This window comes from Microplitis mediator, chromosome 9 (assembly GCF_029852145.1).
Source record: "Microplitis mediator isolate UGA2020A chromosome 9, iyMicMedi2.1, whole genome shotgun sequence".
Classification (NCBI taxonomy): Eukaryota; Metazoa; Arthropoda; class Insecta; order Hymenoptera; family Braconidae; genus Microplitis; species Microplitis mediator.
The window spans coordinates 19,796,390-19,854,998 of NC_079977.1; the positions used below are offsets into that span (position 1 = coordinate 19,796,390).

The following is a 58,609-nucleotide window of genomic DNA, read 5'->3' on the forward strand; positions in this document are numbered from 1 at the left end:
AAGAGCTATTATATGGTCCAGGAATAGATGACTCAGTGTAAGTTATTAAATAATTCTTATAATTCGACATAAATCCATAGCAAAACTTTAAATGCGTTTTTCTCAAAACTATGTTTTCTGAACTGGTGATCACTGTAACTTAAAAACTGCTCGGTAGATTTCAATAAAATTTATTGTACTTTTGAAATACATTAAAAACTCGTGCCTGATCGAAGGATTTTTTTTTTTTTCAAAAATTTCGATTTTTTTTTAACAATAAACTGTCGGTTTTTTTCTCGAAAATTTGAAAAAAATTTCCTGAGGCCGCCATTTTGTTAATTTCGAAAAAAAAAAAAAAAGCTTCGATCAGGCACAAGATTATCTATTAATAAAACTAATTTTTCTTGTCCGATTGATTTTAGATGAATCTCCAAGGACTTATGATGATCACCGCAAAGGACTTCGGGAGGAACGGGCTCTACAAAAACAGCGATAACTTTTTGAATTATTAATTTTTTTTTTTGAAATTTTCGTGAAGTCAAATCGAAACGTGTTCTAATAAAGCTATGTTTTTATTTTTGTCAAATAAAGTAATTAACTACAAAAAAAAAATTATTGAAAATCATCATTTTTTCATACCCCTGAGTACCCCTAACCCCTTAACCAATCAAATCGGTCCATTGGTTAAAAAGTTACAAAGAGTTTACATACATACACACACCCACATACAGACACTCGGACATCAATCTAAAAATAGTCAGAATAGCTTCCCAGAACCTCAATACGTCGACATCTGATGAAAACTCGGATTTCGAAAATCGGGGTGAAAATCATAACTTCCCGAATTTTTCGAAAATCATCGATTTTCTTAGTGAGAAGTTAAAAAACTAAATTTTCAGTTTAAAAATTCGAATTTTATCAATAGTTTATAAGTGCGCACTTTATGCATTTTCCAAATGTTTATATTTATTCTTATCAAAAGTCTATTTTTTAAGTTACAAAGTAACCTTGATTCTTACAGAATGATTTAGATTATTTATTAATTTTTTTAAGATTCTTCCGATTCTCGGAACTCGCAGCCTTCCAAATTATTCCCTAGAAGAATTTTGACTCTTTTCTAAATATTATTGAAAACACTTGATCTTTCTATCAATTTGGAATAAATAATAATCATAAGATGTGAAAATAGGGGCTAAAAAAATTGAGTAAATTTTATCACATCATCATCATACCATAAGTACGATAAGAAACAAAAAATATTCATAAGCTTAAAGAAATGCATCATAGAAGACATAAAAGAGAAATTTCAATTCATGATTATTATTATCATTGATTATTACAATGGTCCCCTTATAAAATTGCAGAACTGATATCCCACAGAGGAAACTCCACCTATATTCATATTTTATATTAGTTAAGTAGTATGCATCGATTGTTAGCGATAGCAAAAAAATTATGTTCGCATTGACACCGGAAATAAGTGCAAACAGAGTTCTCAACCACGCATTGATCATTTCTCCAACAAGGTCCATCTAAAATCGGCAGACATGTTGATACACTGACTTTTACATTATTTAAAGCACATACACATTTTCCGTTTTTCGAACAGGATGAATGCCATGAATCACTACATTCTGTAACATTATTACAAGAACTCAACGAGTGGGCTGTAACAAACGATTAATAAATAAATGAATTTGATTATTCAATTCCGTGATGAATTTCACAATTCCTAATCTTAATATTGATAAAGATGTACTTGCTTTCAACACATCGGTATACGGATACTGCTGTGTAATTACTCTTACATTGACATTGATTATCCAAACAACGGGATGAATTAATATAACAGTCTTGATCTGTTGAACAAATTCCATCGATAGTTGGTACACAATGTAGCTTATCCAACACAAAATGGTTTCTCTCGCAAATACATGCATTATCCGCTGAGCATCTTGATTTTCTGATGTGTCTACAATCCGTGTCTGTTGCACATGGTTTGCCCAGTATAACTGAATAAGGTATTAATTAAGATTTCGGAAGTTAAATACTTCAAACAACTTATTACTACATTGCACAAAATCAAGAGTCAATTTTAACGCCGGACCCATCTAACTTCAAGATATGGTGTATGAAAAAAGTTGAATCTACGTCTAAAGTAAAACCCGACTAGAATTTCTTCCTGATTTGCCTGAAGTACCATAAGGACCTTATCAGGTTAATATAAGGCTTGCCTTAGTAGGGCAAACCTGGCAAGTTCCTAGTCAGGACCTCATCAGGATATCCTCATTCAAAAAAAAATTTATTTGTCATCGGGTCAACCTGACAAGTTCCTGATCAGGAACTCGTCAGGATATCTCTATTAAAAAAAAACTATCCCATCCCTTTAAATATTTCATTTACAGGCTAAAAATTGAAAAAAGTACAAAAGAATATTATACAAAAATCACGTCAATCATTGCAGCATAGATTTTTCACTTTTTCATCAGTTATTCTTTGACATTATAATGAACATCATATTTACACTTTCAAGATCACTTAGTATGTCAGCTCAGTGGATAGCATCAAGGACTTTGAATCAAAAGGACGCAGGTTCGAGCCCAGTAGTTATCGGGATTTTTTCATCAATAAAAAATATGTTTACTTCCTCTAATTAATGCTCTCAATACAATAGATAACATTCTCGATCGAATTAAAATTCTCTTATTTTTTTTTTGCAATTTAATATTTTTTTAAGAATAATTACTAATAAGGTAATCCTGATAAGGATTTGATGAGGATATCCTGGTAAGGACCTGATAAGGCAATCCTGATAAGGACGTGATGAGGATATCCTGGTAAGGTCCTGATAAGGCAATCCTGATAACGACGTGATGAGGATATCCTGGTAAGGTCCTGATAAGGCAATCCTGATAACGACGTGATGAGGATATCCTGGTAAGGTCCTGATAAGGCAATCCTGATAACGACGTGATGAGGATATCCTGGTAAGGTCCTGATAAGGCAATACTGATAAGGACGTGATGAGGATATCCTAGTAAGGTAATCCTAGTAAGGATATCCTGATAAGGCAATCCCGATAAGGACCTCATGGGTCTTAAGCGTTACATCCATATCAAGATCCTCTTCAGGATACCCTGATCGGGACCTTAATTGAAATAAGGTTAACCCGATAAGGACCTCGTCAGGCCCTTATGAAAAATTCTAGTCGGGAAATAGGACTGCAATTAGCGGAACGATTCCAAGCTGTATAAGTACCCTTGTAACACATGCTTGAGCAAGATTCTGGTGCCATCGCCTTGAGCAGAACCCTTAGTCACTAGTGTCTTTTTCTACATATGGGTCTTCTGCAAAATCATGTTACAATAAATCGTCATCAAGAATTGTGCATGACTTGCTCTAGGCATTGTACACAAGAATATTGAAGATATCTTAGATACGGTGCGGTTGAAAAGTTTATGACCCATTTCTTGCAACAGAAACCTACGGCAGAAACTTATGATCGTCTTTCTCAAGATCTGCTCAAGGCTCACGGTCGATTTTGAACTTTTAGCAGATTTTGAGCAAGCCATGAGCATCTATTTTTAACTATAGTCTTCCTCCAGAATTGAGTTGAATAATCTGGCACGAATTTCTTATGTAAGGCTTACACGAAACTTGCTCTTGAAACTTTGTCACAGGTATCTGCAGCAAGACACATAAGTAGGAAAAGATATTAACATCTATTGAACTTGAGACCAGGCTTACTCAAGCCTTAAATAACATTTTTATTTGGGTATGGTAAGAATAAGTATATTATGAAATCTTCGTCTACTCTGAATTTCATTGTGCATATTTATGTATAATATTAATCAATAAATATGATTATAAATAAGGTAGTTGTTTACTATCACGGCTCCACACATTTTCCAAAGTTTTATGCGCTTGCACCTTAAAGTTCTACAATCGAAATTTTTCCACGTGTTCTGCTACACGGCGGAAAGAATTTTTTGTATGTGTTTATGTCTCTAACACTAGATATCTATCCGAACCTTGTAACTAAACTGTGCAAAAGTGACAAAAATCACATAAAATCATGCAAATTTTCCTAAATAAACTTTTCTAATAAATATAAGTGATTTTTTATAATACCGTAAGGAGGACGATGGCGATAGAAAGGTCTAACTAAGAGCTCCAAAGATTTTTTGAACTCTTGTAATAGTGAAAATTGGCATATTTCTGTTATTTCAATACTTCAATGGTGTATAACAGCTTGCCTAACATTTTCTTGCAAGTAGCTTGGACGTTATCCGCCTTCCCTTGCTAGTATAGTGTCTGGCTGAAGCTCACAACACTGTTTTACGCCGGCGCGTACTAGTAAGAGATGTAGTCTGAGGGAAGAGTACGTTAACATAGCCTTACTGACGAGTCCGTTAACGTACGGACGAATCTACAAAAATCGTGCAAGTAGGCATATACCTTGGGTTATGGTGGTTGAATTGTGAGTCAATACACTGAATGACAAGTAATGTATGTAAAATAGTACAGTGTAGCACGGAACAAGTGCATAGTATAAGGATAACCAGTGGAAAACAAGCATTACCCAAAAAACGGGCAATTACCCGGAGATTGCCAGCACTGTGGCATGACGACATTCTCTATAGCAACCGTTGCCATGTCAACAGTTTCTGTAGCAACTGTTCCTATGGCAACAGTCTCCTTAGCGACCGTTTCCATGACAGCAGTCTCCTTAGCAACCGTTGACTGACGAGTGCGTTAACGTACTTGGGACAAAACTAAAAATATTATGGCAAATAGGCATATACGTTAAGTTTTGGTAGTTGACTTAAGAGTCAATACATAGAATGAAAAGAAAAATATGTAAAATAGTATACACTTATAACTTATTAAGGCTCAATTTACACCTTAATAAGCAATTATATTTTCAATCCGCTGACAAATGCGAGAGAATGAAACACGTCTCTTGGCAATGTGCTTATTTTTTTATTTTTGCTTGACAAAAACAGTTGGAGCCGTGAAAGTACACAATTACCATAAAGAATAATAAATTATTATGCTTACGTGGTTCACATTCATAATAAGATTTCGGTGAGTATCTAGACTTACAAACACAACCATTGAGAACACAAATTGAATTTTTGACATAGCAATCTTCATTCTTCGAACAATAACCATTCAAAAGCGGTGCACACGCTAAGTCATTTAATGTGACATAATTGTTTTTACAAATACATGTCCGGTTATAACACTGTTGTCCTAAATTCATGCAGTTCGAATCGTCATTACATTGATATCCTAATTGCACAGTTAAAAAAATAAAGAGTCCATAATAATGATACTAACAACTTATTGCTACTTAAATATACAGAAGCGTAAGCACAGACGTTCATTTCCAATAGATAATTGAAAGAAGTTCATTATAGGTTTTCTGGTTTGGAACACGTCATTACGTTTCTCAATTCATCTATTAGCTATTTATTGAAAGGCTTCATGTCTTATGCTGATCCAACTACCTTTCTAAGATTTAAACTAGGGGTGTGCGAATATCGTTCGAATCGAACCGGATCGAATATTAATATTCGATTTCAAATTCAAATCGAATAATTCGAAAGTTCCCGAATAATTCGAAAAAATTCGAATAATTCAAAAAATTTTGAATAATTTATGAATAGTTCGAACAATTCACGAATTATCGAAAAATCGCTGGATTTTCTATTGTTTCCAATTCGAATTCCATTACATCGTGTATCAAAATATTCTATTTACGAATAATATACTTTTCGATTAAAAATCAATTACCCGAAGAAAAAAATTGCTCAATTTCAATGAATGTTCATCTCTGTCAGTAACATAAGAAATCTAGATACTAATAATGGCAAGAGATCTTTTTAATTCATTTCAGTTTTTATAATTATTAATTTCCGTTTGAAAAAAATTTATAAGAAAAAAGTCACACATGCAATATTTTAAAATTAATTTGTAATGAAATTTTATACGACAGTTTTCCTCGCGTGTTAATTAAATTTTTCAAGTATTGCTACAAGTCACTTGTAACCAGGTGTAAACAGGTCGGGTAAAATTACATTGTTTCCCTCATCTGGTAATTAAAATAATCAAGTGCAAGATTAAATCGCGCTAAATTCTGTACACGTTAATACTTAGCTGCAACCTTAAATGTTGCAGCCACAATAAACAGTATTAATTAAAAATTATCTATGACTGCGAGAGTTAACTGTGAAGAGATAGACACTGGTACTTGCTCGTTTGAAGATACTCAAAACACGTCAACTAGAAGTGCTTCCTCTCTTTCTGGCTACTCTTGTCTCTGTCGACGTAGCGCAAGAAAGTATGATCATGTCTCTCTCTGTTTAAAATATTGAAATATTTTTTTTATAGGCTGCACACGGAAAGAAAATTATGGCAGCGGTTTCCATAATTTTGTGAAAATTTTTCCTATACCATCATAGGAATTACGACCATAAATTATGTGAGCGGTTCCTATAATTATAGGAATGGTTCCTATAATTTATAGGAATACTTTCTATAATATTATGGGAATCATTCCTATAATTTATGGGAATGGTTACTATAATTTATAGGAACCATTCCCATAATATTATGAGAATGGTTCCTATAATAGTATGGGAACTATTCCCATAATATTATGGGAATGATTCCCATAATGCAATTGGAATGGTTCCTATACCATTATGGGAATCATTGCCATAATATTATGGGAATAGTTCCCATACTATTATAGGAACCATTCCTATAATAGTATGGGAATGGTTCCCATATTATCATGAAAAAATTAATTTAAAGAAGTGTAGTAATCACTTCTACAATACACAGAAATATTATTAAACATAAAAACAAAAATTCAAACATTGAAAAAAAAATCGTATTTGGCAAAAAAACATTAAAATTTTTAACAAGAATTTTTTGTCAGCACAAAACATTCAAGAAAATTCAAATTTTGGGAAATTTCTACACTATTGTGCAAAAAAAAAATTTTATGATATTATAGGGATGGTTCCCATATCATTATGGTAACCATTCCCATAATGGTATGGGAACTATTCTCATACTATTATGGGGATGGTTCCCATAATATATGGGAACCATCCCTATAGTAGTATAGGTACTATTCTCATACCAATATGGGAACCATTCCCATAATGCATAGCAAAACTTCCTATAATTTTCTTTCCGTGCAGCAACTTTGAATGAAGTTCCAGTTATTGAGATATTCAGATTTCTCTGAACTTTTTATAAATTTCAACATTCTTTCATTAACAGATAAGGGAAATAACGTAATTTTACCTAACCTGTAGACACCAGGTTATGGGTAACTGGTAACAGTTATGAAGGTAGCAGCTTGTTGTTTATAACTTTATAGTATACTATACTATACTATACTATAATCTGGCACTTGAAAAATTTAATCAACACGCAAGGAAAATCTGTTGTATGAAATTTAATTCGAAATTGATTAATTGAAATCAATGGCAGCAGGATTTTTCTGACAATTAATACATTCTTAGGTTCTTTATATTGGAATTAGCTCTTGCAACATTGTTTAATTCAATTAACAGATTAGGGTAGGTTATTTTATCACCGGATCCTAGACTATAACGTGACTCATAATTATAGCCTATACCTGCTTATTTAAATCCCTATTACGTGAATAGGCAGATTAACCAAGCCTGCGCAGTCAAGAGTTTTTGCATACGTGCATGATTTATTCAAACAATCGGAGACGATTCAACCTAAAAGGCATAGTCTAGCAATTTTTCTCGTTGCTTTATTCAATAAGCTACTGATTCTGTATAGTAACAATTAGTATATCACCTGATAAGTAAGATAATAAGAAGCATTAAGCTCGGATTATAAATATATTAAATAAAGACTTACGATCACTACATTCAGTATGTGAAATAGTTTGATGCTGTGGTTTGCATTGACACTCGTTGTTGATGCACACTGAGTATTTAACTTTACACTCGTTATCTGTATGACAATATAAATTCAATAGTGGTAAGCATGATGCTCGATTTTGAGTGGCCAGTGTGTTCAATGAGCAACTACAGGTTTTGTTTGCTGAACAATAAGAAAATTTTATTGTGCCACAATCAAAATCAGTTTCACAGGGTGACCCTAGTGCTGAAATTTTGACAATGGATATTAGTTAAAAAATACGATACTTTTAGTTTAGGTACTTATTCAATTACTTAGGATGCATTGATTATCTGATCGTTGCAAATAATGTTCATTGCATTGACACTCATTATCAATACAAGAAGAATGATCAGTTGCACATGTTTCGTTGTTCCAACAAAATGATTTCAATGCTGGTTGACAATATGTGTTATTCACTATAAAATTATTTGATCTACAGACACAAATTTCATCTTTCGAACACTTTGCATGCAAAATGTTACTGCAGTTTTCATCTCTCACACAGGAATCTCCTAATATACCTGCATTTTTAATCAAATTATTTCACATCTTAAGAGTTGGATTTTCATTTTGGATTACAGAATAATGACTTCAGAAAAAATAATCATATCTAACTATAGGGGAAGGGGAAGGGGGGCAAAAGGGGGTAGGGTAGGCAAAATGGGGTACCCCCAAAATTTGATATTTTAAATGGTTTTTAAACATTCCAAAATCACTTCTGTAAATACAATTAAGCGTTACTTTAAATTTTTTTTGGTAAAATTTTTCAAAAATCAATTGTCAGTTGAAAAATATTAATGACGTTTGTTTTATGATAAAAACTATTGAAAATTTTTTTTCTTCTTTTGTATCCAATAAACGTGTAAAATATAATTTTTCTTGATAAATTATTTACAAAAAAATTTAACTTAATCAATTTTGTTTAAAATCCAGAAATTTTTTTTTATCCTTTTTTAGGGGGTACCCTACTTTGCCCGCAGAAATGAAAAATTTTTTTTTTCAACGGTAACTGAAAATTTCTTCTATTTACTTTGAATATCATTAAAAAAAATCGGTCTGTCAGATGACCCTGCGGGCCAGCCCCAAAACTTCCCGCTGTTTTCGAGCTCGTTGAGCTCGAAAACATTATTGTGAATACATTTTCGAGCTCTCCGAGCTCGCAAATACTTTTGTATGCCATTGTTCTGTAAAAAACCATTTTTTAGCATTTCTTTCTTCCACGATATCTCGCGAACAAATTAACCGATTTTGATGGTTGAGGCGGCAATCGACGTGTTTTATCAAGTTCTAAAGCTGATCAAATTTTGAAATCGATTTATTGAGTCGTTTTTGAGAAATTTCGAAAAAACCAAAAAAAAATTTTTTTTTGAATTCTTTCGTCAACGGTTTCTTTTGAACGAATGAACCGATTTTGATGGTTGAGGTGGCATTCGACGCGGCTTATAGAGTTTTAGAGCTGATTAGATTTTGGAATAAATCCATCGAGCAAATTAAAAGTTATCCAAATAAAACATTTTCGAAAAAATTTTATTTTTGAAATATCTCTGAACGCACCCTACCGATTAAGTTCAAATTTTTACGGCTTCAAGACATTAACAAGCCGCGTCGAATGACACCTCAACGATCAAAATCGGTTCATCCGTTCAAGAGTTATGAATATTTACATACATACATACATACGTACGTACGTACGTACACACATACATACACTCGGACATCATCGTGAAATTAGTCAGGATAGCTTCCTAGGACCTCGAAACGTCGACATCTGATGGAAATTCGATTTTCGTAAATCGGACCGAAACCAATAACTTCCCGAATTTTTGAAAATTTACAATTTTCTTAGCGGGAAGTTAAAAAAGATTTAGCGTATTTGAGTCCTCGAAAACTTGGTATTTTCTTAAGTACCCGCCTTTGCCCTTCCCTCCCCGATACAATTGAATGTGGCCATATATAGTTATATCTGATTATTTATAATCAATATTCACGTATGTATGACAATCTAACCCACGAAAGAGTTATTATATCTACCATCAATAACTATTATTATTTTTCAATAGTCATTTCATTTCAAACTCGGTTTATTTTCAGATTTTTATTGAATATGGCCGTACATAGTTATGTATGACTATATATGTTCATATATACCCATCATCAATAAAATATATATGGTCATATATGGCATATATAGTTTATACATAGGCATGTTTTGAGAATTTTTTTTCGAAGTCTCGAATTATTTCTTCGTCACAATGAGCGATATACGGGAACTATATTTTTCTCATACATAAAAATATATATTTCTATCATATACGAAAAATATATTCTGATCATATATAAAAATATACATTTATGTTGTGTATGGAAATGAAAACTTTCTTATTTGGATGACCAACTCCAATTAAATCAGATCTAAATTTTAATATACTCTTTCCCGTATGAAAATAACATAGATGGTCAAAATATATGTAAAAATATATGATAAATATCAGAAAATATATGTGGCGAATTTAACTATATTTTCTGATATATTTTTGTTTTTTATTAAAAAATATAATACTCATCATATACGAGTCCGCATATGTTTAGCATGTATAAAATATATATGTCAATCATATACAAAAAATATATTTTTATCATATATGAAAAATATATTTTGATCATATATAAAAACATATTTATATTGTGTATAGGAAAAAAAAAATTTCTTATTCGTATGACTAACTCCAATTAAATTAGATCTAAATTTTAATATACTCTTTAAATTGCAGTTTAAATTTTCAGAATTAGTTAATTTGATGCGAATATATAATATCCACATATACATATACATACACCGAATAAAACATATGCTTAAATATAACAAAGAAAATATATGGTGCCATATATAATATAAATTATATGCTACCATATAGTATATTTCATTTCATATAAAAATTTTATATTTTTTAAATATAAAAAAAAATATATCAATACAATATATTATAATGTAAATGTAAATGTATATATAGGTTAAAATATAAAAAGCATATAAGTTTCATATATGAAGACATATATTTACTACTGTATATAATTTTATATTAAATCAGCGAAAATCTCTATATGACTTTTTATAATATACAATATAATATATTATGTATTGTTTTGTTGCAAACATGTATGATTTTATATATTTTAACCATATATTGTTTTTTCATACGGGTTAAATTGCAGTTAAAATTTTCAATATTAGTTAATTTGATGCGAATACATATATGTCTATATACATATACATACACCGAATAAAATATATATTTATAAATATAACAAAGAAAATTTATGGTGCCATATATAGTATAAATTATATGCTACCATACATTACATTTCATATAAAAATTTTATATTTTTTGAATATAAAAGGAAATATATCAATACATTATTTTATAAAGTAAATGTAAATGTATATATAGCTTAATATAAAAAACATATAAGTAACATATATGAATGCATATATTTACTACTGTATATAATTTTATATTAAATCGGCAAAAATCTCTATAAGACTTTTTATAATATACAATATAATACATCGTATATTTTTCGTTGCAAACATATATGATTATATATATTTTAACCATATATTGTTTTTTCATACGGGTCAAATTATTCGCATACTGCTAATGTGTAGTTACGTATTATTATATTTATTAATGCACTATCTGAAAAATCTCTCTTATCGCGCAGCTAAAAATGTGCTGCGAACTACCGTTAATTCACTCAAAGAAGACATTTTATACTCGAAATTTAGCTTTGTCGAGCCAATTAACCACAACTTCGAGGAGAGAACTGAATTTAGTTTGCAGCACATTTATTTTTCAGTGTGTAATCTTAATTAATAAATGTCAATTACTTCTGCGTTCACGTGATAACTTAGTATCATTATGTAGCATTTGTTGACTTGTGTGTTTTATAAGTATACACAATAAAATTAATTTCAATAAATTTAATTCAAAAATTTTTTTAAACATTTTTTTTTATATTAATCAATTATTAAACTATTTAGTATTCTTCCAATAATATTTCACGACGTTTAATAAACACTGATTCAGATTATGAATATAAAGAAATTTTTTTTTAGTATATCTATGTAATAATTGTGAGAGTGATCATATTTAGTACCATTTGCAACTGATATGGGAGATAGGCGTGTCTAAAAGAAAACAGTTGACTATTGTGTTAAAAATAGTACTTTATGAACATGCATATGATAAGAGTATTGGTAACTAATACTAGTGCAAGCCCAATAGAAAGTGCACACTAAAAACAGCTTGATTTTCTACCACCAGATGTCCTGTCTGGAGTTTTTAGCTTCCAATACTTGACGCACTAAAGAAAAAATGTAGTAAAAAACGTTATTATCGTGATTAAATCGTATTTATATCCCAAATATTTACTTGCACAAACAGAAACAATCTTCAAAAACTAAGTTTCGTTCGTAATATGAGAATATTTTTTTACAGTCTAAGCTCTCATTGTTCCCAATCAACAAAGGTAGATAGCCAGAATTGATTCTTTATTACAAAGTGATTGATGAATGCCCCGAAGGCGTTCAAATAATTAGATCATATTTATTTCATTATAACTTTATTTTCGATGATGACCGTTAACTTTTAATAACTTTATAGAAAAAAACGTGACAAAAAAAAATTTGACGAATTTAATTATCAATTTGATTAATCACCTACTAATTTTTTGCCTTCAGTTATTTTGCACACCTCTGATTAACAAAAACGATTCACTCAATGATGAATATATCTATATTAGGGTGCGTCATTTCGGAGCAACATTTTTTTTTGAGTTTACTCCTTAAAGAGGTTCAAGACCGATTTTCAAAATACTACCAAAACTCTGAAATTTTTTCACTGAAAAAGTTATAAAAAAAAAGATCACTGTTAAAATTTCAAATCGATTCACTACACCGTTTTCGAGAAATAAATTTTCAAAAGTCGTCCTTATACACGGGCGTAAATGGGAATCATATTCAAAGTGCTCTAGTTTTTGGTACAATAATACCATCACTATAAATTATTCAGTATCAAATAATTAAACATTTCTGAACTCGTTAATATTTTTTTCAAGCTTACCCGAGAAAAAATATTTATATACAATCATATGTATATTTATATATAATTATAAAGAAGACTATATATTACTATATATAATCATATTTAAGGGAAATAATTTTTTAGTAGTATCATATATAATTATATATAAGGCTATATATATGTGGTGGTTCGGCTTCACTCCGCGAGATGGTATCTACAACTCACGCCTCTCGCAATATCTCGTCCCTAAACTTATTTCAATATATAACATTTCCAACATGTTACTTCCAACTCGGCGTCTTAGGTGGGGTATACGATAGACACACCTAACTGAGGAGTCTCAGCTATCGTATACTTAGACGAAACGCCTCTCTCCCCACAAATACCTTTTTCTATCTCTCCTCTTCTCATCCTCTCTCACAACGTTTCACTCTGTTATGTCCACCGCTTAATTTTTAATTATTTATCCGGGATTTCTCCCTAATTGGTAGTTTCTCGGTTTTTGTTCATTTTTTCGATTTGAAAATGTTTTTTTTTACCGATAACCTTCATTTCCTTAATCAAAAAGATTGATTGTCGAAAAAAATAGAAAAAAAAATTTTTTTTTTCACCAACAACCACCTCGGGGCTGACCTCATTTGGACCCAAACACTCCTCCCATCTCAGGAAATAGAGAGACTCTGGTCAGAGTGGGGCTTGGAATGGATCCCCCATGGTACCAGACTTCAGCTCTGGTCAGCTGCTTGCATAGATTAGTGGTGGGACACAAGTTCTCCCCATACCCTATGTAAAGGGCTACTCCACTTGTACCTTTTGGGTTACCAACAAGTAATTATCCGCTTGTTCGTCCCCTGCTAGATTTTCTACTTTCTCCAAGCCTAGTAGTACCCTAATAATTCGAGCCAAATCAAAGTATAGAGCAGCTTGGGGGGTATCTAATTATTGGTGAGGTCTAATTATTCTTCTCGGAAACGTAAAAACGAACACTTCTACGGTAGCGGATCTAAATTACGGTAATTACCGTTATTTACCGGAAAATACTGTAATTTACGATATTCAATTGAATTACCATAAATTGCCGTTACATGTCGGTACTTACGGTAAAATGCGGCAATTCTCGGTAAATTTTCGTATTTTGCCGTAGTTTACGGTAATTCCACTGAATACCGTAAATTAGGATATTTTACGGTAATTACCGAAATTTACCGTGATTCGGATCTGCTAGGGTGATGAGCGTTTTATCCAAGAATAAGAAAATTTTTGTCCAACAATGCTGTATAAAAATTGGATAGTGGAAGAGATCGTCAGATCCGATATCATAACTACGGCATTGGTTTATTTGAGAATAATGGACCAGTGGAAGTTATATCATTGATTCAGACGCTAATGGGTTATGTTTGTTTAATAAATAAGATATCTCACTTTTGGACTCACCTCTAGGATATACCGATTTCTGATCAATTGATTATACATATATAGACAAGCCGACGGAAATATTTAAGTGGCAAGGAAGGAATCGGTGCTAATTTTCCCATATGATCACCTAAGTTAGTTTTTAAAATTTTAAATGAGAGTCGGCTATGGATATGGACACATATTTTTATTTTAAATTTAAAAATCGATTTCGTTGTTATGGCTTCAAAAACATATACATATTTTTTCAATGCATCCTTGACGTGAACCTTGAAAGATGGAATCAGTTGTAGAGTGACTTAATTGGTTACAAACAAATAGGTTCACACTTTGCAAGTGCTTGATTGCCTAAGTGGACAGTACAAATAGTGAAAAGACATAAAGATGCCTTTAGATAGCAGCAAATATAGATAATTCGTCACGGTAGATTGTCATAAAAAATGTATTTTTGCTGTAACAACTGTTGTCATAGATACGCTTTGTGTTTCTATATTTTTGTCATCATTTGAAAAGCTAGTAGTTATTCTGCTAACGCAGCATACGGAGGTACTAAAAAAATTCTCCATTAATATAAGTCTATAGAAAATTTATTGTTTGAAAAAAAAAAATATAAGATTAATAATTTAAATTATATTAAATTTTTTTTTTCTCCAATGGAGATTGGAGTGATTAAATATTGTTGCGTTATACTGTCAGAATAATGAAGTGTAATAAAACAATATTATTTTATTATTGTTTACTTATCGTCAATGTTTCGAGCAGTAATATAAAAATTTATGCACCTTCGTCAAGAGAAGATTCATCAAAGCGTCTCATTAGCGATGCGGTAATTTTTATTATTAATTCAATTTTTGAAAATTAGTGTCTAAATGGTGATTAGTTAATAAATTATTTATTGTTATCAATAGAGAGAAATAGTGGAGAAATGTTTTACAAATAATTCAAATCCAATTATAATAAGTGCTGATTTGATTAATAACGATGACAAAGTTAAAAATCCACCTGATATTAATAATTTAAAATCGTCGTTTATTATCATTAACGAAGATTTCAAGCCAACGAAGATCGAAGGGTATATTCCTACTTATCCGACGTATGTCCTTTTGTTTGAATCGTTTCTAAAACTGACAGCGCTTATTGGAGAGTTGAGAAAATCAAAAATTTGGAGTATCAAGTCTCCGTTTTTCGTTCTCGACACGACGAAAGATTCTCGTTGTATGAATGCTCAACCCGTGCTAGGAATGCTATGGAAATATGATTTATTATCTGCGTATTACTTGTGTAATAACAGTGAAAGAGATTCGACAATTGTTTACACTTTAAATCCGTTCACAAATTACGCTCCGTCACCGTGGGTCCAACTCTATGCCAGCAACGTATTCATAGATAAAGCTGACGAGAAGTGGACATTCTATAATCTAAAATATTCAAAAGGTATTTATTTGTTTTCAGAACACTTGCGTTTCATATATTTCAGAATTTTTTCAAACTTACATACAGTAGATTTCACTTATAACGACGATGAAGGGACCAGTGTAATTTCGTCACTATATCCGGAAGTCACTATATTCACGGGTAGGAGTGGGGAGTACCGAAAACTTGACATTAAGACAGCTCGAAAATAAAATTTATTGTTAAATAATACAATAACAGTCATACAATCCGCCTAATCGCTTAATGCCTACTTACAAATACTATTTGAAATAAGCAGTAATATTGCTTTGTGTTAGATTCAATTCTTGTGCTAATATGCAATTTAAAGAGTGTTCCATTTTCATAATTCTTTCGATATCTAGATTGCCTTTTTTTTCACCGAATAAGCAATATCTTTTCAGTATTGTTATAGCACAAACTGCATCCTCAGTTGTCGGAATCTTATCAACGTGAAAATCTTCTTCCTCGTCTTCTTCGTCTTCGTCTTCTTTCCTTTTTTCACCTACGGGTGTCAATTGTGAAACAACGCTGCTAATAATTTCATCATCAGTTAGACTACTGGTGGTAATAACTTGATCATCAATATTAACGAAAGTTTCCCAGTTCGTAATTGTAGCCAACTGTGCCAGCTGTGTATTGTCCAATTCATCACCAAGATCTTCATCATTTGCTATAAGATTCGAAAATTTACTGAACCTCGCATGCACATAAAATTTTTTAATTGTTTCTGCAGTTACTCGTGACCATGCTGTCGTTACCATTTCAATGGCATCGAGAAGATTAACAGAGAATGGAATTTTTTCTTCAATAGCATTTATCATTTTCTGTACTAATATTTTTCGATAATTACTTTTAAGCGTCTTTATAACCCCTTGATCAATCGGCTGAATAACTGATGTAGTGTTTGGTGGTAAAAATGCCAGTTTTATGTTGGTTTAACTTTGAATTTGCGGATGAGCTGGACAATTATCCACAAATAAAATGATCTTCTTTTTGTCTCGTCTAAGCTCTGAGTCCCATTTTCGTAAAACTTTCTCAAAAATCTCCGACGTCATCCAATTTTTTTTGTTCGCTTCATAATCAACCGGTAACGTTTTAATATTTTTGAAGCATCTGGGTTTTTTCACCTTACCTATAACTAATAATTTTCGTTTTTCTCCAGACATACTTGAAGCATCGAGCACGGTATAATTCTTTCCTTTGACAGCTTTCCACCTGTGCATTTTTCTCCATTAAATTTTAATATTTTTTCGGGAGTTAACTCGAAAAATAACCATCTCATCAGCATTCCATATTTGACTAACCGTGTATCCTTCAGTTAATTTCGGTAAAACTGTATTCACTCGATTGTCACAGTCACTTTTCGACACACTGGCTGCTTCTTCACAAATTCTACGAACTACAATATCGTGGCGTTGGCGAAATCGATATATCCAGCTTTCAGAACAAACAAAGTCCGTTTTTCCGAAGAGCCTCGCAAAGTGATTAGCTTGTTCTTGTAACAATCGACCACTTATGGGAACGTTTTGGCTTCTTCGATTTTCAGACCACATTAGAAGAGCAATTTCTATATCTTCATGAGTTGGTCTACGATTTTTTTTTCAAACTCAAAGACTTTTTTTCAAAGGATTTCATTATTTCAGAGCGGTTTTTCCACATCGTTGACACTGTAGAATGCGAAATATTTAATTCTTTGCACAAGTTAATATTGCTTCCATCATTCTCAAGTCTCGAAATAAAATTCACTTTTTCTTTGACAGTAAACGTTCTTCTATCGGGTGCCATGAAGAACTAACAATCTAATATGAGAAAAATTACTGAATAACTAGTTTTAAGCGAATTATCACAACTGCCGACCATCTGAGATTATAAACAAGAGATAAGGAAACCTCATAAATGAGCCTTTGTGTATTCGTTTGTTGACTCCTTCATTGAGTATAGACTCGGTCGTATTACCTGTAAAAGGTTTCAGGAAATTTTTTATAAATGATTCATCAAAACTGGACGCTATACCCAAAATTGCTGTAATATCCAAAGTCGTTGTAACCGAACCATTAGGGGAAGGTGGCCTAAAGCGGGTATGTTAACGTTAAGAGCCGAAAAAATTTAGTATTTAGATGATAACAATAATGATTTATTTATTTTTTGATAGAGGATATATTGAACTTTAAAATCAATAAGCAATATTGTATAGATTTGGATTAATTTATGATTTATTATTAAAATTAAAAAACACTTCCAAAAACCGCTTTGCCCTAGGAGGGGGGGCCTAAAGCGGGTAATCCGTTCGGGCAAAGCGGGTTGGCACTACAATTAAGGGAAATATGCTTATTTTAGATTTTTAAATAATAATTTTAGTTTCATTTAATCAGTCTTCAACAACTTAAACGGCTAACTTATTAAATACGGCAATACTTTAATATAAATAACTATTTAATCAGTAACTTGTAATTAAATTTTTTTGTTAATTATATAAATGATAATATTCGACTAATTATTCAGTCTTTCGCAGATTTTGGTGTATTACTGTACGGTACGCACCAGGTACCGGTAAAAAATAATTTTAGACTATTTTAATTAGTCTCTAGCAGTTTTGCCCTACCCGCTTTGCCCTAACCGCTTTGCCCGAGAACACGTTTTTTATCCAAGTGATGCTAAACTCAAATAATTCAAAGCAAAACGCTAATATTATATTCTCAATTTTAACTCAAATAGGCTCAAATTAATAGAAAATTATCAACGATATAATAAGTGCATTCGTTTTTAAATAATCAGAAAATATATACCTTTAATTTTTTTGAGAAGGTATTAATTTTTTTTCAATTGCGTGTAATTACGCCATACCGCTTCATTAATTCTCGTTTGGGACTGAGCGAAACTTGGAAGTACTCAGGTAACCTCGACATACGCATACCTTGTCCCTTGCGTTTCATGCGTCGGCGCACAAGCGCCTACCCGCTTTAGGCGGGGTACCCACTTTGGGCCACCTTCCCCTATCTACCAAAAGTATAGGTTAGGAGTCGTTATTAATGAAATCCACTGTATTTGCATATGTATTTATGAGGGGCGTGCGAATAGTTGAAACTTGTAAATCATTCGTATCGAATTGAACTGAACTGTTTGATTCAAACTACGAATTGCATAATTCGGATTATTCGCAAGTAAACTATCTAATTTATTTGAAAATTTCCGAATAACTCACAAATTTCCGTTTAAACGACTAGAAATTGTACTATCTTATCCTATAGTTCAAGTCTTAGTAAAAAAAAAAGGATCATTTGATTCAATTCGATTCGAACACGATTCACATACCTCTTTGTATAATAGTATTTATATATTCGATTACAGATAAAAAAATATGTCAGAATATGATTTTTGATAAAACAAAACACTTAAAACAAAATAAAATAAAATTATTAGCTGTTGAGCGATTTCCAAATGTGACTTTAGATAAGAAAGTAGAAATGATAAGAAATTACTTGAAAACAATAACGAATAAAAAAATTCCATCAATATATACATTACTTCCGTACATTAATGCAACATATTTAGTCCACTTCACGGAACAAGGTTTTACCAAAGAAATGATGAATAATGGTTACATTGACGAGATAGTAAGAAAAGTGTGTGATGCCAATGATAAATTAACGCAATTATCAGATACTAACTATCAGTTTATGGACGTTATGACACAGTATACTTTAATCGAATATTCAATACTGACTAAAAAGTCGAATTACTTGAAGGTGATCAGTGAAATAACTTACAATATACAATTTATTGTTCTATCGATAGTTTGTCTATTATTGATATTGGTGGTCATATTGATTAATAATACCTTCAGAGTTAGTGAAAGTATTATGGACGTGGTGAGAATGTTGGCCAATATGGGAGTTATGTCTCCAATGGACCGTTTGTCTATGAGAATCATTTACTTTTCCGGATTTCTATTTATATTTATAATAATGCCCGAGTTTCAGGGCCAGATATCTGCAATGTTGTCAAAACCAATCCGACGTAACGTCGAGTCGCTGAAAGATCTCCGAGACAATAAATACCACGTCTATTATCACGAACTTTTAGAGAATGATATGATCGATCAAAAGTTGTGGGTTACTGATGAGGACAGAAAATATTTACACCCATCGAGTTTGCTACATCTTGAAAAATGCCCATATGAAGCACAGGAAAATTCAACTATTGCATGCATCAACATGAGGTCGTCTCAATTAAATTCCGCTTTAAATTTGAAAAATTTACATATTTCTAAAGACGTCGTATTTAGTAAATATTTCGTATACTGGACCAGGAAGGATTGGCCGCTGAAAGATAGAGTCGATAAAATGGGTGCACTATCGGTGGAAACAGGTTTAATTTATTATCGGGACAACAAACCGAGCAAAGAATATTCGAAAAAGTTAAAGAAGATTAATAAAATTAAAGAAAAAGAAAAGTATGAGCAGATTGACTTTGATAATTTGGTGTTCAGTTACATGATCACTGGAGTGATTTTACTGTGGAGTGTGTTCATTTTTGCAATCGAACTGCTCTTTCATAAATATTCAAAACTTCGCAAACAGGTTCTGATAAGGCGAAGGTTCGGGAATATAAAGTCATTGAGATCGCAACCGAGAATTGTTTTTTTTCCTGGGCGAATGGTTCTTCTTAATAGCCGCGAGTGATTTTTATCTCGAAACCAAGTATTAAATTAGTAGTAAATCCGTAATTAGTATTCACTGATTGCTTGATGTGGATTTGATAATTGCACTCGATGATATTCAAAAAAGGTGTCATCTGCAGGTTTTGGTCACTAAGTAAATAATAATTTAAACTCTCAAATATCTGAATATGTATCAATGATACCCAAAATACAACTCTCATTTTTCCGTAAAACATAAAATATTGTCCAAAAGAAGTTGATTCAACTTTTTTCTTAAGATTGAGTTTTGAATCTCTAGAAACTCAAAGTACTCTCTTAAATATGATATAGTGAAATTAGTGACTATACACTATTTGCTAGTGAAATGTATATCACTAATTTAAATAGTGGTATACTTTGCACTAGCAATAAGTGACTATTCACTGCTAAATAGTGATTTTCCCTAATTCGTTTTCAGAGAGTAAGATAACGGATTTAAACTTAATAAAAATTAAACCGCTGCTTAAAAGTTGAAAGTGGAATAAATGGTGTGTTTTTTGTCATTAACAATTATTAATCTGCGATTTCCATGTATTGAGTGTATTAATTAATAAATAAAAACTTAATTATAAAGATATCATTCGAAAAAACTTAAAATAAACAACTTTTCCTAATATGTTCGTTCGTTGGCATTCTCTAACATCGCATATAATATTGCAGGTAATTGAATGCTATACAAAAAAATGTTATCGAAATTTTATTTTAATTCAAAAATCTAAACTCTCGAAGCATTTTAAGATTTTTATCAAATAATTATTTCAAAAATTTGAAACAGCTGCTTGAAACTCGAAATAACTCCATAAATATTACAAATATCCATTAATACGAAGATGATTAATTAAAGAATAATTTCGACCCAAAGTTAAGTCAATTGATTATTCCATTAATTAAATATGAATTTTTTTAACCTAAGAAAAGATTGCTGTCAATGTTACACATAAAACTCCGTAAACACAAAAACTCTTGATAGACGCAATTAATCGACCTGACGTTTTTGACTTCTCGCTGAGAAAATTGAAAATTTTCAAAAATTCGAGAAGTTATTGGTTTCGGTCCGATTTTCGAAAATCGATTTTCTATCAGATCTTGACATTTTGAGTCTCAATCGGTCAATTAGTTTGAGAGATATCGTTGGAAAAAAATTGTAAAAAACGTTTTTTTTCGAAAACAACGGCACACAAAAGTATTTTCGAGCTTGAAGAGCTCGAAAATGTATCCACAATAATGTTTTCGAGGTCCTTGAGCTCAAAAACAGCGGGAAGTTTTGGGGCTGGCCCACAGGGTCAACCAATAGACCGATTTTTTATATTATCTTGGTATTTTTTATCACAAGAACTCTATGAAAAATCGCTATCTAAGTTCTTTGTGTATAGGGGAGGGTGGGGCAAAGCGGCCCCCCTGAAATTTTGACCAAAAAAAAAATTTTTTTTTTTTCGACTAATTACTATAAATCCGATATGTTTGCGCATTTTTACCCCTACGCATGAGATTTGGGGCAAAATGGACAAGCCAAAAATTTTGAAAAAGTGATTTTTTCATATTTTTATCGTCAAATTGAAAAAAAATAATTATAATTCCACATTTCTAGCCCTACGCATAACACCTGGGGCAAAATGGACCAGCCGAAACTTCCGAAAAAATTATTTTTTCATATTTTTCGGCCGTTTCTCTATGTAAGAGGAAAATTTGGTCACTAAAAATTTATAAAAATTAATTTTTTTTTTTAGTTGATAAATTTTTGAAATAAAGTAAAATTATAGAATTGATTTTTTTTTTTATTAAATAACGATTAGTAATTATGGTAATCGAGAGTGAACGATTTTTTACGCTTTAAAAAATTTTTTTCGAGTAATATAAAACCAAAAATAGTTGTCAACAGAAAGAAATACATTCTTAATGATGAAAACAATTTAAAAAAAAAATAACGAAAAAAAAAAATTTTTTTTATCACTTTTTGAAGGGGGGTCGCTCTGCCCCACAAAAAAAAAAAATTTTTTTCAGAATTTTGGCAAAATGTCCATAAATTTGTTCGAAATAGGACAAAAGTAAAGTGATCGTATGGTTGAAAGCCACAAAAAATAATAATTGGCTTAGGGGGGCCGCTCTGCCCCACCCTTCCCTAATTCTAATTAATTACAAACGGAAAACTGATTGTTCACAAAAAATTTAGCTGCCGTTCGTATTTTTACTGTTGTTATTATCATTTTTATTTTTTTCTCCATCAACTACTAGCAGAAGCACTAGTGACATCTAATACAAAAATGCGGTTTATTTGATGAAAAGTTAAACTGAAAACAAGAAATGTAAAAATCAGATTTACAATTTACAGGTTTCATAAAAATAAAATAAAAGTAATGATCAACAATAAAATGAGCGATTGAGGTGTGCACTTTTGGATTTCCCAACATTTTTTTAAAATCAATATTTAATTTATTAAGACGTACAAAAAATCTTATTGTTTAATTATTCATCTAATGAAAATAGTCAGTTTCCAATATTCAAAATTGTCGAATATCAAAATGATAATTAAGATGAATTGACTATTTGTTCTCGAATCCAATCAACGTAATTATTGATGTTTATATAAATTCCAGGTATCGTTGATCCATAACCAACAGTCCAAGCAAACAATCCCATAACTTCCCACCGACCGTTTTCTCGTTCACAAACCAGTGGAGCACCATCATCACCCTGAAAATAATTCAAGAAACAATAAAATCAATTAATCCATGATAGATTGAATTAATTATATGAACAATTATTTAATTACGTCAGATGTATATTTTCCTGGTTCAGCACCGGCACAAATAAAGCTCCTTTTATCCAATTTATAATTGTGCGTTAGTCTTGTAGTTTGCAGACGCTCTTCACATATATTAGCATCAACAATCGGAACATCAACTTCTTTTAATGGCTTATTAAAACGTCCAGAAGGATCAAAATCTTCTTCATTCCATCCTGATACCCAACATCTTCTTTTTGGTTTAGGAGCTCCTTGTGGCAAACATGCGATATTTATATGAGGGCTGATGGCTAATGGCACGGATTCAGAGAGTCTTATCACTGCTAAATTATTCGGTGCTGTTTTAGACTTAAATTTTGGGTGAATTATAACATAACGAGCTTGGTAATCATATACTTGACAGGAAGCATCGTCTCCATATCCAAGACTATCTCCTATATGAATTCTTATTGAACTGGATCTGTAATGGTTATTTCATCGGTTAATTACGCAGTGAAATTATTCTTGCTTTAAAAACTATGGTGTCATAGCAAAGCCGGACTATCCTGGCCACCTGATGGAAATTGAATCAAAATTAAAAAAATGCAACTTACGGTATCGATTTAATTTTATGAGCAACAGTCAAAACATGACTACTTGTTATTAGAACTCCCGCACCAGCAGTGCGATAACTTGCACTGCTAATACGTTCTAAGATGGTAACATGCCATGGATATTCTCCAATATCAGCAGTGCCCCTTACATTGTCATAAGTAGTATCTATTAATTTTCTAGCACCACATATTTCACTTGTCAACCCCACGGCGAAGTCACAATATTTAGCTTTGCCAACTGGACACTCTTCAGATGGCCGTTCCTATTGATAATATTGATTGATAATTCAATCACTAATAACATTGATTAACTTTATTTTTTCAAGAAAAATTACCTCATTTGTTATTCTACTCGATAAGCTAATACTGTCAGAAAATGTGCATAATTTATTTAGATCATCACAATAGCAACTTGGTGAACCTGGTCCGACTTCTAAAAGTAGAGAATGAATATTATTTAGGGATGTGCGAATACTTTTAACTCCTTAAGTAACACATGCTTGAGCAAGATTCTGTTGCCGGTGCACTAAGCTAATACCCTCGTCACTAGTGACTTTTTCTACGTTTGGGTCTTGCGCAAGATGATTTAGCAAGAATAATCATCAAGACTTGTGTATGACTTGCTCAAGAGATTGTACACAAGAATATTGAAGATATCTTAGATACGGTGCAGTTGAAAAGTTTCTGGCGCATTTCTCGCCATGAGCAACTATTTTGAACTATAGTCTTCCTCCAGAATTGAGTTATAATCTGGCATGAAGTTCTTGTGTATCTAGTCACAAGAATCTGCAGCAAGACACATACGTGGAATAAGACCTAGCACCTATCGATCTTGAGAGCAGACTTGCCCAGAAATTTGTTTTATAGGTATTCATTCAAAATTTCAATTCTATAGGGCTTATGGAAGAAAAACGTGGAAATTCATGTAAGAAGGGCACTTTAATATGTTTTACTTGCTAGTGATAGAACTAACTATTTATTTAACAATTAAACGTTATTGAACCCAACAGCGAATCGTATAATACTGACGGTTAATAACAATTGATATAATAAGAGGATAGGCGAGAATGGCTAAATGATGTCACGTTAGGTCCTCTTGGAGGGTCCCATCGGAATACCTCTTATTCATCCGCTTTAATGTCCTCACCCTTCTCTGGTGAGGGTGAACTTCGTCACAGGCTGGGGGTAGCCTCAGATGTCAGAGGCTACGGACTTCAAGATGCCTTCTGGCCAAAAGGTTCGGTATTCAGGAAAGAGTAGCTTACATTAATATGTTTGATCCCCCCCCCCCCAAACTTCATAACAGTCAGTTTTCTAAAGAAAAGTTCCAACATTAATTTTCACGTATTCTAACCAATATTCACTCTAAATTTGAAGTCTGTAGTTCTTATGATTGAAAAACGTCCAAATTTTAACAAAATAAAACATTTTATGTAATAAACAGTAGGGTTTTATTTTGCCGTCAGTTTCCTTGTATAAAATAAATTATTAACTATCAATTACCTCTTCGTTCACGTAATATCTTAGTAACATTATGCAACATAAATCCACTTGTTTGTTTTAAAATTATAAATAATAAAATAAATTTCAATAAATTTATTTCAAAAACTTTTTTAGACATTTTCTTGATATTAATGAATTATATCGTTTAATATTCTTTTAACAATCTTTTACGACGCTTACTGTACACTGGTTCAGATTATAAATAAATAGAACATTATTTTTTTTGGGTATATATATGCATCAATATGTGTGTCATAATTGTAATGATCATATTTATTACCATTTGGAACTGAAATGGGAAAGAGGGGCGTGTCTTTAAAAAAAGTAGTTGACTATTGTGTTGAAAATTGTTATCTATGTACGCACATATGATGAGAGCGTTGGTAAGAAATTCAAGTGTAAGCCCAATAGAATGTGCACAATAAAAACGAATTGATGTTTTACCACCAGATGTCATGTCCCAAGTTGTTATCTTCTAATACTTGACAAATAAATGGAAAAATGTGAATACATTTTCAATCTGTCCGAGCTCAAACATTATCAAACAATAGTATTTTTGAGCTCAAAAAAAGTTGAGACGTAATCTTGAATGGCTCGAACCACCGGCCATCAGCGAGAACGATGCTGGCCACGTATTTTTGGACTGCTCAACCTCTCGCAGGTATAAAATAAATTGAATTAATTTCAATAATACTTATACAAATAGAAAAATCTACAAAAATTTCATTTCTTTAATAATATCAATATGTTTTTTCAATTTCCAAGGTCTTCCTTTGTTCCCAATCACTAAAACTGGGTAGACGGAATTGATTCTTCATTAAGTCGTTAATGAATGCCCAGAAGGCTTTCGTTTAATTAGTTCATACATTTTCTTTCAACTTTGTTTTCGACATTCAATACCTTTATAAAAAAAACAAACAACAAAAATTTGACGAATTCAATTCTGTATCAATTTGAATAATCATCTACTAAATTTTTGCAATCAGTTATTTTGTTTATTAATATTCATTTTATTAAGACGTACAAAAAATGTTATAATTCAATCATTGATCTAACCTAAATCCACGGAAAAAATAGCAGTACCCATTGCTACGCAGAACAGTAATGTAATTAAGATAATATACAAAATAACCAAATCTCTCATGAAACCGTAAGGATTGCTACGACGATAGCGATAGCTACTTTTCTATCAGCAGTGAGTACTGTGGCTATCTATAGTGAGTAATGAGTTCCATGACACACTTCTAATCCCGCTTCGCTTGTCTTATTACAGAATGTTCACTCACGAGACATGCGCAGTGCGTGAATGAGGCTAATAACATGTCCGGCTATTGCGCAACAGTGAAGTATACAGTACTTATAACTCTGTAGTAACATAAAGAGTCGCGTCGAAAGAGTAATAGTTGCGTTCCAGGAGGTAAACATTGAATATTTCTAAACTATTACTCATAGATGTATAATTTCGTAGCATGTTCCCAAGGAATATTTGCAATTTAGTCCCTAGCTCTACATACATCATTGTAGGATGCCCTACACCTCACCTGGTGGTGAAAGTGCAGGAGCATGAGAAAACCACAGAAAAAATCCATAAGAGTAGTCAGTACAGGTGAAGCTCCAGTGATCGATAATATTCCTATTCTACCGGTCACTAGATCTTTATTCCACAACTAGGACTCAGAGACCTCTGTTTGAGCCCGACACGTGGATAAGCGGTAACACAGCCGATATTTGGTTATTTCATACATTATAATGTCTACAGTACTGTTCTGCATCGTAGTCGTTACTGCTTTTTTCCGGGTAGTATATTTTTAATAATAGAAATCGATAAATCTTAAGAAGACAATTAACATGAATTGAAGATTTGTTCACGAATCCAATCAACATAGGCAATGATGTTGACATAAAGACCAGGGATCGTTTGTCCACATCCAATACCACCAACAACCAATCCCACAACTTCCCACCGACCGTTTTCTCGTTCACAGACTAGTGGGGCGCCACCATCACCCTGAAAAAATTTGAGAAACAACAAAATCAATTAACCCATAAGAAATTGAATTAATTATGAAAATTGTTATTCAATTACAGTGCAAGAATCTTTTCCTGGTTCAGCACCGGCGCAAATAAAACTTTTCTTATCCAATTTATAACTATGCGTTAGTCTTGTGGTCTGCAGACGCTCTTCACATAATTTAGCATCAACAATCGGAACATCAACTTCTTTTAATGGCTGAGTAAAACGTCCAGAAGGATGAAAATCGTCTTCATTCCATCCTGATACCCAACATCTTCTTTTTGGTTTAGGAGCTTTTTGTGGCAAACATGCGATATTAATATGAGGACTGATGGCTAATGGCACTGACTCAGTGAGCTTTATCAATGCTAAATTATTTTGTGCTGTTTGAGCATTAAATTTAGGGTGAATTATGACATAACGAGCTTGGTAATCATATACTTGACAGGGAACATCGTCTCCATATCCAAGACTATCTCCTATATGAATTCTTATTGAACTGGATCTGTAATAATTATTTCATCGGTTAACGACGCGGTGAAATTATTCTTGCTTAAAAAACTACGGTGTCATAACAAAGCCGGTCTATGCTGGCCACCTGACGGAAATTGAATTAAACACATACAGAAATTACCACAATCATAGCAATATTTCCAATGGTTACAGTAATTTTCCTTTTAAAAATATCCATATGGGAATCCAGCCTATAATCCTGTAGGTCATGACACTATAGTATTTCAAACAAGAATAATATTTCCAAGTATATAACGATCTTGTGAAAATCTGACGCGAATCATCTTAGTATAATAATTGCTTTCTCCTGATTATAAGCTTCGTTTAAGTCCGATTGAAAAATTTTTAATCGGACTCAATCTGAAATTTCCGATTGCATTCGATCGAAAATGATAAAGGTACAAAATTTATATCATTTTTTCCAATTGAATTCGATTGAGTTTCAATCAGATTTAATTGGAGTTTTTGATCAGTGTCTGCTTCTAAATATGGTTATGCTACAGACTATCAGTCAAATGGAAATAATTTTAAACTCGTACTTGAAATTAAATTGAAAAATAAACTTACGGTATCGTTTTAATTTTATGAGCAACAGTCAGAACATGACTACTTGTTACTAGAACTCCTGCGCCAGCAGTGCGATAAGTTTCACTGGTAATACGTACTAAGATGGCAACATGCCATGGATATTCTCCAATATTAGCAATACCATTCTCATAAGTAGTATCTGTTAATTTTCTGCCACCACATATTTCATTTGCCATCCCCACAGCAAAATCACAATATTTAGCTTTGCCGAGTGGACACTCTTCTGGGCATTCCTGTTAATAATATAACATTATCGAATCAATATTCTGTTTAATTGTATTTCAGATAACTAGTGCTATCGAGTATAATACTCGAGTTTCGGGTCTAGGAACATGGGCGCCAGCGACTGTTACCAACCAAACGAGAGTCCTATACTCGACATTACTATAGTTGAGTCTGCAGAAGAATGGGTTTTTCTCCCACTACTTAGCTATGATGAAGTCCATGACTTTACACTAACGCGCATGCGTAGTAATGACAATTGTAGAAATATTGTGGGAGAAAAGCCCATTCTTTTGCAGACTCAACTATATTTGTCTGCAACATTTTATATATAGTAAGTGCTCAAAATAAAAACGCTGTTAAATTCCTGAAGACATCATCATACAGTCGCAATTGTTATAATAATTCGTCTTTATAAAAATTAATGTGTTATTTATTTTGTTAGCTTTGAGTAGAGGCGCGATCACCTCGATAACGTATCTTGTACATTTCAATAACTTGGACTACAGAGAGGGGATATGCCACACCCATTTTTCTGAAATTCCGGGTAGAGAGGATGCACTAGTGCTGTAAGAAAAATTGAACACTGCATCCGACCAATCAGTAATGATCAGTGTTTAATAATAACGTTCATGAAGCCGAAATTAGGCATTTAATAGCGTTTACTTTGAGCATGTACCATAGGGTAGGAGTAACGTTTTTCATCACTTTAAGGCCAATTTTAGACGCTTGAAAAATTTTAATAATATAATTTGTAAAAATGCGCAATCACATAATTAATTTTTTAATTAAATTCAAAAATGCATTTATCACTCTATTGCAATAGAAGGTTTATTTTATATTTTTTCATTAATGAAAATAAAGTATTAAATGTCCGAAAATTGAACAGTGGCCACAAATGGATTTTCTACCCAAAATAAGTTATTTTTAGAAATATTCACCTGATTTGTTATCCGTAAGTCAATACCACCATCAGAAAATTTGCACAATTTAGTTAGATCATCGCAATAGCAATTTGGTGATACTAGTCCGGCACCTAAAGTAATTAAAAAATAAATTAGTATTGTAGGATTTGAGAATAATTCGTAAGATTTCTAATAATGTATCATGTTTCGATACAGACATCGGAAAACCTGAGGCTAAATAAGTCACCAGTTCTAAAGCAAGAAAAATTTTATTGTTCAAATATGCTTAAGTACGGTTCGTAAAATAAGTGGGATCAAGTTAATTTAGGGCTTCACTCGAGCCGAGACAAGACAAGATTGGGAAAGTCTTGTCTTGATCTCGAAAGCTTTGATCTCGTCTTGATCTTGACTTCAAAATGTAAGTCTTGCATCGATTTCGAAAAATAAGTTATTAATAATATTGTCTTGTATTGTCTCGTCAAGATCTCGTCTTGGTCTTGAATAACCTGAAATTTTCTTAATATCAGTCATAATACAACACACAGTTGAGAATTTTTTTTTCAATAAAGGAAAAACTTAATATTTTTTAAATCTTATATAAATATACCTGATCGCTTCAAGTACTTCTAAAATGTTTTAACTTTTTAACCCAATAAACATTATTATAATTAATTAATAATCTTTTTGAAAGCATGGAGTCTTATTACGAGTAATTCTCATATACTTATACTTATTTTTTTATGTCTTGTCAAGACTTAGCGAGATGTTTTTAATGATATTGGTCTTGGTCTTGAATTGCGATCTATAATATCGTCTTGGTCGAGTCTTGACAAATCGAGACGAGGTCAAGACAAGACCAATACAATCTCGATCTTGAGTGAAGCCCTAATTAGTCCAGACAACTCAATAAATCGAAAATTTTTGATTTTATCTCAAACTCAGTTTTTTTTAGTCTTTAGTTAAATAATTTAAGTAACAATAGCTTAAAAACAAAAAAAATTTCGGTTATAGGAAAATTTTGGATAAAGTACACTACCATATATTTTTTTTTTCGATACTGTGAAAATATTATTCCTGATGACAAAAAAAAAAATTATTGTGCAAGTTTGAGCCCTTAATATTCATATCAAGAGGTGGATTGTTACGACTGCCAGTTTTTTTACTGAAATTTCATTTTGTACCTAAAACTCGTAAATCGTCTATCTGGAAAATTTGAGCAATGTAGATTCTTAGAGGAAATTGAATTCTCTACAAAAAATCTCTCTTAGTAAATTGACGTAAAATGAGCCGATTCCTTGTAACCGTGCCTTAAACATTGATTTGTTTTTAAATTTTTTGTTTCATCTATTTTGGATTTTTGTAACTACTAGAAATATTAAAATTTCTTTTAGTTAAGATACATATTTTCAAAGGAAATTTAATGCTCTACAAAAAAGGTCTCTTAACATTTTTTGCTAAACTCACTCCTCCGAAAGTTATTCAAGGTTAAAGTTGAGTTAAAACGACTTCAATAACCTTGAATAACTTTCGAAGGAGTGAATTTAGCAAAAAATATTAAGAGACCTTTTTTGTAAAGCATTAAATTTCCTTCAAGAATATACATTGCTCAAATTTTTCAGATCGATGATTTACGAGTTTTGAGTAAAAAATGAAATTTCTGTCAAAAAACTAATAGTCGTAACGATACACCTCTTAATATCAATATTAAGGGCTCAAACTTGCACAACCTTTTTTTTTTTTTTTGGTCATCAGGAATAATATTTTCACAGTATCAAAAAAAAAAAAAAAATTTAGTCGATTTTTTTAGCCCAGTCTAATATATATGTTTTTTATTTATTTCAAATGGTATCATTTTGCTCTACACCGGCTTTCCTTTGCACTGAGAAAAAAATTTATGTGCTGCGAACTAGCGTACGTTTGCTCAAACGAGACGTACACAAAAAAAAAGTACATTTTGGCTCAAAAACTTTTCACTCACCCCAAGAAAATTTTTCTTTGTCCCAATAAATTTTCTGTGTAATGAATTGCACACAGAAACTTTGTTAAGACTAGAAAAAAATTCTCGACGCAAGTAAACATTCTCTTAGGATGAATAAAAATTGTATGTGCCGAGAAATCTTTTTTTTCCGTGTATTTCACTAAAAACGGTGGCTTCAATGAGAGAACTGAATTTTGGTCACAGCACATTTTTTTTTTTTTTTATTAGTGTACAATATTTACTTATAAATATCAATTACTTCTCCGTTCACGTGATAGATTAGTGACATTGTGCAACAAAAATCCACTTGTTTGTTTAATTATTATGAACAATGAAATTAATTTTAATAAATTTATCTTTAAAATTTTCTCCGTCATGTTTTTGTTATTTATAAATAAATAAATTATTTTATTTTGTTTAATTTTAAAAATATTGCACGATGTTGATTCAACACTGACTGAAACTATAAATGGAAAAAACATTTTTTTTCAGTACATATATATATATATATATGTATGAATAGTCGTGGTGCGAGTAATTGTAAATGATTTTTCATGCGTAACCAGGCAATGCATTTAAACATTATTACCAAAATTTTAATATTCACATTGAAATAAAATAAATAGATGAAGGTCAACTGGGGCAATGAATTAATAAGTGAAAGTTGGGCATCGGAGTGTGTTAGAAAAAATGAAATTATTTGTAATAGAAAACAATGTGTGGGGTTTTTGACATCTTTACAATAGATAAAAAAGTTTTTTATAAATTAATAAGTTTCCGGTTTCGCAAGATTATTTACTATTTGATATTTTTGCTTAATTGAATAACTTTGTCATTGGGAATTCCGTCAATTGAAATAAGTAAAAAAAATTGTGTAGAGAAGGGGGGGGGGGGAAATGGGGTACCCCCAAAATTTGATAGAATTTTTTTTTAATGCTGTAGAAACATTACAAAGCACTTTTGTAAATACAATTGAACATTATTTTGGATTTTTTTACACCGTCAAAAAATTCTATTTCGTAAAAAAATAGTAAGAAATCAATTTGATTTTTATTCTTATCAATTTACAAAAAAAAAAAAAAAACTCTCAGAGTCAAATTACTTCAGATGTGTGTCAGTAATCAACTTGAAGATAATATTTACAATTCTTTGAATTTTGAAATTAAATTAACTTTTAATAATTTCTTAATAGATAATTGTTTTACTACTGATCATTATGCAGAGAAAATTATTGTTGACATTTCTTTTCCAATGGGAATGACGTATTGTTCTTTTTATTTTTTTTTACAGTGAAAATTTGTCGAAAAATGTTTCTTTAATTCGCGACATCAAATTTATACTGAATTGACCCTAAGTGTAAGGAAGGGAGAAGCGGTAGAGATTATACGCTTGAGAAAAAAATTTTTGAGCCCCCAAATAAATATTTGACATTTAGTTTAATCTTTAAAAATAATCGTGATAAGTAATGAGTAATGAGAATATTAAAATTAAATTCAATCTCTTCCCATGAGCAGTAATTCAGATATCAGTATGCGTATTTTATTAAATCATTTAGATAAAAATTTTTGGATCTTCCCTCATTTAATTAGATGTAGTAAATTTTCAAATAATTTTTTTTTGTCGAATTAAGAAAATTAAATAAACAAATCAGATTTAAAGAAAAAGTATCTACACAGAAAAAAAAAAATTCTTGACTGAAGGTAAATATTCTTGATTCAAGAAAATTTTTTTGGAGACCTAAATTTTCTCAGATAAAGTAGAAATCTTCTCCGACCAAAACGAATTCTCTTGGCTCAAGAAAATCTTGACTTGGTTCCCGAAAACGTTTGTCTTCAAAAATATTTTCTTGACTCAAGATATCTGTTTTTTCTGTGTAGTCATTTATTATTAACTGATGTTTTAAAGAATTAATAAAAAATAAAGATGTACAGTAGACATAAATAACACCGGCACACAAAAAAAAATAAGTTCTCTGTACTTTTGACGGGACCGATTTATTCCCATGTATTTTGACCCACTGAATCCGAATCCGAAGTCCGTTTAACCCGTACACCCTCAGATTTTTAGAAAACTTTAAAAAACCCCAAAAACACACAAAAATCGACCGTTTTTTAAATTTATAAATTTTTTTAACCCTAACTAAGCATGATTTTTATGTATTTCGGTCCTCCACATACTAACCTGAAGTTTATTTAAAACATTAGCCATTTAAAGTTTGAGTAAATTCCAAAAAACCCCAAAAAATTGCAAAAAAGCAAAAAAATTCTTAGTATTGTGATGAAAAAAATTTTATAGGGCTAAATAAATAATTATTTTCATGTATGTTTATCTGTCACATATAATTCTCGAACATCCATGGCTCAGACATCTCTAAAATTTTAAATAAATGGCAAAAATTCCCAAAAAATCGAAAAAAATAAAATTTGGTATAACAAAAATCATTTTTTAAATCGAAATAAATAAAAGAAATCATATTGTTCGATCTGTGATATATATATAAAAAATATTTTGGCCTAAAACATAAAAAAATTTTAATATGCTTCAAAAAATTTTTTTCATCACAACACTAAGAATTTTTTTGCTTTTTTGCAATTTTGGGGGGTTTTTTGGAATTTACTCAAACTTTAAATGGCTAATGTTTTAAATAAACTTCAGGTTAGTATGTGGAGGACCGAAATACATAAAAATCATGCTTAGTTAGGGTTAAAAAAATTTATAAATTTAAAAAACGGTCGATTTTTGTGTATTTTTGAGGTTTTTTAAAGTTTTCTAAAAATCTGAGGGTGTACGGGTTAAACGGACCTCGGATTCGGATTCAGCGGGTCAAAATACATGGGAATAAATCGGTCCCGTCAAAAGTACAGAGAACTTATTTTTTTTTGTGTGCCGGTGTAATTAACAGAATTGTGTAGTCACATAAAGAAAAAAGGAATTAATCAAGCGCTCATTTCAGATGGCCGATTAAGGCTTTTTCATCATCGTAACACTTCAGTATCATCATTATGGTCTCGCACATATTAGCGCCCTCTGAAAAAAGAAAATAAATATTTAATTTTAATACCTCGACCAAAAAAAATCGACGGAAAATATTTCAAAAATAATTTACTCAAGTCTTTGCATTTCGTAATAACGGCGTCAATTTTGTCTGCTGGAAATTGGTCGGCCATCCTCGTGCGAGTTTTCTCTTCGTTCACTGTTCCATCCTCATTCATCTAATAACAGTAAAAAAAAAAAAAAATTACCGTTTTATAACCACTAAAAATAATAAATTATTTTTTTTAATGATGAATACATTCTTAATGATGAAAACAATTTAAACAGAAGAAAAAAAAAAATAGAATTTTTTGAAGGGGGGCCTCTCTGTTCCACAAAAAAAAATTTTTTTTGCCTTCGTATTCACCAATGATGTGAAATGTAATTTTTCTTTATGTATATAACATATAAAAAATTTAATTTAATGAAATTTAATCAACTTTCAGAAATTTTTTTTTTCAACTTTTTTTAAGGGTACCCCATTTTGCCCGCCAAAAATAAAAATTTTATTTTGCAATGGCAGCTAAAAATTTTGTCTATTTACCTTGAATGCAATTAAAAACAAAAAGATTTAGCGTATTTTAGTCCTCGAAAACTTTGTATTTCCTTAAGGACCCCCTTTTGCCCCCCCCCCTCCCCTACTAATATTTATTACTTACAATTTTCATTTTTTTCATTAAGCAAGAGTAGTAACACTGTATTTTAGGGCCGTACGTTATCCAGTTGCCAACCGGAATATTGGAAACGTTGTCTAAAAATAATTAAGTAATTATGGACATTCAATTCAATTATTTAATATTTTTAGGCAGATTTGAAGTGATCAAAAATTTTAAGTTACCGTCATTAAAACCAGTTTCATTTGCACAAACTGCTCTGTATTCGTTAACTTTAGCTGCTTCTTCGTCTTCATTGAGCTGGGCCTAAATTAATAATAAACAAAATATTATTCGGCTCTTGAAAAAACAAATATTAATAAAATTATAAATGTATGTATAAAAACATATAATTTTTTTTTTTTTACGAAAAGTAATTTTTTAAGGTGACAGAAGATCCCGAAATCTCCAAAAAATTTCAATCTCAAAATTTCCATCTAATATTTAACTTTTGCATTTTTTAATTCAAAATATTTATATAACGATCAAGTTTTTGAAAAAATTATAAGATACCTTTTTAGTAGAGAATTCAAAGTTCTACAAGAAAGGTTTCTTATAATTTTTTGAATAGAGGAACTAGAGAGAGGCAAAACGGGTTCTTTGAAAATAAAAAGGTGAGTAGTGATCACGGGGACCATTTTTCCGAAAGTTTGAACTTATAAGGAAATTTATGGGAACTCTTATCACTCCTCTGATGTAAAATATGTGAAATACTTACTAGAGCACCAACAAAGCAAACAGCGAATATAACAGCCAATATTTTCATCTTTGGTTGTCGTGTAAATGTAAATCAGCGCAAAAGCTTACAAGTTACTGAATAAATGAGCTGAGAAAATTATATCTATTATATGATGACGATTGAATATATTGTAAATCTGTGAAGGTTGACATTAGCATATAATAAAAGATAGTAAGGTCGTGTCACAGAAGATTAGTCTTGTAATTATTATTCTCGTTAGATGATAACCTATTTATTTATTTATCGTGTCCACTGCACAGAATTTCTAGAAATCTATCGCAAAAAAATATAACTATGACGTAATTTATTTAACTTAAAATTATATTTAAAGTCAGAATTAATAGATTTTCAATGAATATTTTGGATAGACTAAATTGACCCATGTCCACTTTACCCTTTTATAATATTTAAAATAAAATTCTGCCATTCCTTTCCTCCACTTCTCACCTACTTTAATCAGAGTTAATAAATTTTCGAATAAATTTTTTTACCGAATTAAGAAACAATTAAATAAACAAATCAAATTCAAAGCAAAAATATCTACTCATTTATTATAAACTAATGTTTCATTAAATGAATAAAGGCATACAGTGGACGTTACTAATTGACAGAATCGTGTAGTCACGTAAAGAAAAAAGGAATTAATCAAGGGCTCTTTTCAGTTGATCGTAGTAAGGCTCTTTCATCAACGTGACACTTGGTCATCATCATGGCGGTCTCACACATATCAGCGCCCTCTGAAAAAAAAAAAAATATTTAATTTTAATCCCTTGACGACAAAAAAATTCGCAATAATACACTAGCGCAAAAAATTACAGGAACAGGAAAATTTTGTAAACTTTTTAGTGATTTTTGCAAGGTAGTAACTTCGTGAAAAATAATCGTATCACCCTTGTAAGAAAAAAAATATTGACAACGGGGCCAGTCTTGACACAATACTGGGCTACCGAGGCTCGGCCTCCCAAGGTTGGTCCGAGATCCGACCACGTTCAAGTGACAAGCCTTGGTTTGCCAGTTTTGGGACAATATTCAGCCAATACTGAAGTGACAAGCCTTGGTTTGCCAGTCTTGGGCCAAGATTCAGCCAATGCTCAAGTGACAAGCCTTGGTTTGCCAGTCTTGGGACAATGTTCAGCCAATACTCAAGTGACAAGCCTTCGTTTGCCAGTCTTGGGACAAGGCTCAGCCATTATTCAAGTGACAAGCCTTGGTTTATCAGTCGAAATAACAAATGGTACCTAAAAACCCCTGGCTTCTGTGAATAGCGTAACAGCCTAGTGGATAAGACGCTTGCCTAGCAGCCATGAAGGACCAGGTTCGAGACCCAGCAAATGCAAAAAAAATTAGTTTCATCGATCCACCTGATTTCTCTGTGTACAAATTTATTTCCATATTTTACCATCACGCACATGTCTACTAATATTATTTTTTTTTTTTAATTGATTTTTAATAAGCATAGGTGCTTATTTAGCAACAGTCTTGGCACAATACTGGCTCTCGATATTGGGCCAATACTTAGATGCAATCTTGGTACAATACTGGCATTGGTTATTGGGCCAATATTAAGATGCAGTCTTGGCACAACACTGTCACTCAAGCTTGGCTGGGTGTTATCATTTCGATGCTTAGACAGACTTGGGCCAAGCTTGGATTTCAAGTTTTCCCCAGAGTTAATAAGTCTTGCGCCAAGCCTCGGCCAAGCTTGGGCTTATTGTTTCTTCCTATAAGGGCAAGATTTTGAAAAAAGCATTTTGTAGCTTAAAGTCTCGAATTTCAGTGCATTTTCATCAAAATTTTTTTAAGAGCAACGGTTATTGCGCAAACATGAGAAATATCGCGAGACAAAAATTAAAAAAATTTTTTTTTTCCTTTAAGAGTCCACGGGCCGTGGAAAATTTTTCCCAGCTTAACCAATGCTTAGGTCGTTTAGCAAATTTATTCAGCTTTAATTTGGTTTTTCTTTTAACCTTGTAGGATCCCGAGTCAAAAATAAAACTTGGTTTAGACTTGGTCGTCTTAAATCGTGACTAAGTAAGACCAGTTAAGTCGAAACTAAGTCGAGTTGCGCGAGTTCGACTTAACTGGTCTTACTCAGTCACGATTTAAGACGACCAAGTCTAAACCAAGTTTTATTTTTGACCAGGGATAATTCGTCGCAAAGAAATCAGCCTACAAACATAAAAGGATCCTTTGATTTGATCATCGATAGCTCAGCTACTAAAAATCGCACGGTAAATCGGAGGGTGGCGTTAAAAACTTGAATAAATTCCCTACAATACTCTTTCATCGTTTTTTAGAAAAATTTTATTTTTTTTTTATTTTTAACATCTATTAGAAGTAAGTACAAAAAAATTACTTCTTTTAGTTTTTCAATAAATCAACCATTACTTTGTAAATATTGATGAAAAGACGAATGTTGCCAGGTCCTTTTTAACTCAACGTACCCCCAAAAACCCTCTAAATTTTTAATTCGATCTGTTGAACCATTTTTCGGGGGTGATAAATCAAAGTTTTGCTAAACAATCAAAGGAACAAGTTTTGTTCCTTTATTTATGAAATCAAAATGAAAGAATAATTTTTTCTTACTTTTATTCCATTTTTGCGTTGGTTACTCAGTAACTGTGAGGGGAAGAGAAAAAAAAATGTCGACATTCAAAGAAATTAAAAAAATAGAAACTTTTTTTTTTTGTGTTCGAAAATTTTTTTTTAACATTTTTTCGAAATTTTTTGTTTTTTTCTACTTTCCTTACATTTACTCAGTAACTAACGCAAAAATGGAATAAAAGTAAGAAAAAATTATTCTTTCATTTTGACGATGATTTCATAAATAAAGGAACAAAACTTGTTTCTTTAATTGTTTAGCAAAACTTTGATTTATCACCCCCGAAGAACGGTTGGATAGATCGAATTAAAAATTTAGAGGGTTTTTGGGAGTACATTGAGCTCAAATATTACTAGGCAACATTAATCTTATCATCGATATTTACAAAGTAGTGGTTGATTTACTGAAAAACTAAAAAAAGTAATTTTTTTGTACTTACTTCTAATGGATGTTAAAAATAAAGAAAATTTTTTTTTTCAAAAAACGATGATAGGGTCTTGTAGGAAATTTATTCAAGTTTTTAACGCTACCCTCCGATTTACCGTGCGATTTTTAGTAGCTGAGATATTGATGATCACACCAAAAAGGATTCTTTTTTGTTTGTAGGCTGATTTCTCTGCGACATATTGTCATACAAGGTTAAAAAAAACAAATTGAAGCTGAATATATTTGCTAAACAACCCATGCATTGGTTTAGCTGGAAAAAATTTTCAACGGCCCGTGGACTCTCTTAAAGAAAAAAATAACTGTCGCTTTTAAAAAAATTTGATGAAAACGCACTGAAACTGGGAGACTTCGAGCTATAAAATGCTTTTTTTAAAATCTCAATACGATTATTTCTCACGAAGTTACAGCCTTGCAAATATCACTAAAAAATTTATAAAATTTTCCTGTTCCTTGAATTGTTTGCGTTAGTGTATTTTAAAAAAATAATTTACTCATGTCTTTGCATTTCATCATAACGCCGTCAATTTTGTCTTCTGGAAAATCTTTGGCCAGCATCTGGCGAGTTATTTCCTCGTTCAATGTTCCATCTTCATTCATCTTATAACAATAAAAAAAAAAAAAATCGAAGTTTTATAACCGCTTAAAAGAATAAACTATGTGCCATAATATTTATCACTGACGATTTTGATTTTCTTCTGCATGCAAAAGAAATAACACCGAAGTTTAAGGTCATCCATTTTCCAGTCGTTGTGATCCTTAGCTGCATCGACGTTGGCTAAAAATAAATAACTATTTAATATTTTTAGGCAGATTTGCAGTGATCTTAAATTTTACGTTACCCTCATCAACGCCAGTTTCAGTTATACAATGTGTTCTGTTTGAGTAGAGGTTAGCTAATTCGTTTAGAGTTAGATCGGCCTGAATTAAAAGGAAAAAATTAATAAAATATCATTCGTGTCTTGTAAAAGAAAAATTTGAATAAAATTATAAAAGTAATGATGAGAACATTTAATTTTTTTTTTCGCGGCAATTAATTTTTTCAGATGACGTAAGATCCCAAAATGTCTAGAAATTTCAAATTCAAAATTTCTATCTAATATTTAATTTTTGTAATTTCAAATTCAAAATTTCTATCTAATATTTAATTTTTGTAATTTCAAACTCAAAATTTCTATCTAATATTTAATTTTTGTAATTTCAAATTCAAAATATTTACACTAATGGAAAAAATTAAAGGATCAAAAAAAAATTCTAAATTTTTAGGCGATTTTTAACAGGCTCTAACTTTGAGAGAATTGGTCGTACAAGAAATAAAAAAAAAAGGAAATTGTAGCTCCAAGTGTCTACTTTTTGGATTAGAACTTCAAAATTTTTTAGCGTCAGCAGTTTTTGAGTAATCTTAGGAAAACCAGCGACAAAAAAATTTTCAAATTTAAAAAATTTTTTTTTTTTGGTCTCCGGGCGTGGAAAACATTATTTTTGCTTAATCACTATGAGGATCGGATACCTTCTTATTCAGCTTTAATTTCTTTTTTTATGGACCTTGATACGTCCACTTCTCGCCGAGATATCGGTCTTCAAATGGAAAAGGATCCTTTTGTCTTTGATTATCGATATCTCAGAAACCAATGATAGCACAGAAAGTTAATGGTGGGTTTTAAAAACTTGAATAAATTCCCTTCAACGATTAGCCATTGTTTTTTCGAAAAAAAGAAATTTTTTCCTATCGTCACATGAATTTAAAAATGCAACAAAAAAAGGGCTTTTTGTGGTTTTTTGGAAAATCAAGCGCTGAAACGAAAATATTGTGGAAATCGATAATGTTGACTGTGCATTTTACAGTTCAATATGTCCACAAAAACCCTGCAGAGAGCCAGATGAATCCAACCAGCCGTTTTTTTGTTTCACGCGATCAAATTTTAAAAAAAATTAAAGGATCACGTTTTTTGCTCTGAAAAGCTCATAATCTTTAACAAGATGAAAAGAAACATTTTGTTGGAGCTTTGTCCACGATTTTATTGCAGACAGTGCTTAAATTTCCAAAAAAGAAAAAAGTTTTTTTTCGAAACAAAAATTTCAAAAAAAAATTTTTTCAAAAAAATTTTTTTTTGGAATAACTTTAGGAAATTTACAAAACCAACACCCAATAATTTTTAACACGTTTACGTCGCTGCATTCCGTGATTTTACTGATCTCTCAGACATTAAATTCAAAAAATTTTTTTTTTTCTTTTAATTTTTGTTGTATATAACTATTAAGTTTTTGAAAAAATTATAAGATACCTTTTTTGTAGAAGATTTAAAGCACTACAAGAAAGGTCCCCTGATTAAACAACTGAATTCGATCGAATTTAACAGAATTAAATTTTTAATTCTATTAAATTCAGATAAATTCTGTTAATTCGGTACCTAACTTAGAAATGAATTCTGTCTAATTCGGCAGGAAAACCAGAATTTGTCCAAATTGAAACGAATTTAAATAATTCTATTCGGTTTAATTCTAATTAATTCGAATATAATTCTCCAATTTCTGGTTCTGAATCCGGATGAAACTGAATTAACACGAATTTAAAATTATTAAATCGGTTTTATTCTGTTTAATTCAAATTCAAATTTTCAATTCAGTTGAATTCTGTTTTGCAGAATTCGACAGAAAAAAACAGAATTAAAATTATTAATTCGGTTAAATTCAGTTGTTTAATCAGGGTCTCTTACGCAAACATATCGGATTTATAGTAATTAGTCGAAAAAAAAAAAATTTTTTTTTGGTCAAAATTTCAGGGGGGCCGCTCTGCCCCACCCTCCCCTATAATTTTTTTTTTATTTACGGAAAGTCATTTTTTAAGGTGACAGAAGATCCCGAAATCTCCAAAAAATTTCAATCTCAAAATTTCCATCTAATATTTAACTTTTGCATTTTTTAATTCAAAATATTTATATAACGATCAAGTTTTTGAAAAAATTATGTGACACCTTTTTAGTAGAGAATTTAAAGTTCTACAAGAAAAGTTTCTTATAATTTTTTGAATAGAGGAACTAGAGAGAGGCAAAACGGGTTCTTTGAAAATAAAAAGGTGAATAGTGATCACGGGGACCATTTTTCTGAAAGTTTGAACCTATAAGGAAATTTATGGGAACTATTATCACTCCTCTGATGTAAAATATATGAAATACTTACTAGAGCACCAACAAAGCAAACAGCGAATACAATAGCTAATATTTTCATTTTTGGTTGTCGTATAAATATAAATCAGCACAAAAGCTGACAAGTTACTGAATAAATGAGCTGATAAAAGTATCTCTATTATATGGTGACGATTGAATATATTGTGCATCAGTGAAGGTCGATATTAGCATATAATAAAAAATATTGGGGTCGTGTCACAGAAGATTAGTCTTATAATTCTTATTTTTGTTAGATGATAATGACAACCTATCTACTTATTTATCGTGTCAACTGCACACAAGTTTTGAAAATTTATTGAAACAAAATATAACTTTGACGTAATTTTTTTTAATTAAAAATTTTATTTAAAAACGGGATTAGAAATTTTTTAATCGAAATTTTGGGATGGACCAAACCAACGAATTTCCATTTTACCCTTTTGTTAATTAAAAAAAAAAAATTTTTGCCCAGTTTTCACCTCCACTTCTTCCCTACTTCAATGAGATGAAGTAAATTTCTGAATGGATGTTCTTTTTCATCGAATTAAGAAACAATTAAGTAAACAAATCAAATTTGAAGCCAAAATATCTACACATGTATTATCAACTAATGTTTTATAAAATAAACAAAGAATAAAGGTATATATTCAACAGTTTATTGACAGAATTGTGAGTCATATGAAGAAAAAAAAATTAATCAGTCGCTCTTTGTAGTTGACCCTAGTGAGGCTCTTTCATCAGCGTGACACTTAGCCATCATTATGGCGGTCTCGCAGGTATCAGCGCCCTCTGAAAAACGAAAACAAATATTTAATTTTAATCCCTTGAGAAAAAAAATCGTAACAATATTTTAAAAAAATAATTTACTCATGTCTTTGCATTTTGTGATAACGCCGTCAATTCTGTCTGCTGGGAAAAGGTTGGCCAACCTCTGGCGAGTTATCTCCTCGTTCAATGTTCCATCCTCATTCATCTTATAACAATAAAAAAATAATCAACGTTTCATAACCGCATGGAAAAGCTATATATTGTTAAAAGTATATAAAAAAATATATGGTGAATATGTGATAAATATATAGCGGCAAAAATATCTATATTGAAAAATATATGTTTTTTACATATATTGGATTATATATTTATCATAATATATTTACTTGTATATAATGTTTTGTATTTTTCTATATATATTATCTCATATAATGCTCAATATATTCTTATCATATATGGATAGTATATATATAATTTATAAGTATAATATAATAAACTTGATATATATATCCATATATTTTGACTCATATAATTAGTGGTATATCGTCTCTATATAATTGATTATATATGAAAGAATTTATATGATTAAATGTATGGTTCACGGTATACCCTAACGGACCCAAATTACGGTAAATTACGGTAAACCCACCGTAAATTACCGTAATCCACCGTAAAATACCGATTTACCGTAAATTACGGTGAATTTACCGTAATTTACGGTGAATTTACCGTAATTTACGGTGGTTTTTCCGTAATTTACGGTGAATTTACCGTAAAATACGGAAATACGGTAATCCACCGTAAATTACGGTAATTCGGTAATCCACCCGAATTTTTTTACGGTAGATTTATCGTATTCAACGGTAAATTTACGGTATATCCGCCGTAATTTACGGTAATCCACTGTAAAGTACCGATTTACCGTAAATTGCGGTCGATTTACCGCAATTTACGGTGAATTTACCGTAATTTACGGTGGATTTACCGTAAATTACGGTAAATCTACTCGAATTTTACGGTATTCTACGGTAGATTTGCGGTAAAAATACCGTGAATTTACGGTAACTCAGGTCTGCTAGGGTATTGGAATTATATTTTTCCAGTATATTAAAACTTATATTTTTCGCAATATATTGAAAATTTTATTTTTTAATATACTTTTTCAATTTCTACACAATTCCACGAAAAAAAGTCAAATTTATTATTTTTTCTCCTTCTTTTCATTGACCTTATATTTACTGGCAATAACCTAAGAAAAGTAAAAAAAGTGCCATATATTTTACAATATATTGGAAACCATATATTTTGCAATATATTGGAAAACATATATAAAAAATATAAAAAATACTATATATTAATTAATATACTATTTTCAATATAATATATCAATATAAAAAAAATATATTAAAATATATATGTAAAACATACATAAAAAGTCATATATTGATAAATATATTGATAATATATTCTAGCAATATATTTTTTTTCAATATATTATCATATATTATTACGGCAAAAATATAAATATTATTTTATATATTGTACAATATATCACATTATAATATTCATATATTCTATCATATATGTTTTCACATATAAAGTTTTTTCATGTGGGTAATCCCTAAAAATAATAAATTATTAGTCTTATTTTTATTACTTACGACTTTGAGTTTTTTAAGCAGGCAGAAGAAATAACACCGAAGTTTAGGGTCGTCCATTCTCCAGATATTGTGATGCATAGCTGCGTCAACGTTGGCTAAAAATAAATGAATAATTGTAGATAGTTAATTTAACTATTTAATAGTTTTAGGCAGATTTGCAGTGATTAAATATTTGACGTTACCGTCATCGACAAGAGTTTCAGTTATACAAGCTGTGCTGTGTTCGCGGAGCTTAGCTAGTTGTTCTACAGTGAGCTCGGCCTGAATTAAAAGAAAAAAATTAATAAAATATTATTCGTGTCTTGTAAAAAAAAATTTTAATAATATTATGGATGTATTTAACTTTGTAACTTTAAATTCAAAATATCTATATAACTATTGAGTTTTTGAAAAAATTATAAGATACTTTTTTTGTAGAAAATTTGAAGCTCTACAAGAAAGGTCTCTTACGATTTTTCGCATAGAGGAACTAGAGAAGGGTAAAACGGGTTCTTTGAAAATAAAAAGGTGAGTAGTGATCACGGGGGCCATTTTTCCAATAATTTGAATTTTTAATACTTACTTGAGCACCAACAACGCAAACAGCGAATACAATAGCGAATATTTTCATTGTTGGTTGTCGTGTAAATATAAATCAGCACAAAAGCTTACAAGTTAGTGAATAAATGAGCTGAGAAGATTATCTCTATTATATAGTGCCGATTGAATATATTGTGCATCTATGAAAGTTGATATTAGCATATAATAAAAAATAGTGGGGTCGTGTCACAGAAGATTAGTCTTATAATTCTTATTTTCGTTAAATGATAACTAATCTACTTATTTATCATGTCAATTGCACACAATTTTCGAATATTTAATGCAACAAAATATAATTCTGACGAAATTTATTTAATTTAAAATTTTATTTTTCACGTTGTTTTATTCCAATATTTATTCGCTTATGAATTGTTGATTTTGTAGCGTAAACGTTTTCATAGTTGTTTATTATGAATGATAGTTATTATTAGACTCAAAGTTTGAATAAATTAATATTTATATTTTAAATAAATTTATTTGAAAAAACTTTTTTTTTTCTTTCAAAAATATTGAATTACACTGTAAAAAATTCGCGGAGTAAATGCGGATTAAATCCGAAGTGAATGCGGAGTGAATGAATTTTTAATTATTCACTCCCCTCGGAGTGAAATTCACTCCGCAGGGGAGTTTTCGCGGAGTAGATAATTTTTTATTAATTTAATCCCTCCGGAGTGAAATTCACTCCGGAGCGGAGTTTTGAAAATATTATTATTAAAATATAACTCCACTCAATAAAATCGAAGTAAAAATTCGCGTATTACATTATTGATCAGCTGATATGCACACACATACGCACATATATATTTAGACACACACGCGCACTCGCACACACACGCACGCACACATTTGCACACAAGCACACATTTGTACACACACGGACACATTTGCACACACGCACACACTTGCACACACGCACACATTTGCACACACACACACACACACACACTTGCACACATGCACACACGCACTCATTTACCCACACACACACACACACACACACACACACACACACACACACACACACACACACACACACACACACACACACACACACACACACACACACACATTGTTTAGCAGTTTAATATAAATTTGTATAAATTTATTTAAGTATTAAAACTTCGGACCGGAGTGAATTGGGAGTGAAATAAAATCCGCGTCACTCCGAGATCACTCCACTAAAAAAAAACTCCTAATTCACTCCGCGTGCGGAGTGATTTCTTTCAAAACTCCGTAACTCCGAGTGGCAGAGGGAATGCGGAGTGAATTCGGATTTAATTTCACTCCGAATTTACTCCGGATTCACTCCGGATTTTTTACAGTGTAAGGTTACTCCAAATTACTATAAAAATAATAATTTAAAATTCAAATAAAAAAAATTTGGAAACACTTTTTAGTTCATTTTTGAGGTGACTCATTTCGGCCACCCTTTCTCTATGTTCATGAATATATTTATATTTATGTATGAGAAAAGCTGTAATATAATAATGACGTTAGTCCAAAATCACATATTATATGTGCTAGGGAATTTTTCAAATTTGATATTGAAATTAAATTTACTTTCTTCCCATGGGAAATAATTTAAATATCAGTATAATTAGTTTATTAGATTTTTTAAAACAAAAATTTTTTGATCGGAATTTATGATGAACCAAATCGACTAATGTCAATTTTACCCTTTTGTAAAATTAAAAAAAAAATTCTGTCCAGTTCTACACTAATTCTCCCCTGCTAAAATTAGATGTAATAAATTTTTAAATGGATTTTTTTTCATCGAATCGAGAAACAATTGAATAAACAAATCAAATTTAAAGGGATCAGAGCACCTGAATAATATTTTCAAAGACAGCCTCTATTTATTTCTGAATTGTCTATACGCTGCCATCTATTACTTGGAATTCAAACTTCTTTACCATTCTTTCGGATGATAAGTATCATCCGAAATTTACATCTTCTGCAAAATAGGCTCGAACCCAAGTTGGCTTCAGCTTTCCCAGAAAGTTGGCGATAATCTGAGGCCGCAATATGAATTCAACTTGACAGAGAAAGCTTCCATCAATCTTTTGGCAATTTCTTGCTCACCCAACTCATTACATTCAACTTGACGACAAGTTGCCATCAATTGTTCACGTTAAGTCGTGGGAAAATTAGTTATCTGAGTTGTTGGTAAAATTATCCTGGCAAGAGAATATACCTCGGATGTTTTTAGTTTTTACTCCTACCCTAGGTGTTCGATGAATTAAATTTCCCCTACTTCTCTTTACTAATGCACAGTTACAAAATTCCCGGTAGTGGAAGCGATACCTCATTATCTTTTTGGGAATTCCGAGACGAGTTTAATAATGTGGCGCTATCTTTTTCCATAGATGACACATTATTACTTTATAACCACATCGAACCATAACAGCTGACAGCGTGTGCTATCGGTATTATCTAAACAGAAAACGGCTGCAAGAACTCAAAATATTTTTAGTAAACTTGTAGTCATGAATCCGGAAGTGTAACTTTCATTTTTTATTCTTATATATATTTCAATAGAAAATACTCAGTGTGCAAAATCTAACACTTAGCAGCGGAAAGAGAACAAAAATAATCTAGTTATTACAAGACTTAAGGTAAGCACTATAATAATAAATTTATATGAGAATCGATAGAGATTTTGAAAAATATCGATGAGAGTCAATGCCAAAATTCACGGAATCTATTAAAAAACTCACTCTCTAAAAATTAATTTGTGAAATTTTCACTAGTCTAGATTGCAGCTTATTGCGTAACTGCTAAACTGATAGTTTCCAACACAAATTAGTCAATTTTATTAAAAGCTGAATCACTGTCAATCAAATTAGTATTTGTAATAATAAATTCGTAAAAGTTCCACTGATTTGTTGAATGAATTCATTTATCGTAATTGAATTAGTAAAAATTACTATAATTTTTATCGCAATAATAATTAACTGAATGTACGCGCTTGTGATTTTTTTATTAAATATTTAGGGGAGGGTGGGCAGAGCGGCCCTCTGGGGCAGAGCAGCCCCCCTGAAATTTTGATAAAAAAAAAATTTTTTTTTTTTTCGACTAATTACTATAAATTCGATATGTTCGCGCATTTTTACCCCTACGCGTGACATTTGGGGCAAAATGGACAAGCCCAAAATTTCGAAAAAGTGATTATTTCATATTTTTATCGTCAAATTAAAGAAAAATTAGTATAATTCCACATTTCTAGCCCTACGCATAACACCTGGGGCTAAATGGACCAGCCGAAACTTCCGAAAAAATTATTTTTTCATATTTTTCGGCCGTTTCTCTATGTAAGAGGCAAATTTGGTCACTAAAAATTTATAAAAATTAAATTTTTTTTTTAGTTAATAAATTTTTGAAATAAAGTAAAACTATAGAATTGATTTTTTTTTTTATTAAATAACAATTAGTAATTAAGGTAATCGAGAGTGAACGATTTATTACACTTTAAAAAATTTTTTTCGAGTAATGTAAACCCAAAAATAGTTGTCAAGAGAAAGAAATACATTCTTAATGATGATAACAATTAAAAAAAAAAAAAAAACGAAAAAAAAAAATTTTTATCATTTTTTGGATGGGGGCGGCTCTGCTCCACAAAAAATTTTTTTTTTTCAAAATTTCGGCAAAATGTCCATAAATTTGATCGAAATAGGACAAAAGTACAGTGATCTTACGGTTGAAAGCCACAAATAGTAATAATTGGCTTAGGGGGGCCGCTCTGCCCCACCCTCCCCTATATCATTTTCTATTCTTTCATTATGTACTTATTTATTTTTCGTTGCTGTACGCTACTGAGCAGCAGTGCTGGCATCGAAATTTCTACGAAAAAGAACTCGGTCATTCAAATGTATTCTTGCACACCTCGAGCGCGAAGCGGAAGGTTTGTCTTTACTGACATTTAATTTTTAACTTCTCGTCATGAAAATTGAAAATTTTCAAAAAAAGGAAGTTATTGGTTTCGGTCCGATTTTCGAAGATCTAGTATTCATCAGATCTTGACGTTTTGAAGTCCTAAGAAGCTATTCCGACTGTTTCTGCGTGTGTGTGTGTGTGTGTGTGTGCGTGCGTATGTGTACAGATGTGTGTAAGCTAATCTTTGTCGTATGGTACCTTTGGAATTAACCGATTTGGACATGCTTGGTAGCAATCGAAAGGGCTTATCAAGACTTAGATCTGTTCAGATTTCGAAGTCAATTGATCAAGTAGTTCACGAGTAATACAAAGAATAAAAATTTTAAAAAAGTTTTTTTCATGTAACTCATAAAATACTTGTCCGATTTGCCTCAAACTTTAATAAGTTCTAAGTATTGATGATCCCTTTCGATTACCGCCAAGAACGTCCAAATCGGTTGATTCGTTCCAAATATATCGTACGACAAAAATTAATTTTTTTAGCTAAATGTATTTTGTATTGGTTGAACAACGATATTAACATTTTTTGACTTCGAAGAGCTCAAAAATTTGCTAATCAAAACGTTTTCTAGCTTTCTGAGCTCGAAAAGTGCGGGAAGTTTTTGGGTTGGCCCACAGGGTCAACCGTTTTTTAAATTTTTATATTTGTTACTTTTATTTTTTACTCTTGGGAGAGTAAGTCACTTTCAGTGTAACACGTGGTGGTGCAAACTGAAATCGGCTATTTTGTCGTGGAAAAATATTCCTAAGCCGAGAAAAAATATATGGACGACATCTAGCTGAGCATTTGAATTAAACGTAATTAGGTTAAGTTTCTTTTTTTAAATTGTTTTATTTTTGTTATTATTTATTTAATTATTTCTCTTGCTACGGAAATACGAATTGTAAAGAAATATTTCGTGTTAACTAAATACATCTGCAGATAAACCTTCCCTGATTAAAAGAAACGATTCGAAACGATTTGCAATGTTAAACGCCCATAAGAAAGACGATTCAAAAGTACTTGAAGTATTCAAAAGCATTAAAAAGTATTTAAAATTTTTTTTTCTAATCGCTTTAAATCGTTTCTTTTAATAAGGGTTTTATAGCTCAAAAAGAAATACACCTGGTGTGTAATAATTTACGTGATAAATATCTAAATAATGCTGTTAAGCAGGAAAGTATAAGTGTTTTTGTGACAGACACTTGAAATCTACGACATTTAGCGCCTATAGCCGGCAGCTAAAAATATTAGATAAGATACAGCTGGTAAAAAAGATACCTAATCGTTCTAATAGTGACGTCATCATCGGATAAAAAAATATTTTTTGGTTGCATGTGCGATAGCAAACGACCAAAAAATATCGAAGTAACTTAACGAGCCATCTTGTGACAAAATTTATCATCATTTTAATTCGTACACTTACCGAATTCTCTCTAATTTTTAACAAATACTCAAAACAATCTTACCAAATAAATAAACGCGGATTTATTACCTGCCATTTATAGGCACTAAATTTAGTAAATTTTAAAAATCTGTCACAAAAACTAATGTATTTATCTAGTACAATAGAGTCTAAGACGCTCGTGTGTTGGTAACCTCGCCTTCGGCTCGGGCACCAATCTTCACACTCGATAGATAAACTACTATTTTACACACACCTACGAGACGCGTTTCACACTTTTCCGTATTATGGGATTCTACATTCATTTTATTCATTAGGAAATGACGTGTTTCTCTTCAAGTTAAAAAAGAATTTAATTTGTTCAACTAACATATGACATTTTTTTTTATAGTACGATACTGGTATTTCGTATTTTCTTATCGAAAAAACTATATAGTTTAATAACTCACAACCAATAAATACAAAAAAGGAAACAAACTTAATTACATGTAATTTTTCTCTGCTCAATGTCGTCTATATTTTTTGTCTCGAGACAACTGATCAGCTTAAACAATTACTTCCGGGAAAAAACTGAGCACTTTCAGTTGGCAAAACCAGGTGTCACATTATAAGTTGGTTCAAGAAAAAAATTTCGAAGACATTTTATTTCTTGGTTCAAGATTTCCTTTTTATTGTGTAGAAATGAATTCTATTCTAAATTGACGGGATAAATATGTAAATAGGCATGACTACAATATTACCTAGCAACATTTACGATGTTTTATTTATTTTATATTTAGTAAACAAGGTTATGATAAACTAAATAACTCAAGTTACTTTAAACTAAGTAGAAATTAAATTAATCTATTGAAATAATTACAATATTAGGGGAGAGTGGGGTCAATTGAACCAAAAATACTTTAATATTTTTTTTTTAAGATGAATAAAAGCAAAATATTAACTTTTTTTTACGAAATTATACTTTATTATATAGGCTATCTAATATAATTTACTATCTAATATAATTTACTATTCATCACTGCTTAAACCTGAAATTACAATATTTCTAATAATAATGATTATTTTATCTGACATTATATGTCATAACAATCACTTTTACAACTTCTGTCAATATAATTATTTTTGAGCTCGAAAACAGCGGGAAATTTTAGGGCCGGCCCGCAGGGCCAACCGACGCCTAGATTTTTTAACTTCCCGCTAAGAAAATTGTAAATTTTCAAAAATTCGGGAAGTTATTGTTTTTACCGCGATTTTCGACAATCGAGTTTTCATTAGATGTCGACGTTTTGAGGTCCTAGGAAGCTATTCTGACTATTTTCAGAATGATGTCCGAGTGTATGTATGTATGTGTGTGTGTGTGTAAACTCTTTGTAACTTTCTAACTAATGAACCGATTCGGATGTTTAAGGTAGCAATCGAAAGAACTTGCTGGCCGTCAACTTTCCTGAAAATTTCAGAATATTTGATCAAGTAGACTCGAAAATCGGTTAATTTGTTCGAAAGATATCGTTGGAGAAAGAAATGGTGAAAAACGGGTTTTTCCAAATATCTTCAAAACGGCAGAACGGATCGATTTCAAAATTATATCAGCTCTAGAATCCGAGAAAATGCGCTGATTGCCACCTCAAACGTCAAAATCGGTTCATTAGTTCAAAAGATATCAGCGCTGAAAAGTTAAAAAAATAACATTAAACGTTATTTTTTCCAAATTTTGGTCAGACTAACATTTAGTTTATTAAAATATAATTCCTAGAGGATCACTCATTTTTATATTTTTTTGGATTTTTAAGATTACTGGTGCAATCGCTCCTCGGTCCAATCGTCCCCACTCTCCCCTACTCATAATGAAATATCATATGTTCATAAAAGATAAAGAATAATTTTAAAAATTAGAATATTTAGTAATATACAATTTATTGACTTCGTTGTCTTCTATAAATTTATTAAACTGTAGTGACAGCTATTTAAGCATGGGACTGAGTACCATTGTACATAGCTCTGATTCCTATACTAGAAAGAGATTTTTACCATTTTACTTGTTTCCATGTTACATAATAATCATTACCAGAAAGATGGTAATGAATCCTATTCTACATAGTATTATTTACCATTTTACAAAAAAATTGTCTAGCTTCTATGCAGAATGGTAACACCGGCACACAAAAAAAAATAAGTTCTCTGTACTTTTGACGGGACCGATTTATTCCCATGTATTTTGACCCGCTGAATCCGAATCCGAGGTCCGTTTAACCCGTACACCCTCAGATTTTTAGAAAACTTTAAAAAACCTCAAAAATACACAAAAATCGACCGTTATTTAAATTTATAAATTTTTTTAACCCTAACTAAGCATGATTTTTATGTATTTCGGTCCTCCACATACTAACCTGAAGTTTATTTGAAACATTAGCCATTTAAAGTCTGAGTAAATTCCAAAAAACTCCAAAAAATTGCAAAAAAGCAAAAAAGTTCTTAGTATTGTGATGAGAAAATTTTTTTGAAGCATATTAAAATTTTTTTATGTTTTAGGCCAAAATATTTTTTATATATATATCACAGTTCGAACAATATGATTTCTTTTATTTATTTCGATTTAAAAATTGATTTTTGTTATACCAAATTTTATTTTTTTCGATTTTTTGGGAATTTTTGCCATTTATTAAAAATTTTAGAGATATCTGAGCCATGGATGTTCTAGAATTATATGTGACAGATAAACATACATGAAAATAATTGTTTATTTAGCCCTATAAAATTTTTTTCATCACAATACTAAGAATTTTTTTGCTTTTTTGCAATTTTTTGGGGTTTTTTGGAATTTACTCAGACTTTAAATGGCTAATGTTTTAAATAAACTTCAGGTTCGTATGTGGAGGACCGAAATACATAAAAATCATGCTTAGTTAGGGTTAAAAAAATTTATAAATTTAAAAAACGGTCGATTTTTGTGTATTTTTCAGGTTTTTTAAAGTTTTCTAAAAATCTGAGGGTGTACGGGTTAAAGGGACCTCGGATTCGGATTCAGCGGGTCAAAATACATGGGAATAAATCGGTCCCGTCAAAAGTACAGAGAAATTATTTTTTTTTGTGTGCCGGTGTAATCATTACTATTCTTTCCTCTCCGTGTGGATTCCCACAGTTTTAAAATATTCAAAAAATGGATCAAGTTTCTTATAGGAAACCAAATAATAATCTCGACTTGATTTTCATATGAATTCTTTTGATAGGGACTAGTTAAATGAAATTCGACTTACTACTATTTTTTTTCATGGAAATAATAAAATGTTAAAATTATATAAAATTTGATTTCAAGCAGATTAATACAATGGCCACATTCGAGAATACAAATGACGTTTTTGGATATGAGGAAGTTCGAGAAAAAATACTTGCAGGTGAGATGGACGTAAACACACAATATCCAGGAATCTCTGATTACGATCCACCAATCCTTGAAATATCGATTAATGAACAAGACACCGAATTATTCGATTACCTTCTCCAGCACGACGTGGAAGTTAATAGAATTATTCCATTCCGTAATCAAGCAATTTATTTAGCAGTCAACTTTGACGACATGGAGTACACTGAGAAATTACTAAATGCAGGTGCCATTTGTCCCCCCGTAGAAGAAAGATACGGAGAAACATTAGATGCTAATAAACTATTACAACTAGCTATTGAAAGAAAAAATAAAGAAATGGTCAAATTATTACTAGAAAAACTAGATAAATATATCGATCCTTTCGATAAAATCGAAGCTTTTCAGTTTGCTACTGATTACAATGATCCTGAATTATCATTTGAACAGATTCCGTTTGCTTCATTATTAGCCGCTGTGGAACAAAACAGAATAGAAGTTTTTAAAAAAATGGCTTCACAAAACGCTGTTCACCTTGAATATTTACTCGAAGTCGCCATTCAGTATAATAGGTACGAATTTGTTGAGTATATGCTTAATATTGGCGCTGATGTCAATTATTGTTCAAATGCTCCACCCTTACATATCGCCACTGAAAATGAAAATATACCGATAATTGAATTATTGATAAGAAAAGGAGCTGATACAGATGTACGTACGGCATTTCGAAAGCCTGCTTTGGAAATTGCTTGCGATAAGAAGAATATCAAAATCATTGAGATATTAATTGCTGCAGGTGCTGATGCAACTAACTCATTCGATATTAATAACTCACTTCATTGTGCAATTATTCAAAATAATTATGAAAGAATCGAAAACTTAGTCAAAAATGGAGCAGATATTAACAACACTGTATATTTCAATAAATCACCATTAATTTTAGCCATAGAAGAAGGTAATAAACCAGTGGTAGAATTATTAATTAAGAATGGAGCTGATATTCATTTTGTCACTGAATATGGAATAACTGCGATTGTTGCGGCCATTAATAATAATTATCTAGAGTTAGTTGAAATATTAATAGACGCAGGAGCTGATATTAATCCTGCCCCTGGACCACTAGCCCCGTTGGAGCGAGCAATTTTTATGAATAAGTATGAAATATGTGAATACTTAATACAACGGGGTGCTAACATCAATGGTGTTATTGGAGATAGTTCGCCATTACAGGCAGCCGCTCAAAGTGGAAACAAAGAATTGATCGAGTTACTTATCAAAAATGGCGCAGATGTGAACTATGTGTCCGAATATTGTAGTTCAGCTTTAGAAACTGTTTGTGTGTGTAATAATCTTGAATTAGCAAAAATATTGATTGACGCCGGTTCGGATGTTATTATATCATTAGATCACTATTCCCCATTACAATCAGCTATCAAGCATAACAATCAAGAATTGGTTGAGTACCTAATCAACTACTGTACTAATGCTAAAATTACTTGCAATTATTCAGCGGCATTAATATATGCTGTTCAAGAGTACAGAAAGGAATTGGTGGAGTTACTGATAAAAAATGGTGCCAATATCGATTACACGCCAAAATATGGGCGTTCACCTCTTTGCTCAAGTATTAGGTACCGCAGTTCTGAAATAACAAAAATTTTAGTAAAAGCCGGCGCTGATATAAATCTGCTTACAGAAAAATGGACACCATTAATTGAAGCTGTAAGAATGAAAGACTACAAAATGGCTGAGTACTTGATAGATAATGGTGCTGATGTAAATGTTCATGACGGTTATGAAACGCCACTAGCTATTGCTATTCGGGATCATAGAAACGAAATCGTTAGATTATTAGTTAGGCATGATGCTAATGTTAATATTGAGGCAGCCAATGGACAAACAATTCTGGCTTATGCTATCCAGGAAAACAATTTTGAATCAACTGAAATATTAATTAATGCTGGCGCTGATGTAAGTGTCACTATTAATAATGTTGGATCATTATTACATTTGGCGCTTTCTCGATCTGGACCAGAAATTATTAGTCTATTGCTCGATGTTGGTGTTGATATTAATTTCGTTAACGAAAATGGTGATACCGCAATTGATGTTTTCTCGAATACCCAAAAGGCCCAGACATTAATTAAGGAGCATGTTATTAAATTAAAAGCTGCTAATTCATATCTTATCGATAAATGTTTAGATGCTGTGAAAGATGATCAATTTAATGATTTTTACGCCCAGTGCTTGGATGAAATTGATTTTTTGAAGACACAATGGTTCTCCTGGAAAATGAGTTTCTATGATATTTTAAACTCGTGTGTGAGTAAAATATCTCGAAGTATTAGATCCATCAGTAGAGATGATATTATCTTAGATCAAAAGTCACTACGCAGTAAATTTAAGCTGTATGGAGGAATTATCTACTATCGTCTGTTAAAAGCTGAGCCGCGTAAAGAATTGTTGGTTCGTGCTGATAAAATAATTTCTAATTTATTTGGTTATTTGCTACAAGATATTTATGTACAAGATATTTTTGACTATTTTAGTGATGAGGATCTTAAGATTTTGTGTGGTCTAAACTAATCATTAGAATTAAGAGTCAAATTCACCTGTACTCGTTGTAAGTCAGATTTTAAATTCAATATTTTTCTTGAATCAATTATTATTTATTCGATGTACTTTTGTAAATATACATAAAATAAATATGTTTTCTAAGGACTTACAAAACACATTAATTTCACAACCGCAACTTCTACTGACAAAAAAAATATTATTAATTACACAAAATAAAACATATGGCACTTATCATTATACTCTTATTATAGTCTTGCAGCTAGTTCACGGAGTACAAAATATAGTAAAAATTACAATATTGTAGTAAATTAACTATCAGATATGAGTAAGTACATTCTGTATTTCAATTAAAGTACATTCTGTATTTTAATTATTACAAAACATTTAGTGAAATTCACTGGTTGGCAATTATTACATAAGAAGATTTTAAAGAACAAAGGGAAAATCTAAAAGTTCACACCTCAATCGCGCATTGTACGTTTAATCATTATTGTTATTTCAATTCCATTTCATAACTCTAGTTTTTTTTATTATTAACTTTTATTCCACTTTTAAATTGTTGATTTTGTTTTTTTTATTTCTTATCGATAATCAAAGACATATAGATCCTCATTCATTTGAAAGCTCATACCTCAGCAGCAAATTGTCGTACAATGAAACAAATAAACCAAATTGTAGCTGAATAAATTTCCTAATCTAATTATGCATTGATTTTCCTGAAAAAAAATTTTCCCGGCCCCTTAGACCCAAAAAACAAAACCAAAAATTTTTGTCTCAAGATATTTTTTATGATTCCACAAAAACCGTGATTTGAACAATTATTTTATTGAAAGATCTTCAATCTAGAGATTTCAAGCTTCAATTTGCTTTTTAATTTTTCCGATACGACCATTTTTATGAATATACAGCCTTCCAAAAGTCACTAAAAAATTTAGAAAACTTTCTTGTTCCTTTAATTTCTTAGATAAATGTAGATATTGAGACAAATCGCTTTTTGTCCTCGCGATTTTCACCAGCAGCCTCCAGAATTCGCGGGTTAAACCCTGGCTTAGGCTGGCCTCTAACAAAATTTTATTTTACGATGACAGAACAGTGGGCTGGGGTTTTTGCTAAGCAAAGACCCACACTTACTTAAACTCGGCAACGTATGTTAAAAACTTACTAACCCGATAAAAAATGTTTTTTAATTCTTTCGACAACGGTTTCTCTTGAACGAATGAACCGATTGTGATGGTTGTGGTGGCATTCGACGCGGTTTATAAACCTCTAGATCCCAGATCACTTTGGAATCAATCTATCGAGCACATTAAAAGTTATCCAAAAAAAACATTTTTGAAAACATTTTATTTTTGGAATATCTCTGAACGAGCCCTACCGATCAAGCTCAATTTCTTACGGCTTTAAGATATTGACAATCCGCGTCGGATGACACCTTAAAGTTCAAAATCGGTTCATCCGTTCAAAAGATACAGGTATTTACATACGTACATACATACATACTAGGGTGTCCGTTATTTCCCAAATCGATTTTTATTTACCGATCGCCCCCTGAATCTTTAGTTTATGACCTAAAAAAAAATATCCAACACAATTAGGCTCTTAATTTTCACATTAAACCGTGCCGGAATCATTTTATATTTCCCATTTAAATAACATGGGATTTTTTGACTTTTGACTCTTAATTTTTTTTCTCAGAAACAAATGAGAGTAAAAATTTGATCGAAGCATATTCTGATAGGAAATTGAACGTTCTACAAAAAAGTTCTCTTATGAATTTTCGATAAAATAACTCCTTCAAAAGTTATTTAACGTTAAACTTGTGTTTGTTATCAATCCTATAATATTTTTAATTCTATTATCCTTTTTACCGTTTTTGGCTATAAAATCGTTGAAATAAAAGACAATTATTATTATGACTAGAGTACCGATGATCATTTATGTAGATTTCATGGCCTAAACAGAAAATCAAGGGAAAAAAAACATTGTTTTATGTGAAATAATAGAAATAACATACCTTTCCTCATACAGACGAACTTTAAAATGAATTAATGGAAAGTGATGAAATAAAAATGTAATAATTTCT

At 31.2% G+C, this 58,609-nt stretch overlaps 7 protein-coding genes across 8 annotated transcripts; 2 read left to right on the plus strand and 5 right to left on the minus strand.

The window, feature by feature from the left end:
* The first annotated feature begins 15,019 nt into the window (after positions 1 to 15,019).
* On the plus strand, positions 15,020 to 21,063 carry LOC130674603 (uncharacterized). Its single transcript, XM_057479975.1, has 3 exons — positions 15,020 to 15,261; positions 15,344 to 15,869; positions 19,218 to 21,063. Exons 1-3 carry the CDS (start codon positions 15,136 to 15,138, stop codon positions 20,549 to 20,551), a joined length of 1,986 nt encoding a protein of 661 aa, XP_057335958.1. The 5' UTR covers positions 15,020 to 15,135; the 3' UTR covers positions 20,552 to 21,063.
* Positions 21,064 to 23,094: 2,031 nt separating this feature from the next.
* LOC130674242 (phenoloxidase-activating factor 2-like) lies at positions 23,095 to 25,437 on the minus strand. The gene is made up of 4 exons (XM_057479512.1): positions 25,408 to 25,437; positions 23,905 to 24,167; positions 23,339 to 23,771; positions 23,095 to 23,259 (listed from the first exon to the last, which is right to left on the minus strand). Exons 1-4 carry the CDS (start codon positions 25,435 to 25,437, stop codon positions 23,095 to 23,097), a joined length of 891 nt encoding a protein of 296 aa, XP_057335495.1.
* A 999-nt stretch (positions 25,438 to 26,436) lies between these two features.
* Positions 26,437 to 33,128, minus strand: LOC130674776 (phenoloxidase-activating factor 2-like). The gene is made up of 5 exons (XM_057480189.1): positions 31,887 to 33,128; positions 29,686 to 29,780; positions 28,502 to 28,755; positions 27,494 to 27,926; positions 26,437 to 27,415 (listed from the first exon to the last, which is right to left on the minus strand). The coding sequence occupies exons 1-5, from the start codon at positions 32,107 to 32,109 to the stop codon at positions 27,251 to 27,253; spliced, it is 1,170 nt and encodes a 389-aa protein (XP_057336172.1). The 5' UTR covers positions 32,110 to 33,128; the 3' UTR covers positions 26,437 to 27,250.
* A 151-nt stretch (positions 33,129 to 33,279) lies between these two features.
* Positions 33,280 to 36,191, minus strand: LOC130674779 (general odorant-binding protein 56d-like). The gene is made up of 5 exons (XM_057480194.1): positions 36,032 to 36,191; positions 35,499 to 35,580; positions 35,320 to 35,411; positions 34,734 to 34,839; positions 33,280 to 34,654 (listed from the first exon to the last, which is right to left on the minus strand). Exons 1-5 carry the CDS (start codon positions 36,077 to 36,079, stop codon positions 34,572 to 34,574), a joined length of 411 nt encoding a protein of 136 aa, XP_057336177.1. The 5' UTR covers positions 36,080 to 36,191; the 3' UTR covers positions 33,280 to 34,571.
* A 133-nt stretch (positions 36,192 to 36,324) lies between these two features.
* Positions 36,325 to 42,418, minus strand: LOC130674778 (uncharacterized). Its single transcript, XM_057480193.1, has 5 exons — positions 42,279 to 42,418; positions 39,941 to 40,019; positions 39,782 to 39,876; positions 39,593 to 39,698; positions 36,325 to 36,789 (listed from the first exon to the last, which is right to left on the minus strand). Exons 1-5 carry the CDS (start codon positions 42,324 to 42,326, stop codon positions 36,698 to 36,700), a joined length of 420 nt encoding a protein of 139 aa, XP_057336176.1. The 5' UTR covers positions 42,327 to 42,418; the 3' UTR covers positions 36,325 to 36,697.
* Positions 42,419 to 42,899: 481 nt separating this feature from the next.
* LOC130674777 (general odorant-binding protein 69a-like) lies at positions 42,900 to 45,415 on the minus strand. Its single transcript, XM_057480192.1, has 5 exons — positions 45,257 to 45,415; positions 44,877 to 44,955; positions 44,695 to 44,789; positions 43,133 to 43,238; positions 42,900 to 43,054 (listed from the first exon to the last, which is right to left on the minus strand). Exons 1-5 carry the CDS (start codon positions 45,302 to 45,304, stop codon positions 42,963 to 42,965), a joined length of 420 nt encoding a protein of 139 aa, XP_057336175.1. The 5' UTR covers positions 45,305 to 45,415; the 3' UTR covers positions 42,900 to 42,962.
* A 2,129-nt stretch (positions 45,416 to 47,544) lies between these two features.
* LOC130674334 (putative ankyrin repeat protein RF_0381) lies at positions 47,545 to 56,665 on the plus strand. 2 transcript variants are annotated; one of them, XM_057479636.1, is made up of 2 exons: positions 47,545 to 47,888; positions 53,905 to 56,665. In XM_057479636.1, exon 2 carries the CDS (start codon positions 53,917 to 53,919, stop codon positions 56,533 to 56,535), a length of 2,619 nt encoding a protein of 872 aa, XP_057335619.1. In that variant the 5' UTR covers positions 47,545 to 47,888; positions 53,905 to 53,916; the 3' UTR covers positions 56,536 to 56,665. The 2 variants fall into 2 exon arrangements, with proteins under 2 accessions (XP_057335619.1, XP_057335618.1); XM_057479635.1 differs by having other exon boundaries at positions 53,908 to 56,665.
* The last annotated feature ends 1,944 nt before the right edge of the window (positions 56,666 to 58,609 follow it).

Bases quoted from the DNA above. Each gene is read 5' to 3' on its own strand.
- LOC130674334 (XM_057479636.1), top strand. From the start codon at position 53,917: ATGGCCACATTCGAGAATACAAATGACGTTTTTGGATATGAGGAAGTT.
- LOC130674777 (XM_057480192.1), bottom strand. From the start codon at position 45,304: ATGAAAATATTCGCTATTGTATTCGCTGTTTGCGTTGTTGGTGCTCAA. The intron at 44,956-45,256 runs GTAAGTATTAAA...CTTTTAATTCAG, and splicing joins TTTGCGTTGTTGGTGCTCAA to GCCGAGCTCACTGTAGAACA. The intron at 43,239-44,694 runs GTAAGTAATAAA...TATTGTTATAAG, and splicing joins TGCTTAAAAAACTCAAAGTC to ATGAATGAGGATGGAACATT.
- LOC130674779 (XM_057480194.1), bottom strand. From the start codon at position 36,079: ATGAAAATATTGGCTGTTATATTCGCTGTTTGCTTTGTTGGTGCTCTA. The intron at 35,412-35,498 runs GTAACTTAAAAT...AATTATTTTTAG, and splicing joins TGAAACTGGTTTTAATGACG to ACAACGTTTCCAATATTCCG. The intron at 34,840-35,319 runs GTAAGTAATAAA...TACTGTTATTAG, and splicing joins TAATGAAAAAAATGAAAATT to ATGAATGAGGATGGAACAGT.
- LOC130674242 (XM_057479512.1), bottom strand. From the start codon at position 25,437: ATGTTACTAAGATATTACGTGAACGAAGAG. The intron at 24,168-25,407 runs GTAATTGATAGT...TATTATCAATAG, and splicing joins GATATTACGTGAACGAAGAG to GAACGGCCATCTGAAGAGTG. The intron at 23,260-23,338 runs GTAATTAAATAA...AATTATTTTCAG, and splicing joins CAGGAAAATATACATCTGAC to GGTGATGATGGTGCTCCACT.
- LOC130674603 (XM_057479975.1), top strand. From the start codon at position 15,136: ATGAAGTGTAATAAAACAATATTATTTTATTATTGTTTACTTATCGTC. The intron at 15,262-15,343 runs GTAATTTTTATT...TGTTATCAATAG, and splicing joins AGCGTCTCATTAGCGATGCG to AGAGAAATAGTGGAGAAATG. The intron at 15,870-19,217 runs GTATTTATTTGT...ATTCGATTACAG, and splicing joins TAATCTAAAATATTCAAAAG to ATAAAAAAATATGTCAGAAT.
- LOC130674776 (XM_057480189.1), bottom strand. From the start codon at position 32,109: ATGTTTTTTCCATTTATAGTTTCAGTCAGTGTTGAATCAACATCGTGC. The intron at 29,781-31,886 runs GTAATTGATATT...TAATTACTTTAG, and splicing joins TCTATCACGTGAACGGAGAA to GTGCCGGACTAGTATCACCA. The intron at 27,416-27,493 runs GTAATTGAATAA...AAATTTTTTCAG, and splicing joins CAGGAAAAGATTCTTGCACT to GGTGATGGTGGCGCCCCACT.
- LOC130674778 (XM_057480193.1), bottom strand. From the start codon at position 42,326: ATGAAAATATTAGCTATTGTATTCGCTGTTTGCTTTGTTGGTGCTCTA. The intron at 40,020-42,278 runs GTAAGTATTTCA...CTTTTAATTCAG, and splicing joins TTTGCTTTGTTGGTGCTCTA to GCCGATCTAACTCTAAACGA. The intron at 39,699-39,781 runs GTCAGTGATAAA...TATTGTTATAAG, and splicing joins TGCAGAAGAAAATCAAAATC to ATGAATGAAGATGGAACATT.